The sequence below is a fragment of the Parasteatoda tepidariorum genome, chromosome 6, assembly GCF_043381705.1.
Source record: "Parasteatoda tepidariorum isolate YZ-2023 chromosome 6, CAS_Ptep_4.0, whole genome shotgun sequence".
Taxonomy (NCBI): Eukaryota; Metazoa; Arthropoda; class Arachnida; order Araneae; family Theridiidae; genus Parasteatoda; species Parasteatoda tepidariorum.
Genome location: NC_092209.1, coordinates 86,172,356 through 86,244,444, shown reverse-complemented (window position 1 = coordinate 86,244,444; position 72,089 = coordinate 86,172,356). Strand labels below are relative to the sequence as shown.

The window sequence follows — 72,089 nt, the reverse complement described above, 5'->3', positions numbered from 1 at the left end:
ACCAACTTAAAATTTTTTCCACCTTGATTTAAATCATTGAAATCAATGAAGCTTTCATGAACCCGGACTTTATATTTTATATCCAGCGTTAAACAGCCGACCCAATTCAATATCCAACTCTGTAATTTTGTACCCAGCCTTAAAGAGAAGAAAACTACTGCATCAAGCATTTAGAAAAATTTTCCTTCATGGAGGACAAAGGGAGGAAACCCACGAAACCCAGCCATGATTAACTCGACGACAAAGCGATTCTAATCCATGCCCAGTCTACCCATGAAAATATTTTATGCCAGCACTGTAGTCGGTGCGAGATGGGAGCAAAATTCATATCAACCAGCCACCACCCGGATTCCAACCTGGTTAACCTCATTGGGAGGCGAATGCTCTATTCCTTGACCCATCATGGCTCCATGAATCAAGTTTGAATAACATTTTAAATATTAACAAATTAGCTCATTTTCACAAAATTGTAGGTTTTTTTCCACATGTATTCTCTGTTGCTATGTATGCCAATGCACGTGTATGCTAATGTATGCTCCATTTTCAGAATTAAATCAAAGAAAGCTGTCTAAGCATAGGTTATGTCGATGTAAAATATCCTCAGTGGTAGGAGGATCATGGGTTAGAGTCCAATTGTCGTCAGACTAGTGGTTGGATGTTTTCGTTATTTACCTCGACATATAACGCAAATGGCGGTTAGTTCCTTCAAAAAGTCCTCCACTAAAGCAAGTTTCTCCCAATATTTGATCCAGGAGTTCCCTTGTCTTCTAGATTGGGTTAGAAAATACAAGGTTATGGAGCTGAACATGGGTAGCCAAAACCTCAAAATTGAGTTGGTATTCAATGATGGTTATAAAATACAATAAGCATAGGCTAAACTTGTCCTAACAGTGAACGATTACGTTTTGTGGCATTTTCAGAATTAGCAAACAGGGCACTAACTAAACATACGGTAAGCTTGTTCTAAGGTCCCGCACCGATTGTTAAGACAAGATTCCCAGCAGATCACCGAAGTCAAGCATCACTAGCTGCGGTCAGTGTGTGGGTGGATGGCCACTTGGATTAGTCTACGCAGGGACCGAGGGGGTGAGGTATTGGCCCTCGTGAAACTGTTCTATCGTAGAGTGCTCGACTTCGCGTGCAGGTCGTCGGACTAGCAAAGCGGGGGTACCATAACCTCTGCAGAGAATCAAAATTGTGATGTCATGTCTTGGGATCATCCTCAGGGATGTTTCCCAGACCATCGCCAATAGCCCATTGTGTAGCTCTATTGCGACGTAAGTAAACAACAACAACAATCTAACTTTGATGAATAACTGTTGTAAACTCAAATCATTTGTCAATCAACATATCATTTGCTAAAAAGTGTTTTTTCGTGCAATGGAAGAGCCTTCGAAAGACTCTTTATTTTGAAACTCAAGAAAAATTCGTGTTAAAGAATAATTAATCAAGAATTTTTAAAGCTTCTTATTTTCCTCTAACGGCAGGTACTGAACTTTCGTTCCTCACCTTGGAAGATACCGGAAGTGTTGCTCTTTTAGCGTTACTCAGTGGGCACCTGCGAATCTAAGTTCCTGAGACGAGCAACATTACACACGCCACATTGCCGCAAATACCCATTCATAGGGTGGGCCACGTTCACACAACAGAGGACAACATATAGAGAGAAACATCCATGCCCAGAGAGGGATTCGAACCTGCAGCCATTGTCTTCTCAGTCAGGCACGTTAACCGCTCGACCAACTGGCCGGTTTTTAAAATCTTCTAAACTTAAATGCATTTGAAACAATAAGCTTAATTGATTGTATACTTCTTAGTAATCATGAAACCCTGCTGAAGAGTTTTCATGTGTCAGAAGTATATCCTGTATAAATCGGCAATTATCATGCTGATTTATACAGGATTAGACAATCCAGTATAAATCGGCCTATAAAACAATCTATTGTAAATCGGCAATTATCATGCTATAAAATCTAGTTTTTAATTTTAAAATATTTCAATTTAACTGCAAGTCATTACTACTTCTAAAGAAGCTTGTATGTCTTAACCTCTGATGTTAACTTTGGAAAACGGAGAACTGTTACACTGAAAAGTAATAGTTTTAAGAAATTATACGCAAAACACTAAAAAGTTTAGGAAGTTAAAAGTTTATATGCGCGTACCAGTACACATAAAATGCTACTACTGTTAGTACAACATAACTTTTTATTATTTAGTACTAAGTTTTTTTATTTTGCTACTTCATAATTTTATTTTGCATTATCTCATCATTAGAGATATCTGATCTCATATCACTTTATTTACCTGACGACTAAAAATGCATCAATGATCTATCAGTTACTAATAGCAACCAATTGGAATACTTTCCATATCTACGTAAAATTGTGCAAAACAACTGGTTGCCATTTACTACAATGTAAAGGCAGTTGATTGAATGATATTAGCTAAAAGATATACTTTAACTTCTGCAGTGGACATCTCTATATATCTATATTGCCTCCACATACCTTTTTTAATTATTTACTCCTCCTCTAAGTCCTTATTACAGAAGTAGATAGCTTTTACCCGTTAGCAGTGACATCCGTTGACAAATTTTGTTACTAATCTTGATATTTGGTGCGAAATGTATTCGTATTTTCTTGAAGAAACTCAGCAAACAATATATTCATATATAATTTTTTTTCTTGAATTGGTTTTTCCTATCATCAGTCATTATTAAGACCCACCTTAAAATATATAATGTACATTACATTACATTTAAATTAGTATTTAATAATCCATGCTTATTTTAAATGAAAAAAATATCGTACTTAACTTTACAATACTTTTTTCGTAAAGAAAATGTAATACGTCATCGCAAAAGCATCTTTTTACAATCACTTTTCAAAATCCTAATTTACAAAATCGTAAGAAAATTTGAGAAATATGATACACTTCAGTTCTTCAGGAATAAAAATATTGTTATAGCATATTCCAAATACTTTCTACAAGTATAGAAAAATTCTCAACATACGCTCGATATCTGTCCAGTTTTTATGATGACAAATGAGATAGCGATAAATGTCAAGCTTGATTTACTATTTAACTATTACGTTTCTTCTTTGGTGACAAAATAATGTGCCAAAGTGATAAAGTGACTGCATACCATTTAATCTTATTTCTTGAGTTACTCTGGCAAAGGGTAAAATTTAGATTAAAACCTAGAGATAGATTAAATTTGTATATGGTAATTCAATATGTTAAAAACGTATAGTATTATATATTCTAATGAATAAGTTATTACTCTTTAGGTAAAAAACGTAAATATAAAATATTTTATAATTTTTTTTTAAATCTAATATTTTTTACGTCAGCTGAAATAAACATTTTTGAAAACTGCGTTTTCTTTTTATATTTGATGAGATACAGTAAATACTGGGTGCAAAAAAAAATTTTTTTTTTGTTTTTTTATTAAAAAAAGGGCGTTTAAACTACATCTTATTCATCTGACGCAGATGGGATACTGGTGCCCCTTTTATGTATCTTATTTTTTTGTCTCTCTAATTGCAAGCAAAAATGTCTTAGTAATTTTTAAATATAAGAAAAATTCTAATATTTACTAAATCTGTTAAATTATAGGAATTATATGTGTACTAAAGTATAAAATCAAAAAAAAAAAAATTTGAATTTTTTTTTCATTCATATTCAAAATTTTATCTATAATCCATTTTCAAAATTAAAGAAATTTCAATGACAAATAACTGCCAAATGATAAACTGTTTCTCTTAGATCTAAATAACTGCAAATAAGTGTAAATTTAGAAAATTATAGTTATGAAATTAGCTATGTTTAGAAAATTTTACCTTTATCGCAAAAAAGAAAAAACACTGGTGTTTCATGCTATATTTTGAAACCATAAATTATTAAAATGCTAAAATATATTTTTCTCTTATTTTGACCTAAATTAATACAAAATAGAACAAAAAAAAAGTTTGAAAAATATGTTTAGTAAAAATTCTGCTTCAAAGGGTTAATATCAAAGGGAATGTTGTTGTTGCTTCTAATGCCACTTCCTGATATCAGCATGCCATCTTTTTATCTGAAACTAAGCGAACTTCATGCAGAGAGTGCGTTTCTTGGTTTTCAGGGGCTTTATCTATGACGAAGAATACGACTTCAGCTAAACATGTCACAGGCCGTTTATGGAGCAAACTTATTCATACATCCATTCATTCATCCACAGATCGTAATTTTGACCTGAATCAGAAAACGATCGCTAATTCAGTATCCCCATATGTACGATTTTTTTAGGGGAACATTGAGGACCGTGTGACCCAACAGATTTAACGTGCACCAGTAACCATTCGCAGCACAGAAAGTGGGGATCGAACTCACGACCGCTTGGAATGGGCGCTAAGCTACCAACCAGGCTATCATGGCCTGGTTGGTAGCTTTGCAGCCATGTCCAAGCGGTCGAAGCCAAGGGAATCTGAATAATCTAAATTAATGTGAGTAATTTAGTCACCATCATTTTGAAATGAAAAAATTAAGAAACATATGACAAAAGTTTATGGTTTAATTGTTTTAGCTGTAAATTGGAGATTTTTAAATCTCTTATTTTTTATTACTATGACAATCGTTTGTTTCATTTCGTTTATTAGATGATATCATTTAATACAGATATAACGTAATTTAATATTTTTCATTTTTAGTTTTTAATTATTTTACAAAATGATAACTTATTCATTCTTAATATTGCTAATAAAAAAAGCAAATAGATTATTGAAGTGATGAGTGGAAAAATAAGTGATTGTAATAATGAATGAAACGGTGAATAGTTATTTTAGTAAATTCTATAATCGTTGAGTGCCGGATTCAGTTTTTTTAAAAAAAAAGTAAATATATTACTAGATAAACCGGTGAATCAGCATTTTAATGAAGTAAATAAGCACTGCGTGAGTGAAACTGTTTATAACAAAAAACAAATTGATGAAAAAGCAAAAACATTTGCAAATAATTTTTAAAAAAAATAATGAAAACCTGTAATTTATACCATTAATTATAAAATTATAAAATTATAAACTGCCATTATTTTTAAGGAGCATTTTAATTCTTCAAAAATATGAAATGTAAATTTTAGACTTTCAATTTCATTTTAATTAAACTTATCATTAATTGTTTTTTTATTTTAATTTTTGTTTATTTTCATTTCTGTTTCCTTAAGAAATTAATATTGCATTTTATTGACAATAATAACACTTTTTATTTTCTCCACATTTTATGGTTGATTAGTTTCTTCTAAGTGTATTGAGTGGAAAATTAATAATTTGCACGAAGATTGTGCAACCAATTTAACGCTAACCATCAGAAATTCCATTCTAAGCTAATCATGGCGAGTTCATAAATTAGCATAAATTGTCGATAATTCTGTAATTTAGAGCTTTAATTGATTCCGAAAAGCCAAATAATTTTCAGGAAAGAGGTAACACTTGTTAAGTTTTGAACATGGTTATAGCAGTGACATCAAAGTAAACTTCTATGTTTAGGAAGTTTATAAACTTGCTGTTTCTCCTAAAAGCACTTTGAAATAGCTAATAAATTACCGGCATTGTAAGCCATTAAAATTTACTTAAAATAACCTCAACCTTTTCGCAAAGTGTAACATGCATGGGAATCAATTTAATACTGTATTTAATCTCAGCGAGAGGGTAGTTATTAATCCACAAATGACCTTTGGAAAACAAAACATATGACTATAATGAGATTTTGAGATAAAAACAATTTTATGTGCAACTTTATACAAGTAGGTTCTAAAGGACTTTTTTTCGAACAACGGAGATTGCTTATTTTACTCAACAGCAATACAATATATTAACTCTAAATAGAACGATATATTAGTTCTGCTGGAGCCAGCCAGGCGCGGCCGAGTGGTTAACATGCGAAATCAATGGCTGCGGGTTCGAATCTCGCTCAGGGCACGGATGTTTCTCTGTGTGTTGTCCTCTGTTGTGTGAGTGTGGTCCACCCTATGAATGGGTATCTGTGGCAGTGTGGCGGGGTTAATGTTGCTCGTCTCTGCGACTTTGAATCACAGGTGCCCAACTGGTCACAATAAAATGAGCAACACTTCCAGCATCCCCTAAGGTGAAGAACAAAAGTTCAGTGCCAAACCAGTGTTAGTTGTTAAAAGAAAAGTTCTGATTGAAAAGTAACATTATATAATTTTGTTAAGTTTTTAAATTTTGCAGTTTGAACAGCGTCTGATTATTAAAAACTGTCTGGAGTATATTTTGAGGACATTTTAATTATTATTATTTATGCATTGCGAGATCCGTTTCAGAGTGCCTAAAAAAATACTATGTTAAAAGAATGTGTGTAATTTTCTGTTAAAATATCAATACTTCTGAATTAAAATACTTAAAACATTGAAAAATATATATAAACAGTGATCACAAGCTGCCAAAAATCAGATGGCGCGTGCATCACTATTCATAATTTTTTTATTTTGGAAATCTGAGTGTTATTACTCTTTTTTGGGCAGAAATAAAAAGAAATCCCATTACAATGTTTAAATAATGTTTGGTAATATATTATTTTATGTTAACATTTTTAAAGCTAGAAAATTCCGATTAGCCAACCATGCAGCTTTTCATAAATGTCTTTAATTCATCATATTTTTCTTTTAACTCGTGTTAAAGGAAATCATAATCAGTCAACCATAATCAGTCGTACCATAATCAGTCAAAAGAACCTCTTATAAACTTTTGTATTAAAAAATCGCGTATCATCTTATCACTTTTGCACATTTGACTTAATGATTTGTCCTGTTTATTATATACAGTTAATATTCTATTATTTTTTTTATTTGTATTCTGTTTATTTTGACTAATACCTCTGACTGATGGGAAAAGAATGTGCCTGATTAGTTCTGTCGTACTCTTTGTCCGTTATTCTTCATAATTTTATTCTTCATAATTCTTCACAATTTTAAGTTTCTAAGTGTTATAGTTTTTGTGCATCAAAACAAAATGTATTGCGAAGTTAAGAGACAACAGCAGTTGGAGTCATTGGTAAATTTTTAACATGAAGATATTTATGTTCATTTTGTCACTGATAACGGATTCCGAAACTCAAATTTTAAAAACTTTTAAGAATATCTTCTTATTACAGAAAATAATATATTAAATTGTCTTCAAATGATAAAAGATAATATTTTTAACCATTTCATGTTTTATTCTTCAAAGCGATGCATTTCAGAACATGAAAAATAACTGAAAAAAATTTAGAATTAATATATTTTAGCGGAAATTTTTTGGTTTGTTTTAAAGAAATTTGTAAAAAGCTTTTAGACTTTGATTCATTTAATTTTTACAAAAACAATATTAAAAAATAGTTATGCGGTTATAGTTATTATAAATAGTTATTAAAAAATAGTGGTTTAATGTCTTCGAACGTTCATTACAAAAGCAAAAAAAAAACTTTTTTTTAATCTCTGATGGCAGTCGAAATGGTTCGAAAAATCTAGAATTTGTCGTTTTTATATTTCTGCAGAATTTGAGCTTCATAAAAAAAAAAATTTTTTTTCAAACTTTGGTTGTTAAGTTCAAACGAATATTTTAAGAGAATGTTAGAATAGAAATCTCTCACTGAAATTTAATTTTCCAGAAATCCTGTTTTTGTTTTTATTTTTATGAATTTGCAATATCGCAAATGCATTTTATTTTGTTAGAATTCTAAGTTGTCTGAAACATTTTTTCTTTACTTTTTGACGTATTAAGACAAATAAATACAGGTAAATTATTATTCGACAATAATTTTTGTTTACGAAATGAATTATTTTATAAAAAAGAGCTTCTTATAAAAAAAATTTATAGTCGCGTGAAATGATACTTTTTTATATTTCAAAAAGACTTATGTTAAGATTAGTTTTTAAATATGCAATTATTTTACGGAAAATTGTTTTGGAAAGCAAACTTGTTCGATTTTTTTTAATTTCCCAATTTTAATATAGTTAGAAGGAAATGCAAGCATAGTTAGAGATATAGTTAGAAATAGATAGAGATAATATAAATATAGAATTGATGTAAGGATAGAGATAATATAGTTTGAGAGAGAATCTTTTATTTTAAGTACAAAAATATTTATTAACCACCTGAGTAGTACTTGTTTTTTAAAAAACAATTTTCCCAATTTTAATTTAGTTAGAAAGAAAATGCGAGTATAGTTATAGAGATATAGTTAAGAATAGATAGAGGTAATAAAAAGATAGAATTAATATGAAGATAGAGATAATATAGTTTGAGAGAATCTTTTATTTAATATACAAAATTATATAATTATTAAGCACCTGAGTCGAAATTATTTTTAAAAAAAACCTATTTACTTCCAACTTAATTGTTTTGTTTTAAAACATAATCACAATTTTTTGAAGGCTGCTCCATTTGATGTTTTTTTTAATCATAAACTTTTAAAGTTTTAATTCTGGGACCAAACTCAGTACTTTTTAAATCAATTTATTGAGCAAGGAAAACAGATTTCAAAATTGCTTGATATTATAGAAAGTATTCAACTAAAAAGAAGAAACTAAGTAAATTCATATAATATATGGCCAAAATTAATTTTTTCTAATTATTAAACCCATACATTTTCTCTTTACTTCAACTAATATAAGCGTCTGTTCCCCATAAAATTAGAAAAAATAGGCAAAATATAGCTATCTCATATTTACACTACCTCTAAAAAAACGAGAAACTTAATTTGTGGTAGCCAAGAAATTAGCATGAACATTTTCTCTGCTCTTTGAAAGATAACAGAATTGTGAGGTAGAAAATAAAGTAAATGAAATTTGTAAAAGCTTTTAACCTTAAGTGCAAGAAAAGCGCTTTTTGCACTTTAACACCTCTAGACTTGCAGTTTATACTTTCTGAAAGTAAGACAGTGTTCGCATAATGATCTTAGTCTTTCTTTTCCTAATATGATTTCGAATATAAAGTATTATTAACTTTTAATTTTGCAAATGCTATCTGCTTTTATCATAAAAAAGATTTTTTCTAATTGCTGAAGTCAACTTTTTTCAAATCTTAAATAGCTAGTCTAATAGTTTTGTAAATGTCTGATTTTCTCAGATTCAAACTAAATTAATTTTTTAATAATAACCACACACTTACTAATTAAATTAATGCAGACAAACTTTGGCAACTAAATTAACAATCCTTAATTTAATTTTGGGTTTAGTTAAAAATATCGATGTGGATTACCAAATAGATATAGATTATAAATTAGATAATTGAAATAGACCTAATAGATATAGGTTATAAATTCCTGATAACGGTTACCTACCACATTATAAGAGCCAGAAATTCCAATTTGCAGAAGAAAAAGTATATTTATTCAGAAAAAAATATTTTTTTGCTTCCTTTGAATGTTTAAAATATCGTTTGAAATAATTGATTGGCATACTCAAATTCTAACATGTAAGACATTCGAATTGCATTTTAGTACACCTAAATGATCCTCCTCATTAAATAAAAATTATTTTTTTATCTTTTTTTTTTATTTTGTGCATTGCGCAGGAAATTTTCTTTTGTGATTCGAATGAAATTAGGGAAGAATTGTGAAAATTAAGAAGAATCCTGAAAGCTTACGACAATTTTTTATTATGATTATTAAAAAATGATGTCTTTTAAGAAAGAGTGGCATAACTTTATCTCTAAACTGGACTTTGATTAGTTAATTGAACTCCGGTGTCTCTTTCCGGAGCTGAACAATGCATTAAAGAATGCCTTATATGATAACATATTATTTTTATCAGCAGATATTAATGACGATTACGTTGCGTGTTACCCATTTCAAAATAGCACCCTCTTTGCAGGTAATCGAAAGAACAAGTTATTTCTTGAACTTATGGGAATCAGTGGCAGTTATCCATAGCAATATTGTTACGATAGTTATATATTGTTATAAGGATATTGTTATAGGGATATATGATAGTGAAAATTTTTCAGAGTTTCTCTCAATATTAAATCCATAACCATATTGGTACGATTTGCGTGATTACAGTGATAATATGATAGTGAAAATGTTTCAAAGTTTCTCTGTACGTTGAATCCATAACAATATTGGTACGATTTGCCTGCTTATAGTGATATATGATAGTGAAAATGTTTCAAAGTTTCTTCAAAGGTGAAGTAACCCCTTAGAATCATTCAGAATCAGTCATAGAATGTGATAATCAAAGAACAAAAGTTATTAAGGGTGGTCTGTTTCTTATTTTACATACTTTACAGTAGTCTCTTTTTATTTTTAGCTGAAAGTCTGTACTCTGTGTTTTTGATATTTCAATCGGAACTCTTTTACTTCTTTGTTAACAATGAAAAAACTATAATATTAGGAATTTTCAAGAAAAAGGAATTTAAAAAGAAAAATTCCAAAATGACATTTTATTAAAAAATAGCTTACGTATTCATGTAGTGAATGTATATGTTTCTATTATAGTGAGTCTATCCATTTTTGCTAGATAGTTTATATAGTATAAAATCAAATCGAAGATGTCCAAAATGTAGTTCTTCTTCCCTTGGTGAATAATTTTGAAAATTAACAATGGAAAAAAAATAGAGAGAGGTGAATTGATCATTGTTTCACTTGAGAATAGTAATAATAGTATATAATACTAGTACCTTAATAGTACTTGTCAACCCAAGTCGTTGAAGTACAATAGTTTTTGATGTCAATAAGTATTTGAAAATCAATATAAACTGACATTACTTGACGTCACAGTGATCTGGACAGTATTTTAGCCTTGAGTTATGTATGCAGTCATTTGATAGATACACTTTCAGAATAAGTAATGAGAGAATGTGACAAAAGATAAATGAAAGCGGTGATGGACTATAATTCTTGCATTAAGTGGTAATCAGAAATCCCAAACAAGAAATGAAATATCGGATATTTTATATGGGGCAAAGAACGAAATTCTTAATGTGAACGATATTAAATAACTTGATAAAGTAATATATATATTTTTTTAAGAAGATTTTAAAAAAAAATCTTGAAAATGATAACAGTTCATCACGTCCTTTAATGTATATTTTTGAGAATACTCGTAAAAGAGGAATTTTTGGAATCNAGCACCTGAGTCGAAATTATTTTTGAAAAAAACCTATTTACTTCCAACTTAATTGTTTTGTTTTAAAACATAATCACAATTTTTTGAAGGCTGCTCCATTTGATGTTTTTTTTAATCATAAACTTTTAAAGTTTTAATTCTGGGACCAAACTCAGTACTTTTTAAATCAATTTATTGAGCAAGGAAAACAGATTTCAAAATTGCTTGATATTATAGAAAGTATTCAACTAAAAAGAAGAAACTAAGTAAATTCATATAATATATGGCCAAAATTAATTTTTTCTAATTATTAAACCCATACATTTTCTCTTTACTTCAACTAATATAAGCGTCTGTTCCCCATAAAATTAGAAAAAATAGGCAAAATATAGCTATCTCATATTTACACTACCTCTAAAAAAACGAGAAACTTAATTTGTGGTAGCCAAGAAATTAGCATGAACATTTTCTCTGCTCTTTGAAAGATAACAGAATTGTGAGGTAGAAAATAAAGTAAATGAAATTTGTAAAAGCTTTTAACCTTAAGTGCAAGAAAAGCGCTTTTTGCACTTTAACACCTCTAGACTTGCAGTTTATACTTTCTGAAAGTAAGACAGTGTTCGCATAATGATCTTAGTCTTTCTTTTCCTAATATGATTTCGAATATAAAGTATTATTAACTTTTAATTTTGCAAATGCTATCTGCTTTTATCATAAAAAAGATTTTTTCTAATTGCTGAAGTCAACTTTTTTCAAATCTTAAATAGCTAGTCTAATAGTTTTGTAAATGTCTGATTTTCTCAGATTCAAACTAAATTAATTTTTTAATAGAAACCACACACTTACTAATTTAATTAAAGCAGACAAACTTTGGCAACTAAATTAACAATACTTAATTTAATTTTGGATTTAGTTAAAAATATCGATGTGGATTACCAAATAGATATGGATTATAAATTAGATATTTGAAATAGACCTAATAGATATAGGTTATAAATTCCTGATAATGGTTACCTAACCACATTATAAGAGACAGAAATTCCAATTTGCAGAAGAAAAAGTATATTTATTCAGAAAAAATATTTTTTTGCTTCCTTTGAATGTTTAAAATATCGTTTTAAATAATTGATTGGCATATTCAAATTCTAACATGTAAAACGTTCGAATTGCATTTTAGTGCACCTAAATTATCCTCCTCATTAAATGAAAATTATTTCCTATCTTTTTTTTTATTTTGTGCACTGCGCAGGAAATTTTCCTGTGTGATTCGAATGAAATATGAGAGGAATTGCGAAAATTAAGGAGAATCCTGAAAGCTTGTGACAAATTTTTATTATGATTATTAAAAAAAATGATGTCTTTCAAAAAAGAGTAGCATAGCTTTATCTCTAAACTGGACTTTTATTAGTTAAATTAACTCCGGTGTCTCTTTCCGGAGCGCAACAATACATTAAAGAACGCCCTATATAATAACATATTATTTTCATAAGCAGTTACTGATAACAGTTACGTCACGCGTTACCCATTTCAAAATAGCGCCCTCTTTAGAGATAATCGAAATAACAAATTATTTCTTGAACTTATGTGAATCAGTGGCAGTTATCCATAGCAATATTGTTACGATCTACCTGCTATGTACATATGATAGTGAAAATATTTCAGTTTCTCTCAATAATAAACCCATAACAATATTGGTAAGATTTGCCTGCTTATAGTGATATACGATAGTGAAAATGTTTCAAAATTTCTCTCTATATTGAATCCATAACAATATTGGTAAGATTTGCCTGCTTATAGTGATATACGATAGTGAAAATGTTTCAAAGTTTCTTCAAAGTTGAAGTTACCCCTCAGAATCATTAAGAATAGGTCCTAGAATGCGATGGTCAAAGAACAAAAGTTATTAAGGGTGATCTGTTTCGTATTTTGCATACTTCACAGTAGTCTCTTTTTATTTTTAGCTGAAAGTCTGTACTCTGTTTTTAATATTTCAATCAGGGCTCCTTTATTTGCTTTGTTAACAATGAAAAAACTATAATATATTAGTAATTATCGGGAAAGAGGAATTTTTTAAAAAAAATTCCAAAATGACATTTTATTGAAAACTAGCTTACTTATTCATGTAGTGAATGTATCTGTTTCTATTATGGTGAGTCTATCCATTTTTGCTAGATAGTTTATATAGTATAAAATCAAATCGAAGATGTCCAAAATGTAGTTCTTCTTCCCTTGGTGAATAATTTTGAAAATTAACAATGGAAAAAAAATAGAGAGAGGTGAATTGATCATTGTTTCACTTGAGAATAGTAATAATAGTATATAATACTAGTACCTTAATAGTACTTGTCAACCCAAGTCGTTGAAGTACAATAGTTTTTGATGTCAATAAGTATTTGAAAATCAATATAAACTGACATTACTTGACGTCACAGTGATCTGGACAGTATTTTATCCTTGAGTTATGTATGCAGTCGTTTGATAGATACACTTTCAGAATAAGTAATGAGAGTATGTGACAAAAGATAAATGAAAGCGGTGATGGACTATAATTCTTGCTTTAAGTGGTAATCAGAAATCCCAAACTAGAAATGAAATATCGGATATTTTATATGGGGAAAAAGAAAGAAATTCTTAACATGAACGATATTAAATAACTTGATAGAGGAATATATATATTTTTAAAAAGATTTAAAAAAATCTTGAAAATGCTGAAATTTTATCACGTTAATGACAGCCTTTGATACATATTTTTGAGAATACTTGCAAAAAAGGAATTTTTTGGAATCGTGAATTCAAAATAAAATTTGAATTTTAACCAAATAAATGTAGATGATGTCAAATTGCAGATTTTTTCTCATGTATATTTCCATGTAAAATATACCTCCACAATTTTGTTATCGTTTTGGAAAAATCACTCGTTTCCTCAACACGTTTTAAAATTAGTTACGTAGGATGCCAATAGATGGCCCAGCTGACTCAAAAGAACAATAAAACAATGCTACATATTAGACCGCTCCAAGAGAAATGTTAACACAAACGTTTATAGTTTTCTTCGATTAACAGCAGTCTTTTTGCCGTATTCTGAATTTTACTTCTTTTATTTATTTTTTGAGAATAAATAATTTTGAATTCTAAGCTGAGAGAAAGAGAAACTTATTTTTCAATTTATTTTTTAGTTTTTTTTCTTCTCTTTGTTGATCATATTTGAGACATAGGGTGAAAAGCTATAAAAATTGTTTAAGAATGCTTAATCATAATGTCTCTCAAACTTTCTTAACCCCTTAACAATCCGTTAATTTTCAAGAAAACGGTCATAAACGTGCCTATTTTTTTATCCCTGAAAATTACATAAAAATATATGTATGAACAATATATATATTCATTTTTAATTTGCTTTTATCTTGAAATTTAAAAAAGATTAAATTTTTATGAAAAGCTAACATTTAGGGTTACTCTGACTTTATGTTGGTCTTCCAGCAAGCAAGAAAAATTTTAAAAATATGTGTTTTAAACATATACATTCCCATACACATTCCATACACATCCCATATACTTTCCCATAAACTTATACATTTCCATACACATGCATGGGAATGTACATGTATGGGAATGTTATATTATACGTTTTAATATAAATAAAGATTAGTAATTTTTTCTTTTGTGATAAATTTCAAAGCATGAGATACAGAGGCCAAAGTCACAATCTGGACAGTAGTGCGGAGTTTCCTTCTATATCTCTTATTGTTTTCATCTCTTCTCTAAGTATCTACAATTGCCTTAAAAATATCCTGGTACTGTCATCTGGTGTATAAAATGAGAAAATGTTTTCCAGGCAAAAGAAATGAATTAGTTTTTTTTTTATTGGCGCGTTACTACTGAACACTCCAGCCCGGAAATATCACGGCAGCTAGAAATAGAGGGTGAAGCCCCACCCCGTCATTTTTAAGGAAGCGAGAAGGAAGGGGTTAAATTTGACTAAAAAAATGTATTTATATATATCATCTTATTTATAAAATTGTCTTTACGATCGCAACACTTAATCACGCTATCTCGGGAGAAAACCGGTTCCACTTTTTTCCCCTTCTCCCATCCCTCTTCTCCGCTTTTCAGTTGTATGAGAATGTATTACGATATTTTCCCCTTCCATATTATTTCTCTTATTGAATTTCCAAATCTATTTCCTAAAGCTTCTACGACACTTTCTTTCAGAACCATATTTAATTCAGTTTTCAGATCTAGAGAGTTTCCTAACTTAAAAGGTTTTAATTTATTTGAAAAATCAAGACAGAAACTAAAGTAGTTCCTTCTCCTGTGACTAACCATATGCTACTGGTGAAAGCATGCGAAGTATTGCCGTAGGTGGTGAGTTTTGCTTTGCTCCACAGGTAGCCCATTTCGATTGTGAATTAAGGTTGAGCCCTTATCGTATCGTATATTTCTGCAACTTTTATTCAAAATTGAACAATACATTAGCATACTTGATTACATGATTCAGTTCAACTCGAACAGAAACCAGATTAAACTAACACCTTATTTAGGTTGCGTCTATTATGATTCTAGGTGCGGATATGGTGGTTCATAGTTGAATCGAATTTTTTTACTCTGTATACTTAAAATACATATTTAAAGTTTATTTTCACTAATATATTTTGTTGTTGTTGTAGTGAATTTACGTCGCACTAGAGCTGCACAATGGGCTATTGGCGACGATCTGGGAAGTATCCCTGAGGATGATCCAAAGATAAGCCATCACAATTTTTATCCTCTGCAGAGGGGATGGCACCCCCGCTTCGGTAGCCCAACGACCTGCACGCGAAGTCGAGCACTTTACGGTATAACAATTTAACGAGGATCAATACCGCACACCCTCTGTCCCTACACAGACTGATTCAAGTGGTCACCCACCCGCACACTGACCGCAGCTAGTGATGCTTGACTTCGGTGATCTGCTGTTAACCGTTTCTTAATGATCAGTCCACTGCGGGACCTAATATATTTTACTCATTCAGAAATATATTTTAAGTTCCAGGATGAACGAAGGAAAAACTTTAAAATCCGTTTAATGTACATTTTCCCCTCCAGTTAAAGATTAAGTAATTTAATCTACCAATAGGATTTTATCACTTATGCTTACTAAATTTGAAACGAATTAAACTTAATATTTTTTTTAATGACAACACTATAAAGTAAAAAAATATGCATCTAATTAAATCAGAAACAGCTTTACATAAGATACACATTCAACTTTACATAAGAAAATAAGAGTCTGATTGAGTTCATTTATTTATTTATTTTTTTGTCAAATAGTAAATAATGATTATATTTTTTTTCCAAAACCACTGTACCAAAAATCTTTAACCATTAGATTAAGCATTCGTATATTTATTGACACTAAATTTGTATCAACTAAATAGAATCCTTGCCACATGAATACAGTTACTGTTGTTCATTGGTTAAAAACCATTTAATGCAAACTAACTTCTGGTTTTTAATTATTTGATTTAATGGTTAAAGATTAAATTTTTATTTTTTTAACGAAACTTATTTCAAAACATCAAGCACATTCAAGTCAAATACGTTCGTTAGTCAATCAAGGAGTGTATTTGTATCAAACCAATAGAATCCTTGAGACATGATTGCACACAGGATTTAACAGGAGTTATTGTTACTAAATATTTAAATCCGATTTAAAACTAGTTGACTTAAATTTTTAATCAATTAATAATTAATATTATATGACAAATTATTTTAAGTTTTGAAAAGCCAAAACTTTGAACAACCAAAAGCACTTTCTTAATTAAAAATGTAATTGTGTTGACACTTCTTTGTGAAAACAACTTAAAGTCTACTTAACAGTAACGATAAAGTTAAATATTTGATCAATAAACTAATAATAAAAGCATTTGTCCAAGGATTTGAAGAAAGTGTTTTAGATTTTAATTAAATTTTAATTACTTTCTGTTCGTTAAATATAAGATTATTTTGCCGTAAAATTCAATATAAATGCATTTCTATTGAAATGCGTGTAATAGGATGACTTCAGAAGCAAATTATTACAAAGTTATGGAGACACCTAATTATTTGCAAATTGAAACAGAAGAGTTAAATTCGTGGAAATACTTTTAATTGTTTTTTTCCCTCGAAAATTCCGGATGTAATTTTCAGAATGATCAAATGAAAACTTATTTCAGATGGAAAAAAGTTTTATAGTCATGTTTATATGGTTGGTTGAATATTATTAATTTTTCGGAAATTTTAAAGCACATTACAAATAGAAAAAGAACTTTTATTACCAAATTTAGATTCTATATTTGTTTGTATTCACTTTACTCTTTCGTAATATTTGGAAATTAGAGTGTTTCTTAATTATGACATATTAAGATTTAAGTGATTTTTATTTTTATTTTGCGAAAGAAAATTTGTTCCATACCAATTTCGGAATAGTTTAATACGGAAAAAATGCAAGAAAAGTTGAAAATCGTTTCAGAAGTAGTGGTTTAAAATTAATCTAGTAAACTGAAACTCGCCTCCGACACGAGATAATCTTTAGCAGCCACCTTTATTTGTTTGAGAGTGTCGAAAAAGTGCGAAACTCAATCATTGCGATCTAGACAAATAAGGTATGAGAGAATGTTGATCCTCTTGAGGACTGTACCTCGGGAAAAGAGCAAATATTTTCGTTCTCTTAGTGGAAAAATTCTTTGTTCACTTTATGCAGTTTATACCTGAAGCAACAAGTATAATATCCATTGTGAACCATTTCAGGTTTTCTCTGTCGCGATTTTCCAATTCAGCGTCTTTTAACGACTTGCTCTCATGTTTGGCATACACTTTAAAAAAACATGGCATTAAAAGAACAGGATTTTATTTATTTTTTTAGTTAAAGTAACAAATTTCACAAAATTAAAATCTTGCATCGCAACTACGACCAATTACAGCCGAGCGGAATATCGAGAGAGAAAGAGTTGTTAAAAACCACTGAATTGTAAATTAGCTTCCTGGCCACTTATACTATTTTTTATTTTATTTCCACTTGTTGAGTATTATTTTTTTTAGTTAACTTGATTAAGAAATAAAACCATATAGTTACTTATTTAGGAAGAAAAATAAGAAAAAAACAACTATCAAAATGTTATTGTATTTATATTAAAACACAAAAATTTTTTGTCATTGATCATTGAATAATAGCATCTCGCAAAGTATGAGCAAGAACTCTTATGACTTCTAAACTATTAATTCTGTAGACTTGCTTTTGATCATTTATGATTCAGCGTAGAAAAAAAAACAATTCTGGACAAACCATATGTTTTAACCATGTCAAACAATAGGTTTGGTCTTACTAGATTCTTCATAAGAAATACTGTTTAAATTGTACAGGCTGTGGGGGGGATAGATGAGGGTTCGTGTGTTGGTGCTGTTATTATAGATGTTGCATAAGTCAAAATTTGACGTATGCATAAGTCATATGTATAAGTCAAAATTTGCATAATTTTTTGCACGAAACTCTTGTGATCTCTAAACTCTTAGGCGCTGACATTAATTTGAATTCATTAGATTGAAAATTTGAAATACAACAGAAATAATTCCTCGCTAATCTAGATAGCAATTCCTTCACATTTTAACCTACTACTGCTCTGCTAATTTAATATGAAGGTTAAAAGTCATTTTAGAGGAGTAGCTATTCATAATAGACCTAAAACAAGATTTTTTAAATAATTTCCAGCTTTCACTGATTTATTTCCGTAGTAAGCTTTTTCATGCCCTTACACACCATTCGTTAAAAAGTTTAATCGATTGTCGGATGGATCGCGTGAAGCAGCCGGTCAAAACTAATCCATAACGAACAAGGATAAATATTAATTTTATTGTGTGATTGAAAATGCAGAACGATGCATTACAGCAGCATAAGAATTTATTATGACCGAAAATATCACCTTAAGCCGCTAGGTGGTGCTTCTCGCGTTTGTTGGTACGACGAACTGATATATTTGTTAACTAGTACTTTTAATTCGTTTAATTATTTGAACTTCAAAATAATTTTATGTATTCTAATGATATAATTTAACGTAAATTAATTTTTTAAATCTAATTTGACGAGCTGACCAAATTGCCCCAATTCACTAAATTACGATACAATAGTTTTTTCTGAATTGAATTAAATACATTTTTTATCACAATAATCATCAGAAAAAATGAAGTTAAGATAATTTAAGATAAATAAAAAGTAGTAGTTTAAAGGCGCATAAACCGCATAACAAGTTCATGGGAGTGCCATGTAATTCCTAATCCTTATAATAGACCTCGATAGCTCAGTTGGCAGGGCGCTGGACTCCCGTTCGGGAGAACGGGCGTTCGAATTCAGCCAGCCGAAGTCTCCCCATGTAGTAAATGGTGACTTGTGTACGATAAATCTGTCGGGTCACGTAGTCCTCCTTGTTCCTATAACAAATTATACCTCTGAGATTACTGAATTGGACGCTGAACGTTCTCTGGTGCAGGTCAAAATTACAATCTGTGGATGAATGAATGGGTCTGTTTTACGGGTGTGACGTATGGATGTGATAGAAGTCGAATTTTTGGCCATAGATGGCGCCACTGGAAAGCAAGAACAATCGCATCCCTTGCCTTAATGGCCAACGACTACAACAATCCTTATAATATACACTACCTAGCAGCAGTATAATCTATCAAAATGTATAATTTTATTTACTTTTTCCCAAAAAAGTATTCAATTCATTTATATTATTTACATTTTTGAATAATGACCAAAGTTGTATAGAATTTAGAGAAACAATTAAAGAATGAGAAGAAAGAAGTGTCAGCAATTCTCAATCAATATAATTAATTACAACGCGTTTAATCAATCATCTCTATTCTTACACTCAAATTAATTCCAGATGTTTAAATATTCTGTTGTTACTGGAAAACGAATTTACGTCAAGCCTGAAATAAAATGTCAAAAGAGTTAACCCTTTAAGATTATCTATCCATACATAACTTTAGGTGCTGTGCATCTCTCTTTATAAATATTTATGACAGTTTTGACACTCGCATTAGTGATTGTCAACCACTCAAAAACAGGTATGAGTTAGACTTTTTTCTTTTTTTTTTAGATTCTCATTATGCTGATACAACAAAAATAGTAGCATATAATGCAAGTATGCGCCGTTAATAAAACTTATTAATTCCCTTTGTAAATTTCTCTTTTCTTTAAATATTTTTGTGTCCTTATTGTATTGATACATATCTAAGAATGGCGAGAAGGACAAACAGGAACAGGATTTTAAAGAATCAAATTAATTTTTATTTAACCATCATAATCAGAGAATGAATATCCAAGAGACAAAAATCGAAGTGCTCCTAAATAAAAGTTAAGGGAAAATCTTGCAAAATAAATCCTTAAAAATGTTTTGTTTTGGGGGGGAAAAGGAAACCCGAGTGATTATAATTGGTCTACTAAATAGGTCGAGGAAAAATCATCTTTCTCGCAGTTAGTTAAAGGGAAAACTATAAAATGTTAATTCATACATACTTGAGATCTAAATTTAGAATAAGAAAAAGATGAAGTCAAATATTAAGTGTGAGAAAGCGTTTAGTTTGGAGTATTAAATAAGGGAGAAAATATATACAGTCGGACCCCGATTTAACAAACCCCTATTTAACGAATTTCGCGATTTAACGAATTTTTTTTCAACCCCTGCAAAAACAGAGTCAGAAACCCCTAAGTAACGAATAATTAACCTCGAATTAACGAATTATTTCAGCATCCGGAAAAAATATTTTTCATTAATTTTGATCAGAAAAATATTGCATATTTTTGTAATTGGCAGATTCTAAAGGGAAAAAAATCTTTCCTGGGAGGAATAAAATAGAAAAAGTGCATATTCGTCTCAAACAAAAGAAAAGCCCGCAACAGGGAAAAACAAAATTCGTCGTGGGTAGGTGGGCAAAGTCAATAAGATATATTACACTTGCAAGGTCATTTTTCGGGGGTTTGTCGCGTGGACTATGAGTCAAACAGGAAATTCCTTTCTTATCTTAGATAGTCGTTTATAACTAGTAATTTTTAATAATACATATGTACAAAAAACAATTTTTTTTCAACCCCGATTTTACGAATAACCCCGATTTAACGAATAAAATTTCCGGTCCCGATGAATTCGTTAAATCGGGGTCCGACTGTATATATAAATTCGAAATATAGAGAAAACATGGAAAACATGGGAAAAAATTACAGAATAATGAAAAGAGAAGAAAATTATTAAAATAAAAAAAACAGAAAAAGAACATAATAATGAAAAATAGATAAATAATTAAAAAATATTAATAAAAATTAAGGGGAAAATATTTAATTTCCTTATCAGCTCACACTGTAATATTGACACAATGCTTTGGCTATATTGATACAATATTAGAAAGCACTCCTTTTGCGGATATGATCATGTGAGCTGATTAAGAGATTATATATGGAATTTTTTTTCCGAAATTTTACTTTTACTTTAATAACTTTCCGTTTTCATTATTCTGTAATTTTTTCCATGTTTTCTCTACATTTTTTACTTGTTGTATGAGTTCTCTGTACTTGCAGTTTTTTATGCACAGTAAATAAAAATTATTAATTTTCATTTTTTTTTCTTTTTATCCTTTTTGTATTTATTTATTGTTATTTATTTCGTATTTATGTATTAACATTTTCACTAAACTTATATTGCTCATGATATTGATGATACATTCCTCGAATTTATTACAATACCTAAAACTAACTTCGTTAGATCCACGAGCTGTAAGCTTATTTTATAACAGTTTTAGACGTTTAAAGCCCCTTCTAAAAGTGTGATTGACGTTAATGAAATTCCGGCACTTTCAGATGAAGTTTCATTGACTTTCATCTATGGGAGGCGTTACAGTAAAATGCTTGTTTGAGTTACCCTCTTGTTATTTCATTCTCACACTTTTTCTTTACTGTTGTTCAAGCGAATTTACTCTACTATATGAAAGTGACAGATGATGAGCTGAAATTTAAGTGCCTCTTATCATTATGTATTTAGCTGTGTTACTGTTTTTGTTAAACTTATAATTGTTGAAAGATATTTCATGTCCATGAAAGTTCTATCTTATTTTCTATTCTAAAATTATTTTAATTAAAAAAAATTAAAATATTTAATCATTTTTTTATATTATTTACAATATTAATTTATATTCTTAAAAAATATATTTATTTTAGTAATATTTAGCATTAGATGACATCAAGTTATGATTAGGTATATAAGTTAATAGTTGAGTTAACTATATAATCTTTGCTGTGTATGATTGGTGTAATTATTTCCTGAATTGTTCCCTTGTACTTTTTATAGTCTGGTGTAATTGATAAACTTTTAAAGGTCAAATATTAAATGCTGCGAATGTATAATGTCCAAATATAATTCTTGATTCTTTTCTATTAATTAACGATCCCATTCCAATTAGTAAATTATTTCCTATTAATTTCCTTTGTTTCATTAATTAAATTAATTAGTTCACAAAAACAATTTTTTAAAACAAAGTGTTCTCAAATTACTGCCAGAAATTAAGTAAAAATGCCATGTGAAACAATTGTGGCCAATTATTATTTAACCGAGAAGAAAGGAAAAACGCTATAGAAATTTAAAGAATCGTGAGTTAGTTGGACTGGATATGGAACAACAAAACCAGTTTAATTGCCTGAGGAAACTTTAATATGTTTTTCAGAGTCGGCTTTAGTGTCTCTTCTGGCAATCAAACATGTTTTCCTATGTGACTTCCTTCATAGTGATTCCTTAGATTTCGATATCGCTTTTGTATTTTTTTCTTCTTCTTAAATACTACTTAGCGACCCTTAATTTGTGCAATTTTTCACATCATTTCTTAAAAGAATCTTTAAAATTTAGTTAAAGTGGTTACTAAGAAACGAATTTCAGAATATGTTATATATTATATTAACAAAGATAGTTGTATGTACATCAGTAAAGTAACATAGCAGAGAAAGCTGCTGAATTTTTTGGGTTTAAACACACACATTATTATATATGTATTTTTTAATTAAATTAAATTTTAAAGCTTTGTATAAACAATTACTCTGTATTTTGTTTATGCTTCTTATTGCACTGACTTTTATTTTAAAACCTTGATTTTAAAAATAGGAAACTAGGACTTAGTACATTATGAATATATTTTTTCTGTAAATCTTTTTTTTAACATAAATAGTAATAAATGTGACCTTCTTCAGAATCAAATCGTCTTCAAAATACTTTAAAAATAAACTTCCTTTCTCAATTGATAAGTTTTAGAAGGTGGAAACTGTGAAATAACTAATGAAGGAATAATGTGAGGAAGCAGTTAGGTTGAAGAAAATTTCTCGAAAAAGTAATTTTTATTCATGATTGTANAAACAATTACTCTGTATTTTGTTTATGCTTCTTATTGCACTTTTATTTTAAAATCTTGATTTCAAAATAGGAAACTGGTACTAAGATCAAAATTTACTGCAGCTTTTCTCTTAATTTAGAGTGATATATGACTTAGCACATTATGAATATATTTTTTCTGTAAATCTTTTTTTTAACATAAATAGTAATAAATGTGACCTTCTTCAGAATCAAATCGTCTTCAAAATACTTTAAAAATAAACTTCCTTTCTCAATTGATAAGTTTTAGAAGGTGGAAACTGTGAAATAACTAATGAAGGAATAATGTGAGGAAGCAGTTAGGTTGAAGAAAATTTCTCGAAAAAGTAATTTTTATTCATGATTGTAACTGGTCCCCTTGAAGCGTAATGGAACGCTGTTGAATATTTTATTGAGCTAAGCTTTAACAACTTTTGTATTTTTAAAGAAGTCGATATCTAAATAATGTAACTTTTGTCATGGCATTAAATTTAACTAATATATATTCGACTGTTAGAGAAAACATATACTTTTTCCTGAATGTGTTCTAAATATTTTTTGTAATTATTTTTCGATGTCATTTTTATAGATGAAAATAATAACTCCATAGATTAGACTCCATTCAATCCCAGGTATTTTTTACAGCTCCTGAGACTTAATTTCTGTCCCAATAGTCTCAAATGAAATAAATATTGGTAAAAAGGTATCAGACTTTTTTTTCAATAGTAAGAGGCTCTGCTTCATGCTCGCTTTGCGCATTAGCTCGTGTAATTGTTTCTCGTTTATTCAGCATTATTTTTTTTCCGTTGAAAGTCAATAATTTCCACAAAACTTAAAAATTACTAATAAAATACACAGTTGTTGTAGTTTTATCTAAGAATATTTTATCCATATACAATCGTAACAAAGTATACGATTACCAGGTAATTATCGATTCTTATCTCTTTTCTATTATTCTTTTTTTATTTTAAAAGTTCAATATACGTGTTAAAATTTATATCCAGCAACATCTAATCTTCTTTAGAAGGCTAGTTTACCCCCATGTTTGATCCAGACGTTCGCTTGTCTTCTGAGTTGAGTTCAAAATTATAAGCCAACAAAATTAATCATTGATAGCCATAAGACAAAGGTTATAAAATGAAATAATATGTTTTTACTATGGAATTAAATGCTGGAATTCAAAGTAAATGCTGTTTGCTCGACTTCATGAGGGTTTTTTTGTGTTTATAGTGTTTTTAAATATTGTATCCGTTATGATTGTTTGATTAATACTATTCAAATATTTTTGTCAATTAAGCCTTATCTATAAAATAAGAAAAACAACTTAAATTAACATAGTTTATTTCGGAAAAAGAAACAACATTAAACAATATTGAACTGTATCCGACAGTAAAAGATATTATTTTGAAACAACGTATGGAGTTTATACATAAATTTTCATTAAAGAGCACAATGCGTTTGAATATAGACAAATGAATATGTATGTACAATATGTATATTAACTGTAACTGCAAATACATTTTTAATTAAACCAAGACATTATTTTGAATTGAAAGTAATATAATTTTAAATAATTCACACCTCAGTTTAAGCCCCTATTTCCACTGTAATTAAACTTGAGATACATCTTGATAATTAATAAAGAATTAGCATTTAGTTAATTAATAAAACGCACCCAACAATGACAATACAGAATCGTTAATTACGTTTCATTTCATTTTAAATCAAGAATAAGCAATCAATAAGCAGTACACTTGAAATATTTCAGTCAAAGTATAGTAAATATTTTATTAAAATAGTCTTATTGCAAGCATACCTATCGTATTCAATTATTTAATTTGAAGAATTCCATTATTTATTTCAATAACAATCCAAAATTATAATAGGTAGCTCGAATTTATAATTTCTATTATATATATTAAAGAAATTTTAAATTTCTTTCTAACAGATGAAGGTTATGTGCTAACTATTTTAGCACGGTGGTAAAATATAATTAAAAAAATTATGAAATTTTTTTTGTATTACAAAGGAAACATATTTTTGCACTTACCTTTAATATATAATTTAATTAGGAAATCTATAACTCAAAAAAATTCCTGAAATAATTCTGGAAATAATAGAAAATAAAAATAAAATTTAAAATCAAAAAATTTAAGTATTCCTTCTTTTCTGGATTTTACGTCATAATGTATTTGTAAGGAGCAAAATAAAATCTTTAAGATTATCACGAAACGAAGTAATGCACCAAATAATGGAACGCATTCGTACGCAAAACATAAAACGTGTTCGCTTTATAAGGTAAAAAAAAAAAAACTAACGCACTATAACTGCAAAAACGCTGGTCAGATTCCTAGCGAAAATGCTTGCCTGATTAAGGAAAAAAACCGTTTTTAAAAAAACCAGTTAAAGAGTTTAAACATACCGAAACTGATCTCACATAAATCAAAGACAGTTTGGTTAGATTTCTAGCGAAAACGATTGTATGATTTAGAATAAAAAAACAATTGCAAGAAAGCCTGCTAAGGAGATAATTTAACGTAATGAAAACGATCGCATTATAACCAAAGAAACCATGGTTAAAACGATTGAAAACGATAAGTAACCCTAGTGAATCCAATTGTATGATTAAGATTGTTTTTCGAAGGCTTTGTCATAATATGATATGATGCTTTTTCGCGAATAATATGCTATTTTTATAACTGCTGTGAGCTTGCAACTATTACTCATGCAACTATTACTCATGACTGTTATTAGGTCAAGTTTAGCCTATCTATACCCAGCGCTGTCTACGCTTATTTTGAAAATGGCTCAAAACGTCAATCAGGAGAAAAGACACAGTTTTATGAAAATGAAAAGCGTCTGCTGTGTAATTTTTTAATATTCAAAAACCTACGCCAATGATGCATCATCTGGGCTCATAAAAATTTGTAGAAACTAAGAATATGCAGCGATTTTGATAATTTTCATCTAGGTGGAAAAATGTCGCCTAACTGGCGATTTTTAAAAAAGTTTAATAACTTTAAAACATTTAAGTTTTTTGTTTGTTCTAAAGTCTAGATAATTCCTTAAGGCAAGATTATATGTATAGTTTAAAATCTTTGCATTGATTCAAGTAAAAGTAAACTGTGGCTTTTTTTATTTTCCTTGGCGACAGAACTTCGAAAAACTGCGTTAAGAAAAAAAAATCGTTTGCAAGAAAACCCTTTAGATTTTAGCGTCTCGCTTTAAAAATAGGCTGAATGATTAACCAAGATCGTCATCTCATCGTCATCAAATTTCCATATCCATTTTCTTATAGCATTTTTGGCCATTAATAATCTAATATATCTGCCTGATGGAACACTGTAATAACTGCGTAACCCCCATTACAGATTGTTCCATTTTATTGCCACAGATGGTGATTATTTAGAAAAAATTAATTTAAATATTTATTAGCATAATTTTATAAGTTGTAAGAAACGCCATCTGTTGTCAAACCTTCTAACTAATTTTAAAACATTGTAAAAGTAAGAAAGTTTCCTTAGAGGGCCACAGAATATCCATAATTTTACATCTCTCCTTTTTTTCTTTAACTGATTTTTGATGTTTTAAATAGTCAGTCATTTTTAGAATACTTGGTATTTAGTTTCATTTAAAATAGTGACTAATATTTACTAATACCGATGCTGCATGTATACATAGTACGTCATTCTGCATAATAAACAAAATATTAGTATATCTAGATATGTAATATGATATTAAATTCAACGATCAGTAGTAGTACCAGCTTAAATTATGCCACAATACTGTACAATACATATGATATGATACATTTTTATGAATATTAACTCTAAATGCGGTAAACATTGAATTTAAAAATATTGAAACCTATTAATATAGTTTTTTTTTAAATATTATCCAAAACACATATTTAGCTTTTCTGTTATAATATAGAAAATACCTAATTTTTCAGTCTTTCTATTAACTTCTATAGACTTATTTTTTTACTGTACCAGCTGGTGAAACATTTCAAAATATTTTTAATGCTTCTACTCTTAAGTTCAAAGATTTAATACTTCAAAGCACTAGAAGTTAAGAATACTATACAAAATATGAATTTAAAAATATAACACTCTTGATGTATTCAGAATTCCATCAATGCATTTTATTTTTACAGAATAAAATATTTTGTTTTTGGAAAACATTATAGATTAAGCAAAAATAATAATATTAATAAATTTAACTACTTTAAAATCAAGATGCTCTTGTTTGAAAACTTTCCCTGTACCATGAACTTCTCACAGAGCACAAAACTTCTCACAGTACAAAAAACTTCTCACAGTACACAAAACTTCTCTCAGTACACAAAACTTCTCACAGTACACAAAACTTCTCACAGTACACAAAACTTCTCACAGTACCCAGAACTTCTCACAGTACCCAGAACTTCTGACGGGGACCAAAACTTCTCACAAGGAACAGAACTTCTCACAGTGCCCAGAACCTTTCACAGTGCCCAGAACTTCTCTCAAGGACCAGAACTTCTTGTAGTACAGAGAAATTCCTATAGNAAAACTTTTCACAGTACACAAACTTTCTCACAGTACCCAGAACTTCTCACAGTACCCAGAACTTCTTACGGGGACCAAAACTTCTCACAAGGAACAGAACTTCTCACAGTGCCCAGAACCTTTCACAGTGCCCAGAACTTCTCTCAAGGACCAGAACTTCTCATGGTACCCAGAACTTCTTATAGTACAGAGAAATTCCTATAGTACCAAGAACTTCTTACAATACCTTGAACTTTTCATAATAACAATTTCCTTCAACAATTCTTACAGTACGGAGAGATCGTGTTCCGTGAACTTCTAATATCGAGAACTACTTATAGTACCGTGAACTTTTGTGATTAACGAGTGTTATATACATAATTGTAACGAACAACAACGAGAAACAAAAGTTTTTACCATTGTCAAAGTAATGCAAATTAGTTAAGTTGGAACAATATAATGATATATCCTAAAATACGATATTTCCTGACGATATGTCACAAAATTCAGCTCAAATATAAAGTTTTAAATTGTGAGCCTGTTACGTAATTCTAATAAGAGAGGCAGTTTTGAAGCTTTATGTTTTAAAATACTTTACAATTTCAAGTCGATTAACATTTAAACATATTAAAGCTCACATATAACATTAAAAAATTCGAATTATGTACAGAGTTCGGAAGATTTTCGAATCTTACAAGCTTTACTTCTACATTCCAACAACTACTTTAATTTTAAAGTTCTTCTAAATTTTCAACATTAGTTTTAACTAATCTTCAGCTTTATTATGACCCATTAACTATTCAAAGATCTATACTTGCAGTAGAACTAAACTTTAAGCATCTAGAATAGCCTGTTTGGCTCATTTTCAAGTGATTTTAACAAGTAAAGCTTTTTATCGCTCTATTTGGCGACTTTTTAAAGTTAGAAATAATTCATGTTCAGTGTACTTAATTAGAATACAAGATTCGTATTAAATAATAATCAAATATTAATCAATACTCACAACTTACTTTTATTCCTATTTACTGTAAGCAATACTTCCTGTAAGTTTTCTACATGGATGTGGAGTTGTGGTGCGCAAGAGCAATAACATAACAAGTATTTATATTTAGTTTTATGAAAAATAAAAACAACGTTGCTAAGACAACTCAATAATAATAATTACTATATTGACGTTCCAGACATTGGGATGTAAAAGTATCTTGAGGTACCTTTTGATAGATGACGGTTGGTATTGTCGTATAACTCCGCCCCCACATTGGTGACCTTCGGACGTGATTTGCTCACGCAAGTAACGCCCACTTCGCAATCTCTTAACGGTTACGCCTACTTCGATGGATAGTCCACATTGTACGGTTGACTTGCTATTTGTGAATGCATCATTCACCTCCTGCTGCGCTGTTGCTTCTCAGTCTCGTCTCGAACATTCACACAACGTCTACACTCTCAATGCCTGCATACTCTCGACTGCTAATGGCAACACAGGAGCGACTTCGACTGTGATGTTAATACACCTCTCACATTCAGCACTNGGCTTAAATCAGAAAAATAGCTTGTGATAAAGCTTAAAATCGCAAGAATAAAAAGTTTGTACAAGTCAAATAAAAACCGCGCCAATATTTGCAATGCATGCGAATGATAATTAAAATCTCTATTCTTCGATCGTCTACAGCAATATATTAAGAAGTTTGAAAATATTTAAATTTGTAAAAATAAATATCGAACATTTTTAAAGGAGGTACCAAGCAGAAATAAAATTTTCCATACTTTTCAGCTGCCTTTGATAATTTTAGTATATCGTTAATACATAAAAATAGTAATATGGACTGGGCAAGTAAAAGAATCAACAATAGGTAGAAGGGTTACAACAATAATGTCTGGAAGTAACATATGCCAATAAATATGGCAAGCAGGTTTTTATTTTTATTTTCACTAACACGCTTTTTTTAGTTTTATTGGCAATTTTCCATTTTGTCAGCGCAATGTCGCCAATACAAAACCATTAAGTGACATTAAAATTAAACTTTTTTTTTAAATTCCCTTGGGACGACGAAATGAAAAAATACAGTTTTATTAGATTTGAAATATTTTTATGTTCTTTCTGTTTTATTTTTCATAATAACTGCTATCAAATAAATCTGTATTCTTTTGTCCTCTCCTCTACTCTATAAACAAAATTCCAAATATAATATTAACGCGAAAAATTCAAAAAGTGAGGAAATATTAGATTACGTACTATAAACAAATGCTTAGAGATTAGATTTGCCGCAAGTACAATAGTTTAAAATTAAGTTCAAAAATAATTAAAATTTATTTCTTTTCTTTTTATATTCCTAATATTCCACTACTTGACTAAAAGAGTATTCAAGAATATGTCACGTGATTTATCTACAAATTCTATCAATATATAAATATCATAACACGTTATTTGCTATCATAAAGGGTATTTTAAACTGACCTCACACAAAGTTCAATTTTAGAATCTATATTAAAAGCGAAGTGAACAAAAGATAGTGCTCCCAATTTAATATTCTTTTTAGGAAAAAAAGCATTTGAAATCTAACGAACTATTATTGAGGTTGATTAGAGTAATGAAGCATTAAAGTAACTCTCTTTAAGGTTTCAAAGAAACTATACTTTTTATAAATAGGATAAGCGTTTCACGTGATTTTCCCACTCTTCATTCGTTTCTCCCCTTCGTTACCATGGTAGCGGAAAATCTTATTTTCCCCAAACGACAGTATGTTTCAGTAAAGTAATACTGTTTTAGTAAGTTCATACTGGCGAAGGGTGAAAAGTGATGAAATTCCCTAACGTTCAGACACCTCCGTTCTAACGTTCGATTTACAAAGTGTATAACAACAAACTGCCTTACATTTCTGTTACTGTTCTCTAACTAAAATTTACAGTTGTGGGGGAAAGCAAACTTCTATCCGAAGAATATTATTTAATCTATTTTTCTATAATCGACTACACGAATGTTCCACCACATTTTTACAAAAATTCTAAGTTATCCACTAATTTGTGATACCTATTGAGAAAACCTTTTTAAGTTCATTAGCTGCGGAGTTCACTATGGATAAACCAAGAGTGAATATTATGAAAAACCCTGCATTATATACGGACATTCTGATAATTCCGCGACATGGAAACAGTAGAGCGCGCTCCAAATTATTTCAACTTTCAAGACGAAACAATTGTATGATTACAGACCTTTGGAACAATCCATTTCATAATCTCTCCCTCGTCTCTCAGTTTGTTATTTTCAACCAATTTTTAATAAATATTTCAAAAATTTTTGAATCATTAAACAAATTTGAACAAAAGATTTTACTTTTTGGGGAAAAGGAAAAAATAGTTTATTTGTAATAGTTTGTACAATTAGCTTAACTTAATTTAAATGAGATATTCAGCAAAATTAAACATTAAGTTTATGAATAACAAATTGAATTTAGTTGTTGTGTTGTGCCTTCGAAATCAATCAGAACATTATAATAATTATAAAGAAATAAAAAAATACTTGCTTCAAATTCTCTATCTTACTTTAAAAGTTTTAATTGAATTTATTCTCACATTAGAGGCGTAAATATGCATAAATTATCCTAAAGGACATTTATAATTTGAACTTATGAAGATATTTAATGTTTAGTTTTGTAGTTCCCTAGTGATTGAAAGATACTAATGAATTTTAAAAGTGATAAATCCTATTTTATTATTTAAAGGAAATATATCATTTCAGAAATTGGCTTTGTCCATACGAAACCAGAATTAATTAATAACTGTATCAGACAGATTCAGCCATTGTTTGAATAAAAGGTTACCTTCTAGAAGCAACATAGCTATTGTGACAGTCATATTCAGTACACACAACAGTTACTAATCGAGTTTTGGATCTATTATTTAATGGAATCTATTATTTAAAGTTACTGATCTAGTTAAGGATCTTTTATTGAAAGGGATCTATTATTTACATTTTAGATCTATTATTTAAAGGAAATATCTCATTTCAGATATTGGCTTTGTCCCAATTGTTGGCTTCGTACACGCACCATTTTCTGATGTAGTTTTAGATCTATGATTGAAAGGAATTTATTATTTAAATTTTGGATCTATTATTTAAAAATACTGATCTAGTTTTGGATCTATTATTTAAAAGAAACTAAGTTATAGATATAATATTTAAAGGAATCTATTCAAGTTTTGTATCTATTATTTAGAGTTACTGAGCTAGTTTTGGATCTTTTATTTAAAGGAATTTATTATTTAAGTTTTGGATCTATTTAAATATACTTATCTAGTTTCGGTTCTATTATTTAAAAGAATTTATTACTTAAGTTCTGGATCTATTATTTAAAATCACTGATCTAGTTTTGGATCTATTATTTAAGTTTTAGATATATTATTTAAATGAATCTATTATTCAAGTCTTGGATCTATTATTTAAAGAAATTTATTATTTAAATTCTGGACCTATTATTTAAAGGATCTATTATTTAAAAATACTGACCTAGTTCTGGATCTTTTATTTAAATGAACTATTATTTAAAGTTACTGACCTAGTTTTGAATAATTTATTTAAAGGAATCGATTATTTAAGTTTTAGATATATATTTTAAAGGAATCGATTATTTAAGTTTTAGATATATATTTTAAAGGAATCCATTCAAGTTTTGGATCTATTATTAAATGAACTATTATATAAAGTTACTGACCTAGTTTTGAATAATTTATTTAAGGGAATTTTAGATATACTAGTGGGCTGCTCCCCCTGCTCGTTTACGCTCGCCAACCCCTGAAAATTGCTACGCAATCGTATATGGTTTGCTTCGCAAACCAAGATCGCTTCGCTCGCTACTAACTTAGGTACATTGCAAATGCACAAAATTCTAAGAATTCAAAACAATCATTCAAATCCATATAAAAACTTTTTTAAAAAAAGAAAGAATTAGTATTATAGGAAAACGTTTCTCCATATAACTTAAAATCATAATGGTCTGACATCGTTTTCCATTATTGTCGGCGCATTCTTATTGGCCGGAAAATCACGTGGTAGGATCCAGTTTTCCCCCATTCATTTCCATATTGTTTAGGTTGTCATCAGCAGATCACACTTGGTGAGAATGCTCTCTCTGGTTACTTCAGTTTCCGTTTTTAAAAGCGCTATATGTTGAGCCACCTCAGGTAAATTTGGCATGTGACATTTTTAGCAGCAATCATTGGTCGATTTTCTAGCGTTGCCATTCGGGGAGTTGTAATGAGGCTTTTTTTGTAGCCGTGTAAGAGAAATATATATAGATTATTTAATGGAAATATCTTATTTCAGAAATCGGTTTTGTCCCAATTGTTGGCTTTGTGCAAGCAACATTTACTGATCTAGTTTTGGATGTATTACTTAAAGAAATTTATTATTTAAGTTTTGGATCGATTATTTAAAGCATTCTATTATTTTAGTTTAAGAAATATCACATTTCAGAAATTTACTTTGTCCATATGAAACCAGAATTAATGATTAACTGTATCAGACAGATTTAACCATTGTTTGAAAGAAAGGCAACCCTCCAGAAGCAATGTCCCTTTTGGGACAGTCATTTTCAGTACGACCAACAGTTACTGATCTTGTTTAATCCATAGGCTGAAACATTTACTGATCTAGTCTGATTCACAGCAGCTACTGATCTAGATCAATTAGTTACAGATCTAGTTTACCCTTTTCTAAACAAAATAAACTAGTCGAACATTTTTAACTATCGGCAACTATTGTAAACTCACTGTCAATATGGAGCGTGCTCCACTAATTACTTGTTACGAAACTCGCTCATTATTTCTAAGAAGAGGTTATTCGTTGAAGACTTTTTTTTTTAACTATGTCTTTTAACATGTAGATTTGGATAATTAAAAAACACAAATGATAACTAAAAGTGCATTTTATACATTGTTTCCCTTTTGAGTTACTTTAAATGTTAAAATATTCGTATTTAATGAAAATAGAATAAATATATAACTTTCATTCTCATATATATCCACTGGTAATCTTCTAGATTAAAATAGTTAGAAAAATGTAAGCTCATTTTGGCACACAGAATTTGAAAGTTTTCAAAAGCATTTTTTACAGCTAATAATATTTAGTAACTAATACTCACTAGACATCAAACCTTAAATATTAAAGAGTTTGACAAACTTGAGTTACAAATATATTTATGCTTTTTATGTGGATAAACAATATATTTTAGGAAACAAAAGAAATATTTACAACAATGACTACTAGTACATAAATTACAATGTAATAAATATGTGTTTACAATTAATTGTTGCATTAACTTTTCAAAATTTTTATTTTGCAAAAAATTATAATTTATAGTCAAAGATAATTAGATCATCAAAATTAGAATTAACAAAATTAGAATCAACGAAATTTACTTAAATTAGTGATCTATAGTTTTTAATGGCCTTAATTAGAATTAATTGTAAATTATAAAACTAAAGCAAAAAAATATGAATAAATTATTAAATAAATTAACGTTTAAAAATATTAAAATCTCAATTATCACATTTATGTAATCGTTACCTCATGTTTGGAACTCAGGTTTAACTAATAAGGAAGATATAGCCAAAACGTCTCTTGCAAATCAAGCTGAATTTGTTTTTTTAAATTTTCATTTAAGAAATAGCAAATTCATATAAAAATTATCGAAAATAAAAATTTATCAGAAAAAAAAATTAAAGAATCATTGATATTCTACTGAACGTGCCATCAGGAATATTGTTGACAGAAACACTATTTTTAAACGATTTCTTGGTCGAAATTTAATCCAACAAATAAATTGGAGATCAAGGAGAAATTACGGTTTATGCCCATGAAAGCTGCTTCTGAGGGGAGGGGGATGAATTTGCGTGAGGACATTAACAGTTACACACATACCCCCAGCAAGGTCTCTCTTATCTGCGTAATAACTCTCGTGTGAACCGATTTTCCCTGGTATTAAACTGTCAAAACATCGCCAATAGTGATTTTTGGCGAAAAATGGGCATAAACCGTTTTTTTCCCTGCAGAGTTATTTAAAAGTCTTAGAATGCATTACTCATAAAATAAAATTATTTTTCTTTTTAATTTCTTTTTCTTTAATTAATTTTTTTTATTTATTTTATCGCCCGCGAAAACTTATATCAAGTTTCTGATGGAGGAAAAAATTTCAAATTAAAGTAAGCTTTTACCTTTCTTCTGCAAAACCAGTAGTGTTTGATAACGCATTCAAAACAAAAATTGTAGTTTCTAGGAATGTATAGCTTAATAAGTGCTTCGAAATAGAGAAAAAAAAATTTAAAAAAATTATTTACTAGACCGTTTTCTAATTTAGCAATCAAGTTCAGAAAAAAAAATCCTGCATGATTGGCAAGTGACATCTTTGAGTACCTTCTTTGTAAGAAAGTATATCTTTATAGAACATGAAGGTTATCGCATGATTTCGATCTCCCACTTTTCCCTAACAACCTGTTGATAATGCCTCTTTTTCTCAAACTGGAACGTAACGACCCTTTTACGCTGCCAACGCCTTTCTTGAACGGCGATGATGTTGGCGGAGATGCTTTAAATTGGCGTGCACTTGCTTCTTCTTTTTGGTGACTCTTCAATCGAATTTGGCTTACCATGCCAACCAAAAGTTCATCAACATTGTGGTTGATAGCAGCTGAAGTTTCAATGAATTTGCATTCGTAAGAGCAAGCTATAGATTTCCCCTCTAGAAAAGAAAAAAAAAAGTTAGATAATATTTCGAAATTTAGAACAAGGTATTTTCGATTATAGGGATATAGCTCAATATACAGACATAGGTATTCCGTAATGACCGCCCTTAATATAAATTTTTAGAATCCTTGCAACACATGAAGTCAAAAAGTGCATTAAGGATCGAACAATTTAATAAACAAATAACAATTCTAACAAAATCTTGCGTATGACTAGCATTAGAACCAGTATAAATATCGGTAGGAAAATAGAGTTGAAAGAAAATTATTATTCAAACTTCATCAGGCTATCACACTCTTCTTTCTTGGTTACGCCTCACTTTCCTTATTGGTGATTTGTTAGATTTCGAAACATTTTTGTCTCTCCTTTGCTTGTTTTTTTTTCTCAACAGAAAAACAGTTTCTCAAACAGAAAAGATATTTTATTTCTCTCATCTTAACAGACAAACATTTTTGTCCGAAATTTTCCTATTCATTCAGTGAATTATTTTTGCGTATTTGTTTTTATTCATTTCATTTATTAAATTGTGTTTTCTTGAATTTAGTTATCATATTTTAAATTTTAATGCTAGAAGTACTTTTAAAACTTTAACTTTGAAAAACGTCAAACTTTGAAAAAAATTTGAAATTAATCCATTTTAAGTCCTTTATAATGGATTAACCCTCTAAGTCCCAGCTTTTTCCGAACTTTCAAATTCATGCTTTCCTGCATCAGGTAAAGGATTTTTTCTGTTATTGAATAGAAAAAACTACATAAAAGGAAAATTCTGCTCTGTTCTGAATAGAAAAAATTTCTGTCTCTGTGCTCTGTTTCTCAAGGGCTTAGGGATACTAAAACAAGAAAATATTCAAAACGTTAATTAGTTTCTGAATAAATATGGATAAGGTTGGTTGAATGAACTTTTTAAATTTTTGATTCGATATGTTTTTCGTCGGAAATTTGACAGTTTTCATATTTTTCGCATCACCTATATCAGGGATGGCGAACCTTTATACACCAACGTGCCATTTTCTCTAAAAAATTGCTTAATGAGGTCATAGACGTGCCGTCAAATAATTTTGACTTCGTGATTATTGGGAAAATAATAATACTAAATACTATCAACTCAAAACTCTTTATTTACAGTGAGAAAAAATACATTTTGCAATATGTCAGTTATACGCGTAATTCAACTTTCAAGTAACATTAGTGTGACTTCTGTAGTTGCAGATTAGATGACCAATAACTTATATTAGGTTGTAAGATGTTCGTTTAAGCAGGACTGTTAATTTTTTTTGCTAGTTATTTATTGTTAGCTTGTTTTTTATGGTTATTAATTGTTTTTTTAGCATTAATTTTTAATTTTTTTATTTATATTGTTTATTATTTTGCTTATTTTTTGTGAATTTTAATTCAATTGTTACATATGCTTCATAGTTTAACAATAATTGTGATCGGTGGAGAGCCCAAAATATTGTGCCGCGTGCCAGAAATGGCACGCGTGCCATTGGTTCGCCATCCCTGACCTATATGCTGATACTATTATAGTAGAAATGTATATTAAAAAAAATTGCTTTCCAATAAACTTTAATTTATTCTTTGTATGAAAATTATTTTTAGTAAACAAATATGTCAAATCATATTCAAACATTTAAATTCGGTCACTCTAGAATGAATCGAAATAGTCCGTAAATTCATATATTAACTCCTACATTTTTTCGGATTGTTTTCTTCCGTACTTTTTTGACGTCGCTCTGATGTTTCATCCATATAAAAAAATTTAGAAGGAAAATAAACTAACGAAGCATATCTATCAATATGAGAATCTTATTAAAACAGAAGAGGAGTATATTTACCTTCAACAGCTATTTCCCTTGTCCTGGCTAAATCAGATTTATTTCCCACTAAAATGACGGCCTTACTATAGGTCAACCCTCTTTCTCGAAGGCTGAAAAGGATATCGACAGCTTTCTCGAAACTCGCCCTGTCAGTTACGGAGTAGGCAACAATATAGGCATCAGCCTCTTCTGTCATCGCTTCCAGTACCTTAAACAGGTTGAAAGGAAAGCATTTGTTAAATAATGGTCATTTATTAATTAAATGATCACACGCGACTGACTCTGGGTTTAAACATTTTTATTTGTAATCTGCTGCTGAATTAAATTCTGAGTTGCAATGTATGGTTTAATTATTTTAATGCGTATACGCTTAACTTTTTGTCTCAAAATATGTGGTTGATTATTTTAATGTGGTATACGTTTAAGTTTTTGTCTCAAAATATGTGGTTAATTATTTTGATTTGTAATCGGTGGCTAAGTTTTCTGTTACATATGGTTTATTTATTTTAAAGAAAGCATTCGTAAAATAATGGTCATTTATTAATTAAATGATCACACGTGACTGACGCAGGGTTTAAATATGCTTATTTGTGATCTGCTGTTGAATTAACTTCTGAGTTGCAATGTGTGGTTTAATTATTTTAATACGTTATTCGTTTAACTTTTTGTCTAAAAATATGAGATTAATTATTTTTGTTTGTTAATGATTTGTAATCAGTGTTTAAGTTTTGTGTTGTTAGGTATGGTTTATTTATTTTAATTCGTAATACATGCTTTAATTGACTTTTTGGTNTGGGTAGACTCGCCCCGGTTTACGGTATACGTTTAACTATTTGTCTCAAAATATGAGATTAATTATTCATATTGTTTGTTAATGATTTGTAATCAGTGTTTAAGTTTTGTGTTGTTAGGTATGGTTTATTTATTTTAATTCGTAATACATGCTTTAATTGACTTTTTGTCTCAACATATGAGAATTGAATATTTTGATTTCTAATATTAGATTTCATTGATTTGTGTGAGACATATGTTTCAATCAATTTCATCTTTAATACTTTATTATACTTAATTAAATATATAAGTTAAATTAAAATGATAAATATTTTTAATACTTTATTAAATTTACTTTTACATTTTTATATAGTAATATATGATTTAATTTTTGATTTGCAATACGTAATATAAATTACTTTAATGTTGTATTCTTAAATTTCCTGATAAACTACACATATATTTATTGAATTAAATTATGTTTAAGGTTTGCATAGTTAAAACAAAGTTTGCATAATTATGAAAACCACATCGAAATTTATCTTCAACTGTCGAAGATCTTAATCCCATAACTCATATTTTTATCACTAACGGCGAAAAAAAAATATGTATAATTAAATAAAAGTATTTCTTTTGCTTTCGAATATACGACATATTTGATGGAACAACGCCCATGCAACTTCCATTTATCAGATTATCTCTTAATCCTCTGCTGCTAATTTTTATTTTTAGAATTTTTGCGAAAAATGCATCCATTGGGACTGAGGTCCTTAACCTCCAAATCACAACTGAAACTTTGTATCGCTGAAACCAAAGCTTTTTCGAGAATAAAATTTATATTATAAAAATATTTTGCATTCAAATTTTTTCCTTCACATTAAATTTTATAAGATGCAAATCTGCGTTTTCTTTCTTCTACTATTTATTTAGAGATATTTTTGTGTGAAAAAAATTTTGTAACTTGGTCGAAGTAGAGCGGTATCACGATGAAACACTATAAGAAATAGCACCACAGTGTCAGCAATTATTTTCGCTATAAATTTTTATACAGTGTTTATAAGCAATATACACCGAAGAGCCATTACATTAAGACCACCCTCCACCTATAATAATGGGCTCGCCCAGGTTTTCATGGTTTCTCACCCAGGAACAATGTTTTCATGGACCCATAATCCTCATAGAACAATCCCTGACGTCTGTAAGCTACTTGAACATAGTTGCAAACCAGATTCACCCATTCATGGTAACAGCTCTTCCTGTGGGGGATGGTGTTTACCAACAGGTTAATGCAGCATGTCACAAGGGTCGAATCGTCATGGATTGGTTCGAGGAACATTCCAGTGACTTGTCTCCCAAATTCACCTGACCTTAATCCAATAGAGCATTTGTGGTCCTACTTGGAAAACCAAATTCGTGCTGCCACGCTACCCGCTCGCAATGTGAGGGAATTGCAGGACCAGTTGGTGAGCGCTTGGTACCAGATACCTCAGACTACCTATCAGTACCTTCTGGAATCAATGCCACGGTGGATTCTAGCAGTTTTGAGGGCTAAAGGTGGTCCTACATGTTATTAGCAGGGAGGTCATAATGTAATGGCTCTTCGGTGTACATCAGCAATGCTAATAGCTTTTGCTGTAAAACGCATAGGAATTTTTTTACAGAGTTTATAAACCAATTATAACTTCGTGATCTTTAATTTTTAAAATCTTTAGTTTCCATTAAAATTTAATTGGTGTACCTCGTAGAAAATTTTAAAAATAATTGCGCGTCTCCTTCATTTACGTCAGCACAAACAGATTAAAAAGAAACCATGCAATCATAGAACAGTCACTATTATCAGTTTTGAAGCATTAAAATCGTATTTTAACGTAATAAAACGTATTTTAATATATTCTATTGAAAAACCAGCTAAAACAGAATGCGTTTAGAATTGTCAGTATACGTTTTCTTAATTCTGCATACTAAAATATTTTCTCGTTCAACAAGTGGAATAACTATTAGCTTTGTAGACAGAAATAGAAATTTTCTTTTCTTTCCTTCGACAGGAAATTAAGACCTTTTAAAAGGAAAAATAATGGGATGTCTTAGAAGAGTTGAAATCTTTCATTTCGTTCTTACAGTTATTTAAATTACATTTCAAGAGATTTTAGAAATAGTTTTGTCAAATTAGATTACTTTTGGTGCTTATTCTTTTTATTTATAAAATTTATTTTGTAAAAGCATAATTATTTTTACCGTTTTAGAAGGACAGTGGACTTTTTAATGTCTTAAAAATAAACCTTTTTTTCAACTTTTTAATTATTTATTTTATGTAGGGGAGAATGTTGGACCTTAGACTTCATGTACCTTATATCTTAATTATTTGATCACTGATTGGCTATTTATACATGTGTCGGTGACTGTTTTTAGACTTCATGTACCTTGCATCTGAATTATTTGAGCATTGATCGGCTATAATGTGTTGGCGACTGTTTTTAGACTTTATGTACCTTGCATCTGAATTATTTGAGCACTGATCGGCTATAGAGACATGTGTTGGCGACTGTTTTTCGATCCCATGCTTATTCGTCTCCATATAAAATAGATTGTCCCCATATCTGACTATTCATTAGTCTCTATATCCGACGCATAGTTGTATCAAATATAAATGAGAATTTTTTAATAGCAGCAGACGATTTTTATTTTCGTTGTCATGGTAACAATAGAACTAAGAGTCTAAATAGCAGTTAGGTAGTTCGTTGTTACGTCCTTTTTATAAGTAGCTTTAATCATGAGTGAACGCAATGTTTCTAATCCACAACCCATACTAATTAAATTATTTAGTGTTAAACATATTGAAATTGTACGCAGATTACAGTTTGGCAAAATAATTTCCAGACAAAGGCACAATTTATTGTCTTATTATATTTTAGTATTGGAAAAAATTTTGCCTTCGTAGAGTACTTTTTGAGGGAACTAACCCGCGTTTGAGTTACATGAAGAGGAAAACCACAAAAACCTTCCATAGCAAGGGAACTCTTATCAATGATCCATCTACCTCTGAGGATATTTAACGTCAGAACTGTGGCCAGTGCGAGCTGGATATGGAGCTCGTATCGACCAGCCATCGTTTGGATGCGAACTCTTTCACCTCATTCGGAGGAGAGTGCTCTATCATCTGAGCCACCACGACTCAAATGCTTTTTATTTTTATTTTATATAGTTTCTGAGTTTGCAGTGCCATAAATTGCGGGTAATTTCTTAGTTATTTTGAAACTTTGAAAGATGGCACGCCTTATGAGGAGAACGCAGTCAACCATACGTTTCAATCTCTTTTCATTATTTTTACAAACATATAATGATTTTTAAAAAACCCTATACATCTGGCATCCATGGTTATGTATATTTATAGTAATGAAAACTATAAGTTCGCAACTGTATTATTTTGGTGAAAACACATTTGATAAACTCCGTAAATTAAAATTTATTTCAGTCTTTGAAATATGCAGTTTTCTGAAAGATATAGTTTAATAGTTAAAAATAAAAAAATATTTATGAAAGATCTCTTTACCATGTTATCCAGAGGCAACGGATCATCAAAAAATATAAGCTCATATTCAATACCATCCAAGAGAACTGATACACATTTCTCTAAATCTTCATCTGCAATAAAAAGGAAATGAAAAACATGTTATAACGTATTTCAAATTGCTTAAAATGACGTTAATATCAAAAAAATTTTTTACAGATGTCATCTAAGAGATAAAAAGAGTTTTCTTTTATTTACTCAAGAATGGTAATTATTTTCTTTTTTATAATTTCCTTACATTCTCTTTTACACAAATAATTTATTTGCATAATAGAAATACTGCACACAAAAAATAAGAGAAAGAAATTGCTTTATAAAATCAGAATAACAAAAGTAACAAAAGTGAATAAATCGGCGGTTTATGTAAATTTTTTTTGGATTTAATTAAACTTTATACTATTCTTCTTCTAATCGAATTTTAATAATATTTTTGATACTAAGTTATTAAGTTATCTACATAAACTCTGGAAATCTTGAAATTCTAACCTGCCCTACAAGGCATGCTTGGTTATATTACGATTATTGCATTTTAATGAAAACACTGTATGTAATCTATAGGAAAAAAGTTTTGAGATAGGGAAAATAGTATAGTTAAAATACTAATATGCTTACATTAACTTTATAATGATAGTGTTGATNTGGTGACTGTTTATAGACTTTATGTACCTTGTATCTTAATTATTTGAGCACTGATCGATTATAGAGACATGTGTTGGTGACTGTTTATAGACTTTATGTACCTTGTATCTTAATTATTTGAGCACTGATCGACTATAGAGACATGTGTTAGAGACTGTTTTCAGACCCCATGCTTATTACTGCGCATATCCGATAGACAGTCCCCATATCAGACTGTTCATTACTCTCTATATTCCATAAGTATGTATAGTTGTATCAAATATATAGGAGCCTTTTTTTTAATAGCAGCAAGCGATTTTTATTTTCGTTGTCATGTCAGTAATAGAACTTTACCTAGAGTACAAATGGCTGTTTAGTTGTTCATTGTACGTTCTTTTTATAGGTAGCTTGAATCATGAGTGAGCATAGTGTTTTTAATGCGTAACTCATACTAATTAAATCATCTAACTCATGTCAAACATATTGAAATTTTACGTAGATTACAGTTTGGCAATAACACCCTGTCAAAGGTACAATTTATTATTTTGTCTCATGCTCGTCGACCCAGAACGTATGTAAATGTTTTAAAAATCCATTGTTTAAAACGAGTTTATATGTTTATTACTTTTTTCCAACCGTCGTTGAACGGCAGACTCAATTTTGGGTTTAATCTGCCAATGTTGAACTCCGTAGCTTTGTAATTCTGAAGCCAATCCTGAAGACAAGGGAATTCCTGGATCACGTATTGGGAGAAATTTTGCCTTCACGGCGGACTTTTTGAAGGAACTAACCCGCGTTTACGGTACATGAAGAGGAAAACCACAAAAACCCTCCACGGTTAGCTTCACAGCAACGGAACCTCTAATCAATGATCCATATACCTCTGAGGATATTTAACGTCAGCACTGTGGTCGGTTCGAGCTGGGTATGGAGCTCGTATCGACCAGCCATCGTTTGGATGTGAACTCGCTTCATCTCATTCGGAGGAGAGTGCTCTATCATCTGAGCCACCACGACTCAAATGTTTTTATTTTATTTTATATAAGTTTTTCTGAGTTTGCAGCTCCATAAATTGTGGATAATTTCTAAGTTATTTTGAAACTTTGAATGATGGCACGCTTTATGAGGAGTACACAGTCAACCATACGTTTCAATCTCTTTTCATTATTTTTAAAAACATATTATGATTTTTAGAAAACTCCATACATCTGTCATCCATGGTTATCTATATTTATAGTAATGAAAACTATACGTTCGTAACTGTATTATTTTGGTAAAAACACATTTGATAAACTCCGTAAAATAAAATTCATTTCAGTCTTTGAAATATGTAGTTTTCTGAAATATATAGTTTAATAGTTAAAAATGAAAAATATTCATGAAAGATCTCTTTACCATGTTATCCAGAGGCAACGGATCATCAAAAAATATAAGCTCATATTCAATACCATCCAAGAGAACTGATACACATTTCTCTAAATCTTCATCTGCAATAAAAAGGAAATGAAAAACATGATGTGTTTCAAATTGCTTAAAATGACATCAATATGAAAAAAAGTTCTACAGATGTCATCTGAGAGATAAAAAGAGTTTTCTTTTATTTATTCAAGAATGGTAATTATTTTCAATTTTCTCGCATTCTCTTTTATACAAATAATATACTGGTATAATAAAAATACTGCACACAAAAAATAAAGAAATTGCTTTATAAAATCAGAATAACAAAAGTGAATAAATCAGTATATGTAAATTTTTTTTGGATTTGATTAAACTTTATACTATTATTCTTCTAATCCAATTTTAATAATGTTTTTGATACTAAGTTATTGTTAAGTTAACTACATAAACTCGGGAAATCTTGAAATTCTAACCTGCCCTACAAGGCATGTTTGGTTATATTACGATTATTGCATTTTAATGAAAACACTATATGTAATCTATAGGAAAAATGTTTTGAGATAGGGAAAATAGTATAGTCAAAATACTAATATGCTTACATTAACGTTATAATGATAGTTTTGATGGTATAGGCAGAGATTATTTAAAAAAAACACTATATCATCAAAATTTGCCTTGAAAAAGCGTTATAAACCTAAATATTAATTATTTCTCTATACGCAAAGTTTGTTTTAAACTTAATACTTAAAAATAACGTAAAAAAATAAACCTGAAAAGCGGAATAAAAAAAGAATGATCTAACTTTACTTTAATTTTATATTCAGTATTTTAATGTATTTCTGACTGAATATTTATATGCTCGTAAGGATATAAATGTCCAATCGGAATTCAAAAATATAAAATATTCAAAAATTGTAACTACGTAGGACAGTATAACTACGCATTTTGATCTTGAAACTTATTATACACAAGTTTCTTTTTATTTAAATTTAGAATGACAGTTTTACAAATTCTTGCACTCAAAAAGAAAAAAGAAAAAAACAGAGCAAAAATTTGTCAAATTTGCTCCAAAACAAATAATAGTGGAATTTTTTTCATCGGCTGTTCAACCGTCGTTGAACAGCCGACCCAATTTGATCTGTTTACGACTACTAATGTTCAACCCCGTGGCTCACAACGTAGTGGAATTTAAGAAAATCCTGCATTCAAATTTGAAACAGCATATACTGATTTTTGTGCAAAATGCACTCACTCGTCTGAGGTTGAAGGAAAAGTGTGCGAGGCTGCCAGCAGGATTTGAACCAAGGACCTCCGAGATCGAAATAGGATGCTTTATATATAGGAACACTATAGTTTTCACCCTGTCCAGGGAGAGTTAGGAAGTCTGATATAGCGACCGTCACAATGACACATCATGAAAAACTCATTTCCAACTTCACTGGTACAAAGGTTTGCAATTTTAAAAATATGGTCTCAATATCTTAGTGAGGAGATCATTAATTTCAATTTCACTCTTTGTTTATTTCGATATTTCTTAAGAACTTTTAAGCAAGAGGAATGTATGTCATGATGTATCATTTTTATATAGTAAATATTATATGTAAAAGTAAATTTTTAAAAAGGACTTCCGAAAAATGTCTTAAAATTTAAAAAAAATTATGTAAGGAAGAGTTTTCTTGAACTTTATTGTTGTCAATGCGGATTTTTTTTAAAACAAACATATTTTTACGGAACGTTTACTAAAAAATATTCAAACTGAAATAATNAAATCAGAATAACAAAAGTGAATAAATCAGTATATGTAAATTTTTTTTGGATTTGATTAAACTTTATACTATTATTCTTCTAATCCAATTTTAATAATGTTTTTGATACTAAGTTATTGTTAAGTTAACTACATAAACTCGGGAAATCTTGAAATTCTAACCTGCCCTACAAGGCATGTTTGGTTATATTACGATTATTGCATTTTAATGAAAACACTATATGTAATCTATAGGAAAAATGTTTTGAGATAGGGAAAATAGTATAGTCAAAATACTAATATGCTTACATTAACGTTATAATGATAGTTTTGATGGTATAGGCAGAGATTATTTAAAAAAAACACTATATCATCAAAATTTGCCTTGAAAAAGCGTTATAAACCTAAATATTAATTATTTCTCTATACGCAAAGTTTGTTTTAAACTTAATACTTAAAAATAACGTAAAAAAATAAACCTGAAAAGCGGAATAAAAAAAGAATGATCTAACTTTACTTTAATTTTATATTCAGTATTTTAATGTATTTCTGACTGAATATTTATATGCTCGTAAGGATATAAATGTCCAATCGGAATTCAAAAATATAAAATATTCAAAAATTGTAACTACGTAGGACAGTATAACTACGCATTTTGATCTTGAAACTTATTATACACAAGTTTCTTTTTATTTAAATTTAGAATGACAGTTTTACAAATTCTTGCACTCAAAAAGAAAAAAGAAAAAAACAGAGCAAAAATTTGTCAAATTTGCTCCAAAACAAATAATAGTGGAATTTTTTTTATCGGCTGTTCAACCGTCGTTGAATAGCCAACCTAATTTGATCTGTTTACGACTACTAATGTTCAACTCCGTGGCTCACAACATAGCGGAATTTAAGAAAATCCTGCATTCAAATGTGAAACAGCATATACTGATTTTTGTGCAAAATGCACTCACTCGTGTGAGGTTGAAGGAAAAGTGTGCGAGGCTGCCAGCAGGATTTGAACCAAGGACCTCCGAGATCGAAATAGGATGCTTTATATATAGGAACACTATAGTTTTCACCCTGTCCAGGGAGAGTTAGGAAGTCTGATATAGCGACCGTCACAATGACACATCATGAAAAACTAATTTCCAACTTCACTGGTTTGCAATTTGAAAAATATGGTCTCAATATCTTAGTGAGGAGATCATTAATTTCAATTTCACTCTGTGTTTATTTCGCTATTTCTAAAGAACTTTTAAGCAAGAGAAATGTATGTCATAATGTATCATTTTTATATAGTAAATATTATATATAAAAGTAAATTTTTAAAAAAGACTTCCGAAAATTGTCTTAAAATTTAAAAAAATTATGTAAGGTTTCTTGAACTTTGTTTAAAAAAAATCCGCATTGACAACATTAAACATATTTTTACGGAACGTTTACTAAAAGATATTCAAACTGAAATAATTTCTTTCGACACCGAAATTAACAAGCCAAATATATATTTTTTCATATTAAAGAGTAGCGTTTACTAAAATATAAATAGCATATAAATAGCTAGGCGAAAATAAAATCGTTTTTCAAATTCTCCGAATCACTAATGAGGAATATGGGATAAGAAAAGGTCAAAAGCAGTTTGATTGTCTGATATTAAGTGTTTCAATTTATCGCCTTTCAAATCCTCTCTGTCCCTTCCTGTGCATAAAAAATGATACATCCAGGGTTGCATTTATCGGTTATAATATGATGGATTGCCTTAGCGTTTCGATCTGTCTTAGAAAATGAATAATCCATGTGCAAACTTTGTTTACTACAATGATTCTAAGGTAAGTAAATCCGACAAATCAAATTAATAATTAACTATTTCCAAAACTGAAAAAAGAAAGCACATAAAAATTTCGCTCAAATATAAACAATTAATAAGATTAATATCATTAAAAATTCATAGTATTTGAAGCAATTTCATTTAATTAATTAAAACTCTCTTTTATTTTCATCTCTCTAATTAGTTTATACAGTAGTTGATAATCTTACTTTTACTTTTTAGTAATTAGCGTCAATCTCTTTATAATTAAATGAAAATAGCAAGATTAAAATTTCTGAAAAATTAAATTATGATACCCTTGAAAATAATTTTTGTTATTTATTTACAAGTTATTTACAACTGTCTTTTTATTAATCAGGTGCATTAAGCGTAAAATAAATTATTTTTTACTAAAGGAAATGTTAAATTTAAAGATTTTAAATGGATTCTTAAAAGAGTTAAAAGAATTTAAGCTGGTCAAGTTGGAAATATAAGAACTTTCAATAAAACAGCATCGAAGTGTGAAATAAAATTTTTAAATATGACCGTTAATTAATTTCAGAATACTTTTCGTAATTCATTTCTTTTTTTTGTTTTAATTATTCCTTAGTTTATTAATTTTTAATCTTTGAAAAGACATTTTATCTACTATTCGTGGTACAGATCACTGGTTAAAGATGCTTCTTTAGAACCTTTACAGCCAGATTTACCTTCCATTTTCAATGAGGTCTTTGCAGAGTGCAAAAAAATGTTTATGGACCTCTGGAGGGTTCCTCCTCCGCATAATTGGTATTTCAGAAAACGACCTGGAAGTGCCTTGCTTTTTGGGGGACCTAGAAGCCAGAAGACTTGTTTGTCTCGCTTTGCAAGTGGTCACTTGGGGTGTCTCTCGTATGTTCAGGGGCAAAAGACTTTTGGACTTTGTACTAAATGTAAGACTGCTCAGGCTTCACCCGAGCATATTCTGAACTGCATCGATTTTAAGATCGACGAGGTTTTTTCAAAACCTCATCTGTTTTTAGACTTTCTGGACATTTTTGGACTTATGGAATTGGTCTAATTAGGATGGACCTCTTGGGGATTAGAAACAACATCTACTATTCGTGCTTATTCTCTAATTGTTAAGACCCATTGTTTCAGACCAATATTTGTCAAAACATATTCTAATAATAAAGTACCAATTTTTGATTAGCACAAATGTACTGTTTCTGACCAGTGTTTTTGACCACATATTGATGAAACATAGTCTCCATTATCATAGGGTACTATACTCGGGGCAAAACTAACCATAAAGCATTATTTATACTATTTGTTATAAACCGCCATAAAAGAATAATTAGCATTAATATTGTTTAAAATTTCATTTGAAAAAGATGATTAGATAGAGCTATCTATTTTTTTCAATTTCTACTCTTAGTTCACACTCTTCCTATATCTTGTTCAAATTTTCAATCGTTAATAAAATACTTTTTATTCATCCACTCAAATTCAAATAAAAAATTTTGAACTTCTAGTGGAGGACTCTTGATGTTAATACAGTCTTTTCAAATATTTATTCATTAATTAAATAGGAAAGAAAGAAAAACTAAATGGAATTTTCTGATTGGTTAAGTGTTAGTCATTGTTTTAAATTGTACTATAAGCGATTCAATTTTTATATTTAATTATTTCATATTCAGATAAAACTTAATAAAGAACATTACGTGGTAGCACGTGTATTCCACGTCACCAAATTCATACTTTTATAGTTATCTGATACCACGCAGTTAATACAGTTTTTTCAAATATTAATTCATTAATAAAGTTTAATTAATTTTAGTTTTATATGGGTAAAAATAATGTAATTATTTAATAAAGAGTAATTAAAATAAATTTTTTCTATGTTGACCTTAGTAGGAATTGACTTTAATTTTTTTATTTACTTGTTTTTAAATATATTGTTATAATTAAAAACAATAATTATAGCAATAATTATTGTTATAATTATTGTTATAATTATGTTTAAATATATTGTTTTTAAAAGCTTCTAAATAAGTTTAACGTCTTCAACTGAAAATTACGAAGTCATTTAAACTGTTAAATAATGAAACGGTATATTTACGGAAAGAATTTATTTAAAATAACTAAGTAATTTTCTATCACACAATTTTCATTTTTAATCAATCTTCCTTTAACGAATTTAATGTTTATTTCAAATAACTTTCTATTTAATGAGACGGAAATTTTACTGGCATTAAAAGTATTTAGATATTGGTTATGATTTATTATGAACAAATATAAACAGCATTCAGTATAAAATGTTTGATGTTTTTTTAATCTGTTTAAACTCTGTAAAAATTAATGATCGATGACTTCGTTTCATAAAAATATATTGCCGTTTTATGGGGAAATGATTTTGAAATGTTTTTTTTTTTCAGACTTTAAAGTCATTAAAACAGATTTTTATGTAGAAAAGTTCCAATATTTAAGATATGCGCTTCAAAGTAAACTTGATTTTATAGTAAGTTGACTTAAAGATTTATTTAATCGAATAGAAAAACTAGAGAGTATGCAAATTTCTTCTCTATCTAAAGTTTATCAGGGAATAACAAAATTATTAAAGACATTATTTAATGGAATGGAAAAACTAGAAAGTGTAAAAATTTCTTACCTCACTAAAATTTATCAGTGAATAACAAAATTATTAAGATATTATTTAATATCAGTTAATTGAATAGAAAAACTAGAGAGTGTGCTAATTTTTTGTCTCACTAAGATTTATCAGTGATTAAAATAATTACTAAAGGTATTATTTAATATTATTCAATTGAATAAAAAAACTAAAAAGTATGCAAATTTCTTGTCTCACTAAGATTTATCTGTGAATAAAAAAATTATTAAAGTTATTATTTAATATTATTTAACTGAATAGAAAAACTAGAGAGTATACAAATTTCTTGTCTCACCTTGATTTAGCAGTGAATACCAAAATTACTAAAGTCATTATTTAATATTATTTAATTGGATAGAAAAGCTAGACTACAAATTCCGTGCCTCTCTATTGTTTATCAGTGAATAACAAAATTATCAAAGATATTATTTAATATTAATTATGGAATAGAAAAACTAAAGTGTATACAAATTTCTTGTCTCACCTTGATTTAGCAGTGAATAACAAAATTACTAAAGATATTATTTAATATTATTTAATTGGATAGAAAAGCTAGACTACAAATTCCGTGCCTCTCTAATGTTTATCAGTGAATAACAAAATTATCAAAGATATTATTTAATATTAATTATGGAATAGAAAAGCTAAAGAGTACACAAGATCCTTGTCTCACTGAGGTTTATCAGTGAATACCAAAATTACTAAAGTTATTATTTAATATTATTTAATTGGATAGAAAAGCTAGACTACAAATTCTGTGCCTCTCTAATGTTTATCAGTGAATAACAAAATTATCAAAGATATTATTTAATATTAATTATGGAATAGAAAAACTAAATAGTATACAAGATCCTTGTCTCACTGAGGTTTATCAGTGAGTAACAAAATTACTAAAGTTATTATTTAATATTATTTAATTGGATAGAAAAGCTAGGCTACAAATTCCGTGCCTCTCTAATGTTTATCAGGGAATAACAAAATTATCAAAGACATTATTTAATATTAATTATGGAATAGAAAAACTAAAGAGTATACAAGATCCTTGTATACTGAGGTTTATCAGTGAGTAACAAAATTACTAAAGTTATTATTTAATATTATTTAATTGGATAGAAAATCTAGACTACAAATTCCGTGCCTGTCTAATGTTTATCAGTGAATAACAAAATTATCAAAGATATTATTTAATATTAATTATGGTATAGAAAAACTAAAGAGTATACAAGATCCTTGTCTCACTGAGGTTTATCAGTGAATAACAAAATCACTAAAGATATTATTTAATTGAATAGAAAAACTGGAGAGTATGCAAATTCCTTATCTCACTAAGATTTGTGAGTGAGTAACAAAATTAATAAAGATATTTAATATTATTTAATTGAAGAGAAAAACTAGAGAGTATATAAATTTCTTGTCTCACTAAAGTTCATTGGTGAATAACAAAATTAATAAAGATGACTATAAAATAACAAAAGATATATATTATTCCAGAGTAAGAAATGACTAAACATATCACTTATCTGCTATGCATTGTATACAATGCCAAATGACAAACTGGTAAAGTATGTGAATGTTTCATAGTTTGAAACATTTTTAATACTTTTATTAAAAAATATGAAATATGAATATTTCATAATTTTGATCACTGGTCTAGTGGTTTCTGTACAGGACTACGGGACCAGTCGTTGTGGGTTCGAATCCCACCGTAAGCAGGGATGTAACTTCTTTTCTCTATATATGTGTTCAGTGCCTTTTCTTCTGTGTGATTGTAGCCTACCCTATAAACTGGTTTGTGGTTATATGACGTGGGTGATGCTGCTCCACTTAGCCACAGGTGCCTACAGGTTAACGACAAGAGAGTAGCAATTATGGCATTTCTGAGGTGTATATATATATATACAGGGTCTTTATAATTAAAGTTCCACTTTGAAATGGCTATAAAAATAAAACTACCCGACCAAATGCCATCAAACTTGGTAAATGTCTATAAGAGGTTATGGAATTTTAGTTCTCGCAAAAAAAAGAAAAAAAAGCTCAAAAATTCACCACTAGTGGTGAATGGCGCTGTATGCAATAAGGTTAAACGAAATAGCAGGTGCAACAGATAACAAACCTGTGGCTTGAAATTTTGCCATCATTTTCCGTAAACCTTGCTGTGTCATTGGACCTCGGCGTTTTCCTCTTACAGTACGGAACTTTTGTAAAGCCCTCCGTTCATTGCTGTCGCATTCATAGTAACATTTCACGAGTAAAGCACGGTCTTGCATNGCATTAGTATTAGTTGATAGTAAACTCTTGGTGCTACGAGTAAAAATTCACATTTTCTTTCTTTTTAAGGAAGAAGGGCCTAACATTTTACAACCATCATGTATTTTCTATAATAGCTGGATAAACAGAAATATCCTGGCAAGGATGCGTATGTCATTATCCGGCATACGCTTGCCTTATGTTTCCCACACTGATGATTTTTTTAGATAAAGGATCATTGTCCGGTATATCCTTATACTGACAGTTTTAAACATTAAGGGTATTGATTGGGATACTCAACGTTGTTGTTGGATATTATTGTTAACAACCAGATAAATCATTACATTAAAGTAAAATTTGTTTCGTTTTTTAATAAGAAATTATTTATTTTATAAATGAATGCTATTTTCCTTGATAATCAAAAAGTTAAAAATTGGAGAAACATGATTTAACTATTAACATCTATTCACATTTTGCAATAACGTATCTAGGAAACGCAACAAATTTTCCTACTTTAATATTTTCATTAGTATAAATTCACATTTTACAATAGCGATTCCAGTAAATGGACGCACACTCTCACAAATTTAATCTCAGCAATTTTTCAACGGTTTATCTAAGATTTGTTTTCGTTATAAAAAGTGCTTTCAACATTCATAAATTTTAACTAGATTTGTGAAAGATGATGAAAATCCTGATGCCGATGTTCAATATCTCGACAATAACCTATAGTTTAAAAATAAATAAAATGTAGGACTGAAATATAAATGCCAAGGTTGCTGCATTCATCCCCAGAAAACCATATAATTTATTCTCAAGAAATTTCAAAATTAGTTAAAGAAAATTCGTCAGCAGATATTTCTGTTATTTATGGGAAAAAACATTTAAACTATGTTCTCAAAATGACCACCATTTACATTACATATTAGAGAACAAAATTAACTACCCTCCATCCAAATATTTTGAGGGAAATAATCTGAGACACAGGATGACCTAAAATTTTACTGCTCCCTGGCAGTCACAAGATCAGCCTCTGTCCTTTATGTTGACACCTTTATTTTCGACTCATGATTGCTTCATCTCTTTACCGATAGTTTCTTATCTTTACCGAGAGTTCCGTCTCTTTACCGAGAGTTCCGTCTCCTTACTGACTGAGAATTCCACCTATTTGCTGTGAGCTCCATCTCTTTGCTGTGAAATTCATCTCTTTACTAAAAGCTCATCTCGTGAGTGGTCCATCTCTTTACTGAGAGTTCCATCTCTTTACTGAAAACTCATCTCGTGATTGCTGCATTTCTTTACTGAGAGTTCCATATCTGTGCTGAAAGCTCCTTATCCTTTTTGAAAGCTCATTTCGTGATTGCTCCTTCTCTTTACTGAGTGTTCCCTCTCTTTGTTAAGTTCCTTCTCCTTACTGAGAGTTCCCTCTCTTTACTGAGAGTTCCATCTCCTTACTGAGAGTTCCATCTCCTTACTGAGAGTTCCATCTCTTTGCGGAGTGTTCCATCTCTTTACGGAGTGTTCCCTCTCTTTACCAAGACTTCCCTCTCTTTACCGAGACTTCCCTCTCTTTACCGAGACTTCCCTCTCTTTACCGAGACTTCCCTCTCTTTACCGAGACTTCCCTCTCTTTACCGAGACTTCCCTCTCTTTACCGAGACTTCCCTCTCTTTACCGAGACTTCCCTCTCTTTACCGAGACTTCCCTCTCTTTACCGAGACTTCCCTCTCTTTACCGAGACTTCCCTCTCTTTACCGAGACTTCCCTCTCTTTACCGAGACTTCCCTCTCNATCAAACCAAAATATTTTACTAGTTAAATTTAGTAGGAATAACACGATCTGTGACGTAGGCTATAGTATACCCAATTCAGAAAACCATATAATTTAAAAATTTGTTGAAGAAAATTCATCAACAGATATCACTGTTATTTATGAGAAAAGCAATTAAACTATGTCCTCAAAATGACCACCATTTACAGTATATATTAGAGAACAAAATTAACAGCCGTCCATCCAAATATTTTGAGAGAAATAATCTGAGACACAGAATTATCTAAAATATTACTACTCTCTGGCAGTCACAAGATCAGCATTTATGTTGGCACCTTCACTTTCAACTCATGATTGCTTCATCTCTTTACCGATAATTACTTCTCTTTATCGAGAGTTCCGTCTCTTTACCGAGAGTTCCGTCGCTTTACCGAGAGTTCCGTCTCTTTTCTGAGAGTTCCGTCTCTTTACCGAGAGTTCCGTCTCTTTACCGAGAGTTCCGTCTCTTTACCGAGAGTTCCCTCTCTTTACCGAGTGTTCCATCTCTTGACAGAGAGCTCAATCTCTTCACGAACACTGTGACTAATTTTGAAACTTGGTAAAAATGCGTCTCGCTAACGGTCCTTTCTGCTTCCTTTCGTTTTTTAATAATTAATTATTTAAAATTTTCGGAAATTTTTGGGGTAAACTGCATTAAATTAGTAAGATTAAAATGCAATGATTTTTTTTTGTTTCTCAGAAATATAAATTCATTCTAAAACCATTCAAATTAAAAGCATTTAATTAATACATTTGCTTCGTCGTCTGCATTGTGCCTTGAAGTTACGCTCAACTTACAGGTAAGGTGATAAGTTTAAAACAAAAGAAGTTTAGATTATCTGTATTTCCCTCTGGATGTTAACTTTCGAGAATTTTTAATTAAAATGCATTTCAAGTGCGCGAAAACAATCGTTTAGAAATTTAACCGTCTCTGTAGTTTCATTTCTGCTCATTCAAACATCTCGACATTTTTAGTGCCATTAATTTTTATTTCGAGAAATTCTAACTTTCGTCGTCGCGAATAAATGAAGAAAAATTCAAACTGGTTTGAATCTGTTGGTGTGGAGAATAATCAGTGGGTGTAAAATGAAAAAGATTTCACGGACCCTTGTGGTTTAATAGGCACATTTTCATTTAAATTCTTTTAATCAAATCAATATTTAAATAGAATGGATAACTTAAATGTAAATGTAAAGCCTAATACTTATTTCGCAGAAGTTAAATTTCCCTGCTGTGTTCTAGTTTATAAAATACTTAACTTTTATGTGACTTGGGACGTAAAGAAACATAACTTATGTAAACTAATAGTCAAATGTTTATTTTTCATTAACTTATTTTTATTCGTATAGCTTTTTAATTAAAAAAAGTTAAAGCAACGTAAAAAGCGCACGAATAAATGAAATACTTGTATTAATTAAGTGTTATAAAAATACTTGTATTAATTAAGCTCCTTTTTCATTGTAAAAAACAGAAATGACTGGCTGGCTCTAAATTACGTTAAGTTTCAAATTCAGCGTCGAAATAGAGAAAATACTGATTACTGTCAAAATATCTTCTGTGTTGAAAATGCAGAAAGTGAGTGAATGTTGAATGCACAAAATATATGAATGGTTAAAAAACACCTCCGAAAGTGTCGTCATTTAGCCTCGATGTTGAAACATATGAATTGTGGTTAAACATCCTACTTTAGTGCCGAAATACAAGAAAGACTGAATGGTGTCAAAACGCAGAAAATGATTAAATGGTTACGAAACACCTTTGAAAGTGCCGTCATTTAGCCTCGAGGTTGAAACATATTATTGGTGGTGAAACATCCTACTTTAGTGTCGAAACACAGAAACGACTGAATGGTGTCGAAACGCAGAAAATAAATAAATGGTTACGACATACCTTTGAAAGTGCCGTCATTTAGCCTCGAGGTTGAAACATATTATTGGTGGTGAAACATTCTACTTTAGTGTCGAAACACAGAAACGACTGAACGGCGTCGGAACGCAGAAAATGAATAAATGGTTACGAAACACCTTTGGAAGTGCCGTCATTTAGCCTCGAGGTTGAAACATAGTATTGGTGGTGAAACATCCTACTTTAGTGTCGAAACACAGAAACGACTGAACGGCGTCAGAACGCAGAAAATGAATAAATGGTTACGAAACACCTTTGGAAGTGCCGTCATTTAGCCTCGAGGTTGAAACATATTATTGGTGGTGAAACATCCTACTTTAGTGTCGAAACACAGAAACGACTGAATGGTGTCGAAACGCAGAAAATGAATAAATGGTTACGAAACACCTTTGAAAGTGCCGTCATTTAGCCTCGAGGTTGAAACATATTATTGGTGGTGAAACATCCTACTTTAGTGTCGAAACACAGAAACGACTGAATGGTGTCGAAACGCAGAAAATGAATAAATGGTTACGAAACACCTTTGAAATTGCCGTCATTTAGCCTCGAGGTTAAAGCATATCATTGGTGGTGAAACATCCTTCTTTAGTGTAGTAACATGGAAACGATTAAATGGCGCAGATAATGAATAGTGTTGAAACGCCTTCTTCAGCGTCGAAACGCAGAAAATGAGTAAATGGTGTAAATTACTTTCTTCACGCATTCATTCAAACGGGAAAAAAAGACTAAACGCTGTCAAATAAACTTCTTCAGTGTTATTATTTAAGGTTACAACGCAGAATGATGACACTGAAAAAAAAATGCTTTTTTATCCTTATTATACTACCAAAACGGTCAGATACCTGTTTACATGACATATTTGTGCTCCATTGACTTTGTTTTAACTTCAGTTATATACAGTTCAAAGTAAAGACTGCTTTATTTAGAAATAATTTAATTCTTTCTCAAACAAATTAATTTTATAAATTCATTTATAATTATACTAAAAAACTATATTGCTTCATCATTTCCATAACTCATAATAATTATTAGCTTAATATTTAATAACATAATTAATAATTAACAATATAACATAATAAGATAGCACTATAACAATAACATAATTAATAATTAACTCATAATAATAAATTATTAATATTCACGTTTTGTAGGAAATAAGTAGAGTTGGTTTAAAATTTCGAGTATTTTTAAATTTCGGGCAACTTTCTGTTTTAAAAACCTTATCTACAAATTTTATTAAGCAAATTTAGTATAACGTAAAATATATAAATCCCAAAGGTTTTATATGATTGAGGAAATCTTTTAAATGCTTTTTTTTCATTCAATGTTTACTGTTTTAATAATTCCAATCGGGTTTTAAAATGCACTTTTTGAAATAAAATTACAAAAACGAAAACTTTGCTGATTTTTTATTGCACAAAATAATTTTTAATGAAGTGTCCTCTTAGGACGCGAATAAATTTCTACAGAATTCTAAAAGAAAGAAAAGGATCCTCTTCGTTTGTTCAATATGGATAAAAGAAAATTTATTCAATATAGTTAGAAAAAAGTACTTATGCGTTAACAAGAAACAAATAACAAGCAATCGAAAAGAGGTAACATAAAGACTTTTTCTTAATTTTGTTATTTTGTTTTCTTTTTTATTTAATTCTTTTCATTAAAAGCACGAATGATGAAAAGAAACGGGAAAATGTGCTTCTTTACGTAAGTGTCGTTTTTTCTCATAATTGTTTACCCACTAGATAATGAAACAAAACAAGTTTTTTTTTTTCATTTACTTGTGCATTTTTACTATTATTTTTCATTGTTCTTGCTTGAGAAACTAAGCATATTATTGGAAAAAGAATTAGAAAATTTTTTCAATGCCAAGTGAATATGGATATTATTATCATTATTGTTTTCATTATTTCGTAAGAATTAAGAAAACAATTCTTACTTATATCAATAATATATTAACTCAACATTTCCGAATTGAATTTCTAACCTTAATAATTTCGTGTACAGTGCGCCAAAAAAAAAACCACCATCCTGAATGACTTTTGATCAAATAATCGGATTTTCTCGTTCTTGGACTCTATCTTAATAGTTTAGGAAGTGACCTCAAATATGCTAATTAATTAGTGCAGACGATATTTTAAGTTGCGAAATTAGACACAAAAATGTACTTTCTCTGAATAAGCATATCTTTTTTTGATATATACGGATTTCTAACCCCCAAAATATGGGGGGTAGCAGCAATCTGGGAAACATCGTCCAAATAATTTGGTCAGGAAAGCTGTCCCTAAGTTTGGACCCTTTATATTTAATTTTACTTTTCGTTTATTTCTGCATATCTGGAGCTTTTTGGGCAAAATGAAAAAATTTTGCACACAATTATAAATTTCGTTTTCCGAAACTATTCCCCCTGTTTGATTATAATTTTGTATTTTGTCATATAAAATTACATTCCTTATAATGATGCAAGAAATTGTTTAGTTTGACTAAAAACATTTAACGAGTTTTCATAGTGACCAAAATTAAATAAAAATTTATAAAATAAGTCTGAGCATGAAATTTTTGTAGCGACCAAAGGAATATGATTGGGACAGATGATTTCCAATTTTAATGGGACAAATTATGTTCCAATAAAATAGGAAGCTAAATGTGTTAAAGCTAATCTGTGTAATAAAATAAAATATTAGAGCCTTTTAAATTGAATAATTTTTAATATTGATTTTATTTATTGCCTGGAAACCAAAATTATCACGAAGCAATTACAAATATGGGCCGGCGGCGTGCTTGAATATAAATGGATAAGTAGCAATTGATTTCAATTGTATTTATTTTTTCTAACAATAGTTATTATTTTTATTCAAAGCTAGTAAAACAATAAAATGAAAAATAATTAAGCTTGTGACGTGGACAATTAATTATTAAAGAATTAAGTCATATTGCTGCGGTGTTTAATATAACTTAAAATCAGCATTTAACGCTTTTGAGCATAAACTGAACCGTATTTTCTTCAAACAATTTCTTGCTACACAACAAAAAGCATTGAAGGAGTGCAAAGTTTCAGTTAAGTTAGACTTGTTTCAAAACATAATGAAATTCAAAATCGTCATTTAATATTTTTGATTACAATCGGAATTGTATTCTTCTTTAAAGGTTTGTCGCTACATGAGAAAAAGTATGGAAAGAATGCAAAATTTGAGTTAAAATAGACTGGTTTTAAACATAAGAAACTTAAAATCTTCATTTAATATTTTTGATTAAAATCGAAATTTTATTCCTTTTTAAAAGTTTGTAGATGAAGAAAAAACGTATGAACGTAGACTTGTTTTAAACATAAAGAAACTTAAAATCGTCATTTAATATTTTTGATTAAAATCGAAATTTTATTCATTTTTAAAAGTTTGTAGATGAAGAAAAAACGTATGAACCTAGACTTGTTTTTAACATAAAGAAACTTAAAATCGTCATTTATATTTTTAATTAAAATCAAAATTTTATTCCTTTTTAAAAGTTTGTTGATGAGGAAAAGACGTATGAACGTAGACTTGTTTTTAACATAAAGAAACTTAAAATCGCCATTTATATTTTTAATTAAAATCGAAATTTTATTCCTTTTTAAAAGTTTGTAGATGAGGAAAAGACGTATGACCGTAGACTTGTTTTTAACATAAAGAATGTTTTAAACATTCAATATTTTGATCATAATCGGAATTGTGTTTTTCATAACGAGTTTGCAGTCACATAAGAAATTAGAGCTTATGCAAAATTACAGTTGAACACGGCTTCCTTATATTGCATTTTCAATCAATGTTCTCTGGAATACTGATATTGACCCGAAACTGCTACTATGTCCTCCTTGATTAAAGGGCGGGTAGATATTTCACCGAAATGACTCCTGTAATGGAGATAACTATTTGCTGGGGTAACAAGTCCATTATCTACTGGATCGAAATCACTGGAACGGTGTGTTGTTGGCGAAATTACACACTTACTTCGACAGTTAATTCCGAAATGTTTTAGTACAAAAAAAAATTTGTTTTGGAATTGGAAGATCATTGATAGCAAAAACTATTTACGATAGGTTCAGTAGTGAAAATAACGTAATGATCCCAAATAAATAAGTTGACTGTTTTATTAAATAATACCTTTCGCTCTGGAATAACTTACATTTAGAGTTGAGAGTATAAGTAATATATACTGGATATATACTGTTATACGGGAATAAACAATGTTATGAGCACAAATTAATTGACTATCCCGTGAAGAAATATCCTTATGATAAAGTAAATAAGATAGAAAACAACGTAGTGAGCAAAAACAATTGCCAGTAAAAATTGCAGAAAAAAATTCGTTCGATGAAAATATGCCTTTTACTGTGTTTAATGACATGGTAAGCAACGTAATGAATTCAAAGAAAATGAATTCACTGTTCAATAAAAAATTACCTTTGTGCTCTAATAAATAACATAGAAAAAATTGCGCAATAAACACAAACGAAATTGTTGACTATGTTACGAAAAAATTACCTTTATGACGGAATAAATTACGTATTGAACATAAATGAAAATAGTTAACTGTTTTATGAAAAAGTACTTTTGTGCTGGAATTAATAACGTAGAAAAGACTACGCATCTAGCACAAATGAAAATAGTTGACTGTTATACGAAAAAACTACTTTTGCGCTGGAATAAATAACGTAGAAAAAACTACGCATCCAACACAAAGAAAAATAGTTGACTGCTTTACGAAAGAATTACTTTTGTGCTGGAATAAATGACGTAGAAAAATTACTTTTGTGCTGGAGTAAATAACGTAGAGAAATTACGTAACGAACGCAAATGAAAATAATTGACTGTTATACGAAAAAATTACTTTTGTGCTGGAATAAATGACGTAAAAAATTACTTTTGTGCTGGAATAAGTAACGTAGAAAAAACTAAGCATCGAACACAAATGAAAATAGTTGACTGTTATACGAAGAAATTACTTTTGTGCTGGAATAAATAACGTAAAAAAGGCTTTTAAAAAAATAAGAAACTTATATCAAATTGGGCTCACCGTGCGTTTCATAAGCATTCATGTATTCTGAGTTCATAAATTGGTCAATGAGGGCACTCTTCCCAACACCATTGGAACCAAGGATCTGGACTTTGGATGAAGGTCCTCTTCCCTGTCCTCCGGATGAGTAGGATGTTGCGTTTGAAGCACATGAGGTGTTGTTACCCGCTGTCATGCTGGAACCTGTAGAGGCCACGCTGTTATTACTTCTGGACCTTTGACGAATGAAATCTCCTCGGTTGACGATGGCTCCTTTAGCATTGATGCTGAAGCTTCGTAACAAGTAGTATTCGTCATCCTCTTCGTCCCCTGGTTCATGAATAGGTGGACTTGGAGTAGTAAGGTTACTGCTGTTGTAGATTACTTTAGACCTGTAAGAGAATAATTTCTTCAATTCATGAAATCAGAAATAAGCTAAAAAATGAGACCTGATGGTTTCTAAGATAACAAAGTTAGCTAAGTGATCTATATATTTATGTATAACACAACGTTAACTAAAAGATCAATATACAGGGTCGTTTAATGCAGTACTCTGTACTGAATCACCTAGCTTATAACCACAGGAGAGGCTTGGTCTCTAATCTCATTGCACGTCGGTAGGGATACTAACCAAATATAAACTGCCTGTTTACGTGCTTTAAAAACCAAGTACATATCTAAATAACCATCTAAATCTAGTAATACATCGAAAATATCTTAATTTTATGTTACCTAATTGCAAGTGTCGAAAATTTCCTCTACGTAAGCAAATACATAACTGTCTTATAGTAGTTTATTGATTTTGATATGGAAGCCTAGTTAAAATTTTAATATGGAAGTCAGTTAATTTCAACGAAATTACGAACTAACATCAAATTTTACTTCTCAGAAATTTGAGTAATATTTAGCCATACCACTAAATCATAAGACTTTAAGCTCATTCTATTTCGCCCTACAAACAACTAAATATTAAAGAAAGTGTTAATTTCTTAAATAAAACTAAAAATGTGTCCATCTAAAGCACATTTGCAATTAAATGTTCTAACTAATTGAATTAAGGCATTGTTAACTATTACTTTATTTGTATTTATTATTTAAAACTGTTATGCAATTTACCTTACGCATATACATTTTTGTATTTGTTTGCTAGCCAAATAATATATATATATATATATAATATTATTCCTTAAAAAATGTAAATGTAGTTTAACTATATTTCAGTATCGTTAGAAAAACAGCATTAAATGTGGGGAAAATTCTATTCAAATTAGTCTTTAATTTCAAAACAAATCAATATTTTTTCCATCTTTCACTATTTTTATAGGCATTCTAGTTTTGGCATAAAACATGATCCAAAGAATCCTCAACTATTCACGAAGTTTTCTAAAAAGTGGGAAACTTATCTTCAAACGTTCTTTTGAAAAAGTTTGACAATACCATCTATAAGCAACAAAAGGATTTTCTTTAAGAATATCTTCTATAAAGCATTATCTCGAATTGCGCTCTTACATTAATATTAATATATTCTCCTGGTAAAAATTGGGAAATTATTTGAAAGTGTTTGATTATAAGAAAGATGTTTAATGTATTTTATGATAATATATACTTTTCTGCAACACGTTTAATAGCAGCCTTTTGCTTACAATATAAAATGAAATAGCGAAATAATTTCTTTCGTCTGTTAGACTGCCAGAAAATAATAAATCTTTTGCATTTTTTAGTAAAGTATTCGCAATCTGCCGTCAGCACAGATAATACGTTCATAAACTTTTTATTTATTATAAACTGATTCGATATTTCAGTCATTTGTCAATTTTCTCATTCACCCATTTATTAGTTTTTAAATTCACTGATTCACCTATTTATTGTTTCCTCATTCTCTGATTCACCCATTTATTTAATTGCTTATTCACTGATACACCCATTTACTGTTTTGCTTATTCACGTATTTACTGTTTTTATAACCATCGTTGAATAGCTGACCCAATGTTTTAGTTACTACTAATGTTCAACTCCTTTGTTTTGAATTCGATCCAGAAGACAAGGAAACCCCTGGATCAAATATTAGGAGAAATTTGACTTCGTGGAGGGCCTTTTGGTGGAACTAATCAGCAATTGCGTTACAAGGAAAGGAAAGCCACGAAAATCTCCCACGGTTATCCCGACGACAAGAGTATTCTAATTCATGATCCGCCTACCACTGGGGATATTTTTCGTCAGCACTGTGGTTGGTGAGAACCAGGTGCAGAATTTGTATCAACCAGCCATCTCTGGGATTCGAACCCGGTTCACCTCATTGGGAGGAGAACGTCTGAGTCACCTCGGCTCCCTATTTACTGTTTTGCTTCTTCTCTAATTCACCCATTTACTGATTCGCTCATGATTCACATATTCACTGCTTCACCATTCACTGATATATTCCACCGCCGACTGCTTCGCTCATTCACTGAAGCTTTTTTTCTCCCGCATTGCTAAATATCATTTAAAAGAATGGTTGCGCACTATTCAGATCATGTTTATAAAACTCTAAACAATGTCTGCCTTTGAAGATATCGCTCGTTAAATGAGGACGTATGTCATTCTGAGGACGTATGTATGTCATCGCTCGTTAAATGAGGACTGCGTCATTCTGTTGAAGTATGTAGACGAGATCGTCCACATACTTCAACAGAATGACACAGGCTTATAAACATATAAAAAATTCGTATTAAAAGGAGTTTTTTATTGATTATTTTGAGTGTTCTTTTTGCTGTATTTATCTAACTGGCTGCAAATGAACAAAGCACTTACCTCATTCTGCGACGAGCTAAGTAGTAGCTGGCACTATCTGATGGCATGGTGGATCCCCTGGGACGAAATCCTGTAGCAGTCACTGTAACTCCCAGTTCTTCACACTGCATTTGGTGTGGAGTGGGCCTCTTCATATTTCTGAAAGACAACGATCTGTTGTGATGCGGACTTGCAGCTTGAGGTCTACGAGCTGGACTGCTCAAACTGCAATCACCTGATGAGGAAGACGTGTCAGTAGCATAGCTTCTGACTGCAGAGTCTGATGACGGGGAAGCAGCGCCTCTTCTGTGGGGTATGTTGGCACTAGACGTCCTCCAATTGCTGCGAGGGGACTTAGAATCAGACTTTGGGTCTGCTGTGAGGTCTGGAGTGCTCCTTTGCAGATGGCTGGAATGCCTGTTGTGCGATCGATGTCGAAACATGTTTGTTATTTGTGCAGCCCGGAATTGGGATTTACTTCAATGAAACTATTATACTCTTCTTTAGGTAGGATATGATAATCTAGTTCGTTAAATCTGGCTCTGATATGAGTTTCACAAAAGATGATTTGGATTGCTGTTGTGGTCTGGATATTGCAACCAAAAACAATCCTCTGGGTCTGGATATGAGGTCCAGTGTGTTTCACAAAAGATGATTTGGATTGCTGTTGTGATCTGGATATTGCAGCAAAAGAAAACAATATTCTGGATCTGGATATGAGTTCTAGTGTGTTTCACAGAAGATGGTTTGGATTGCTGTTGTGGTCTAGATATTACATAACAGTCTTTGGTAGAGTTCATGAAAAAGTAGAGATCGAGTGAAATAGCATGTTTAGTTAGTTTCTTTATATAGGTTGAATGTAGCCTAAAAATGCTGTATCTGGTCTGACTTGGAATAGATGTCGAAAAATATTGAAAAAATTTGTTTTTGAAGAAATCCAGAATTGCAAAAGTATGGGAAAATATAATATTTTGAATGAAGGATTGTAACTTTAAATATATTGCATACTCTAATTAATACACTTAGTTCTGGATGTATAAAGCACTTATTTCTTTAGATAGGGCTATATGAAATGATTTTTTCTTCTAATACGATGTATCAATTTTATTGATCAATTTTAAGATTTGACGTTCTTCATCCACGAAAGTTAAAATGCCAATGTCAACTAAAATACTTATTTTCTTATGCAGGATATATGAATTTGTTGAATAAAATACTATGGCGTGCTTCACTGAATGTGGTTTGAATGCTTCTTTTAAGACAGATGACGAATTCTATTCAGATTTTTTGTGGATTTTTTGAATGTCCAGAATCTTTAGGCGGAAGTTAAAATAGTATACTTTGCTTCTTTTGTATAAAAGATATGTGAATCTGATATATAATGTTTAGTTTTGCTAGAGCAGGAGTCAAAATGGTCACTGAGCATGAGTTGAAATAGTATATTCTACTTATTTCTTTCATACAAGGTGTGTGAATCGTATGTATAAAGTTCGGGTTAACTAGAATGGGTTGAAATGGTCACTGCACTTGAGTTGAAATAGTATATTTCGCTTGTTTATTTCATTCAAGATCTGAGGATCATATGCATAAAATTCGGGTTTTCTAAAGCAGGGATCAATTTGGTCACTGAACTTGAGTTGAAATAGTATATTCTGCTTGTTTATTTCATGCAAGATATGTGAATCGTATGTATAAAGTTCGGGTTTTCTAAAGCAGGGATCAAATTAGCCACTGAACTTGAGTTGAAATAGTATATTCTGCTTGTTTATTTCATGCAAGATATGTGAGTCGTATGTATAAAGTTCGGGTTTTCTAAAGCAGGGATCAAATTAGTCACTGAACTTGAGTTGAAATAGTATATTCTGCTTGTTTAATTCATACAAGATATAAGAATCATGTGTATAAAGTTCGGGTTTTCTGAGCTTCTCTGAAAATATGTGAAATACCTGTTGTATTCGTGATTTGTGCGATTATAATGCAATCTTTGGAAGTCCTTTTAAGACAATGTTTTTCTTTTTCTCGTATGGTATACGTAAATCTAATTTATATATCCAAGTATATTTTTAAAATTCATTCAAAAATACATTCTTTTCTATCAGTTTTCTACTAACCATATAATTGTGCGATATTGGTTTCGTAGTATTTAGGAAAATATTTAAAAATCTTCTCGCCTACATTGTTAAAAGATACGGAATCCAACTATCGAATATATAAGAATTTATTCTAGTTCATTGGTCTTTTACAACATAATAGCACCTTTGTTTCAGTTTTAGGATTAATTTTACTTATGTCAATTACATATTGGTTTTCTTCTAAGACTTTTTGATACAAAATAAATTATTTTTCTACCTACGCGTCACACTTGTAGATTGATAAAATTGCAACTAAATCTAACAGCAATTCGAAAAATAAAGTATGTAATTTTGTAAATTTATACTGCACAACTAGATATGTATCTATTGTTACCATCAAAATTTGAATGAGTCCTTAGAATTTTCTTTTTAGCTTGTTTTTCCATCAATAGATACCTGTAAATTAAAAAAATATATATTTTAATCCATTGTGCCAAATTTAAGAGAGTTTTATCAAATAAATATATTTTTTGTTTTAAAATTCGAATAAACAATTTTTGATAATTAGTTTGGTTTGTTCTTTTCTCCATCTGCAGAAACCTGAAAATTAAAAATCGTTTTATTCATTACGGCAAATTTAAAAGAATTTAATCCAATAAATGAATTGTTAGAATTTCAAAATTAAAATTAAAATTACGAATACTTATTTTTTTTAATTCGTTCTTTTGTTTGTTTCTAGATTTATAAAAACCTAGAAATTGAAAATGGCTTAATTCCCTGAGCTAAATTTAAATGAATTTGATCTACTGAAAGAATTGTTACGATTTTACAACTGGAAGTAGAAGTAGGAACAATATTTTTTTCTTTATTTTAAAATTGAGCATACATATAAAAAATTCGTATTAAAAGGAGTTTNGAGATAGAGAGATAGAGAGATAGAGAGATAGAGAGATAGAGAGATAGAGAGATAGAGAGATAGAGAGATAGAGAGATAGAGAGATAGAGAGATAGAGAGATAGAGAGATAGAGAGATAGAGAGATAGAGAGATAGAGAGATAGAGAGATAGAGAGATAGAGAGATAGAGAGATAGAGAGATAGAGAGATAGAGAGATAGAGAGATAGAGAGATAGAGATATAGAGAGATATAGATATATAAATTTAAGAATAAACAGATTTATAGAAATTAGAGTTAAGATAATAGTTCTGTAATTTTTCTTACATAGGAAATATAACATCATTTCTACAGAAGCATCTACATATTTTGCTCATAAAATAAAAACTATAAGATATGTTGTTTTATAAGTCATTGCAATCAATTAACTATAATTAAATAAACTCTAAAATATGACAAAAAGTAGTAATTTATGGTCCTTCCTATTCAACAATCAAAGGAAATGTGGATGAAAAAAGGAAAATATGCTTTTAAGGATATTTAATTTCCCCGAATGAACAGATCATTTTTATTTATAGGACTCAGCAGTACAGTTCAAAAAAATAAAAATATGCTAGATCCTATCAGAACAAGAGAGATATAGAAAACATTACTTTAAATCTTCTTACGATTTATTTTTCCCAAAACTAGAACTTACTGTTCTTCAACAGAAAAATAATTCAATCTCGTACTTTCAGATTTAAAATATATATATATGTATATGTATATGTATATGTATATGTATATGTATATGTATATGTATATGTATATTGGGAGGAATACGATTAAAAAATAAATTGCCGAGTTAATTAACGCTAAAAATTAATTAATTGGATACCGGGAACCTTAAAGAAGCCCCTTCGCTAAGATAAAAAATTCATAACTTCAAGTAGTGCATCTGTGCTCTTAAACTCGAAAGAAAAGCTTTTATTTTAAACTATCTGTACAATCTTAAACTAATAAATGCATACTGCCTTGAACTATAAAGGTAAAAAATAGCTTCGTTTTAAACTGTCTGATCTGTCTCGTACTATAAATTGTTATTTAAACGTAAAAAATAGCGTAATTTTTTAAAAAAGTATTGAACTTAAAGCAAAGGCTTTAATTTTAATAAATTAAAGCCACCTAATTAAGAAAATCGATACTGGATAAAAACCAATAAATATTGAAAAAAATTATTTAAATCAATAAAAAATTTTGAACTTTGAGTGTTTTTATGCATCGAAACAGCACACCATTATAATTACTTTCAAAATATTGCAAATTGCATAGTAAATGCTTAAAAAAACTTTTTATATATTTTGCGTTTTTATAGTTATTTTTAAATACTTTCAGTTCTTAACACAACTAAAATTGAATATTTATTTTTTAATTTCACACACTGGCTGTACCAAATTTGTTTTCAAAATCCAATAGCATTTGCATTTGTAAAACATATTTCTGAAAGATGAAGAACCTAAGATTGTTTTTAAAAAATTTGAAAGTAGGAAAAAAAACGTAATCAGATTTGTAAAAAGCTTTCAACCGAAGATGCTGGAACTATTTTCTTTCAGGAGAGTCTTCGCCGAGACTTCAAGAATTACTTAACTTCGATTCTGAAATGTAAAATAGAAATAGCTGTTTACTTTTCGTTATTTTCTAAGAAAATTTTTTTGACATTGGTAACATATTTAAATTTTTAGTAATAAAGTCTGCTAAATAAGATTCATTAGGGTCGATGTCTTCAAACTGGGTTCCGTGGAAAACAAGGGTTCCCTTGAACTTTGACAGGAGTTCCACTCATTAACTTATTATAATTTGAATAATAATATTTTGATTTATTTATTATAATTAATTTATTTGAGTTCGAATTTCTCTATTAGTCGTAGAATATATTTTAGAAAATCAAAAAATAATAATTATAATTAGCTACCTTATTGTTCCCTATCGTATTAAAATGTTTGTATTGTGATAAAATAAAGATGAAATAATGATTTTTATAATTTAAATATATACATATATATAATTAACGTTTTAGTATATTTCTGAAGCACTGTAATAAGTAAAGTTAACTGAACTTATTACAGTGCTACAGTGAAGAACATAATTTCGAGAATAAGTGTTAAAAAAAGCAACAAGTTCGTTCTTGTCCTTTGTATCACTCAATGAAAAATTTACCTACGTTCTAATTTAAAATACCTAATTTGAAACTCATTTAATTTTTACGCATCACGTTTCTATAGTTAAGTTGCAGTTTTTTGTATAACTAGACTAAAGCATTGAGTTTATTAATTATGCACATCCGTTGTTCTTTAAAAAGAAACTACAAATCCAATGGCATTTACATTTATAAAACATATTTCTAAAAAAAGAAAGAATCTGAGACGGATTAAAAAAAAAAGAAAAAAGGAAATGTGAAGGAAGGAAAAAGCGTAATCAGATTTGTAAATAGCTTTCAACCGTAAATGCTCGAACATTTTTTTTATTTGAGTCTTTGCTTAGACTCTTCAAGAACTACTTAATTCCGATTCAGAAATATATAAAAAGAAGCAGCTGTTGCTTTAAATTTTTTTGGAAAGTTTTCTTTTTATTGAGCATTGATAACATTCTTCTTATATAATTTCACAAATTTTTATTCATATTAATACATTTTTAAATGTTCAATATATCAGTAAAATACTGTACTTTATACTGTTTTCTAAACTGCAATAAATTAATAATTTCGAGAATTAAAGTTTAAAAAAAATATTAAGCTTATTCTAGTCACTTGTATTCTTTGATGGGAAAATTATTATTTGGATTTGCAAGAATCGTCTAAAATTAACTTTCTCGAATAAGTTATCCATTAATTCCACTTTCTATTTCTAATCTATTTTCTATCTAATTCTATTTTGTATTTCTATTTCTAAATTTTCTATTTCTTAACTATTTTTTAAACCTCAATAGATTAATAGTTTCGAGAATTAAAGACGAACGATTGATTAATTTTCCCCCTTAATTTTACCCCTTAACGATCGATTAATTTTCAAGAAAACTGTCACAAAAGTGCCGATTTTTTTCTGACATCCAAACATCTTGCGCTTACATCTAGTTTAAAATAAACTAATCTGCAATTACCTTAAAAATATCCCGGTACTGCCATCTGGTGTGTAAAATGAGAAATAAAATGCTTTCTGGGCAAAAGAAATGAATTAGTTTTATTCTTATTGGCTAGTTACTACTGAACACTCCAGCCCGGAAATATGACGGGAGCAAGAAATCGAGGGCGAAACCTCACCCCGTCATTTTCACAGGAGCGAGAAGTAAGGGATTAAAAAAATACTGAGCTAGTTCTAGTCACTTGTATTCTTTGAAACAAAATTTATTATTTAACGTTCTCGAATAAGTTTTTGATTAATTATAAACTTTTCTGTATGCCTTTATCATTTAAAAAATATATTTAAACAAAAGTTAAAGTATAGATTTAGAGTGACTTGATTTAATTATTAGATTTCAAATATTATTAATATTATTTAGGAATATTCATTTTAATTATAAATAACACGGGTGCCATTTTATAATATAATTAAATTTTCAATAAAGTAATTTTGAAAAAAAACTAGCATGATCGTCTTACCTAATTTTAAAGTATATTTTTTATTTATTATTTTAATTTAATAAGCAGTGCTATGAAATATTACATTGAGACATATTACTTTTTTTCTGTTAAATATTAAATTAAATATTAAGCAATAGAAACTTATGAAAATTGATTTCGTAGTTTAAAAAACTAAGAGTTAAGTGTTTAAGTCGAAGAAAAGGTAATTAGATTTATAAAACTACAAATATATCAAGAACTGCAAAACTATGATTATGCTACTGTTACTAAAACAAATACTATTACAAAGAAGCAAAGAAAAATCATTTAACGATACGTTGTTAGTTTTATTTCATAAACTTATAGTTTTTTAATTTTTCGCTCAATTAATGTGGCAATTCCAATCAACATACTTAATTAACTAAAAAAACATAGCTTTTAATTAAATGAATATAGATTCTTACAATATTACGTGTATATAACGTTTCAAAATAGAACAAAGTGCACAATTATATTTTCAAATTAAAGAATTCCATTGAAAATAAGAATTTCAATGGAATTCTTGAAAAAGAAATGGAAAGATTGGAAATGGAAAAGAATTCCATTGAAAGAGCTCTAACTGACTATTATGAATATATTAATTTATTTTCAAGTTTTTATTTATTTCGAGGTTGTATTTATACTTCACGTTGTTTATAAGTAATTAAATATTTTTAATTATATAGTCGCGTAATGAATATGCTGAATTCTGTTTTCTAGGCTTTAGAATTATAATGTTACTAGAGAAAAATAATAATTGAAAACCACTACACGTTTTTCCGTATCATTCATATATTTTCAAAAATAGGACTTTCAGTTTTGACGATTCGGCAATCTTTGAACTAATGCTACACTTGTTTTTGACAATTCGTTTGCTTGTTTTTGACAATTCGTTTCTTGTTTTTCTTAGGATTATCTTGATGCAAAAATCGGGTGATTTTTTTGACAAAATGCAAACTTTAAAATATTCCATGAGAGGAAATTGCTTTCTCCTTTCGTGTTTCCTCTCAGTGCATGCTGGGAATTTTCTAATTTTTTTTAATATAATTTTAAAACCGTTTGCACAATATGACAAGATAATCTGATCTACGGTTTTGTGCGCGTGTTTGACTAGCAGGTTTCTTGGATTGGATTCCTGGGGATGCCTCAATAACTTATAACTCATTCATAGTGTTTTTAAAAACCTGTAACCTTTTAATAGCCTTACGAGTTAATAACCTATTCACCTTACTCATTTTATTTCATGCTGTATTTCATAATAAATTGTTTTAATTGAAACGTTTATGACGAAATTTAAATCGTAAAAAAAAAGCAATTTCCTCAATTTGACGAAACATTTTCTTAGAAACAGTTCTGGCAAAAACGTGAAAAATTACTTTTTTAGTATTCCGAGCACCAATTTTTCTTCTAATATAATCTTTTATGAGAAATTCATTTTATGTTTTTATATGGAATTCATAAGAGATGAAAAAAGTGTTCTTAAACTGATTACTATGCAAGTTATTTGTATCAATTTCCTAAAGAGTTATTTTTCACAGTAAAACTTCGTTTCTGAATACTTAACTAAACATACATAAAATAATATTGTTAAAACAAATAGCAAAAAATAAGTACTAA

The 72,089-nt window shown here is 29.5% G+C and overlaps 1 protein-coding gene across 1 annotated transcript; it reads right to left on the bottom strand.

Annotated features, from left to right (window-relative positions):
• Nucleotides 1-35,108: 35,108 nt before the first annotated feature.
• On the bottom strand, nucleotides 35,109-64,474 carry LOC107446156 (GTP-binding protein RAD-like). The gene is made up of 5 exons (XM_071181720.1): nucleotides 63,895-64,474; nucleotides 61,126-61,496; nucleotides 41,893-41,984; nucleotides 37,590-37,779; nucleotides 35,109-35,749 (listed from the first exon to the last, which is right to left on the bottom strand). The coding sequence occupies exons 1-5, from the start codon at nucleotides 64,314-64,316 to the stop codon at nucleotides 35,448-35,450; spliced, it is 1,377 nt and encodes a 458-aa protein (XP_071037821.1). The 5' UTR covers nucleotides 64,317-64,474; the 3' UTR covers nucleotides 35,109-35,447.
• Between the last annotated feature and the right edge of the window lie 7,615 nt (nucleotides 64,475-72,089).

What these genes read in the sequence shown, in the direction of transcription:
- LOC107446156 (XM_071181720.1), bottom strand. Translation starts at nt 64,316, where the DNA reads ATGTTTCGACATCGATCGCACAACAGGCATTCCAGCCATCTGCAAAGG. An exon ending in TTAGCTCGTCGCAGAATGAG is followed by an intron (nt 61,497 to 63,894) that starts GTAAGTGCTTTG and finishes ATTCTCTTACAG; the next exon opens with GTCTAAAGTAATCTACAACA. An exon ending in AAGGGAAATAGCTGTTGAAG is followed by an intron (nt 35,750 to 37,589) that starts GTAAATATACTC and finishes TTTCTTTTCTAG; the next exon opens with AGGGGAAATCTATAGCTTGC.